This window comes from Primulina eburnea, chromosome 16, assembly GCF_022965805.1.
Source record: "Primulina eburnea isolate SZY01 chromosome 16, ASM2296580v1, whole genome shotgun sequence".
NCBI classification, from domain to species: domain Eukaryota; kingdom Viridiplantae; phylum Streptophyta; class Magnoliopsida; order Lamiales; family Gesneriaceae; genus Primulina; species Primulina eburnea.
Genome location: NC_133116.1, coordinates 28,028,157 through 28,100,245, shown reverse-complemented (window position 1 = coordinate 28,100,245; position 72,089 = coordinate 28,028,157). Strand labels below are relative to the sequence as shown.

Here is a 72,089-nt window from a genome sequence, read left to right as displayed (position 1 = left end):
TAGGGTGATTCAAATTCTGGAGGACCTACTCCGAGCTTTCACGATCAGCTACCAGGGTAGTTGGGAGCCGAATTTACCTCTTGTGGAATTCACATACAACAACAGTTATCAGGCATCAATCGGTATGGCTTTATACGAGGCACTGTACGGGAGGAAGTGTAGGTCGCCAGTGTATTGGGATGAGGTAGGAGAAAGCAGAGTTAGGTCCGGATATTTTCAGGTAGACCGCAGAGTTAGTAGTCAGGATTCGAGACAGGATGAGGACCGCTCAGAGACCCCATAAAAGTTATGCAGATCGGAGGCGTAGAGATCTCGAGTTCATACTAGGGGATCACGTTTTTGTGAAAGTCGCGCTGATGAAGGGTGTGATGAGATTTGCGAAGAAGAGCAAGCTCAGCCCCAGATTCATCGGACCTGTTCGAGATTTTAGAGAGAATTAGGGACACTCGCATACACTGTTGCATTACCGCCGAATCTGGTGGGAGTTCATAATGTGTTCCATGTCTCTATGCTGCAAAATTACATGTCGAATAATTCGCATGTGCTGAACTATGAGCCACTTCAGCTGACACCGCACCTGTCATTCGAGGAGAACCCACACAGATACTGGACATACAGGAGAAGAGGCTCTGGAACAAGGTAATCCATATGGTCGAGGAGGAGGCTACTTGGGAGACCGAGATGAGGAGTCACTACCCCGAGTTTTTAGGTACGGTTTAAATTTCGAGGACGTAATTTTATTTTATGGGGGGTAGGGAGTTGTGAGGTCCAGGAAATTAAAATTTACGTAACCTGAATGCATGCAATCTAGGGTTTTATTTAAATTATGTGTTTATTTATTTTATGCATTTAATGCATAAATACTGCATGAATAAGATTTATTTCATGCATTAGGGTTTCTCGATGCATAACGGAGACCGGGTATTGTTAAGAAAGATTTTTTGCACCATGCATAATTTTAATTAATTATTAGGAGGTGTTTTTGAAAAATTGGCCTTAGTGGGTATTTTTACTCGCTTGGTCAAATTCTTCACCGGTACGCAAATTTTAACAATTCGGAGGAATTTTTTAGGGCTCGGGCAAACGTATCTAAACGAAATATTTTTTTGTATGTGTTATTGTGCTTGATGGGTTTTTTGTGCTAATTGGGATCAAAACCCTTTTAAATTTTTCGAGGGCCCATTAGTGCTTAATTAATTATTTTAAAAACCCACTCAAGTCACCCTAAACCTACTTTTCCCCTAGCAGCCGCCCACCCCTTCTTTAGCAACTCATTGCACGTGTCAGCAGCAAGGTCGGCTCCTTCATTTTTTTCTCAAGAAAGTTCCTCCCCACTCATCCGGCTCCTTCATTTTTTCTTCAAGATTTTGGTCATAAAATCATCAAGACACGCTTGTATTTTTGTCTTCTCCTCATTCACACAATAATTATGCTGAATTACATGTAAATGCATGACAATTCTTTGATCTACCTTGTGATCACGTTTTTGAAGAGGTTTGACATGAAACTTTTCATTTTTAGGCCTCTTACTCACGTTTTCTTTGTATGGTTGCAAGAGGCTGCCGAGTTCTTTCTATTAAGGGGCTTTGTACGATGGTTTAGTGTTGTCCTAATGCTGGAGTCACGAGTCGTCCGTGATAGTATGGAGGGTCGATCGTTTATGTCATGCGGGTAGAGTCTTGGTTGGACTAGGGTAAGGAAATGAGAGGCTCGGCCAAGGGGGAACTAAACCAGGTTATGGTGTGGTCTAGGAGGGGCCAAAACGAGGCCTAGGCGAGGTTCTTCATGGATGGTCTCGGCCTACGTGGAATTTGAGGGTAGCTAGTGTAGAACCTTTGGGACATTCAGGAGTAGGGCGTTCAATCAGATGCATGGGCTGTAGGCGTGGGTTGCTTGGTCTAGGAGGGATTTCCTGGGCTCGGTCTTAGTCCTAGGGCATCGGGTTGGAGGTTGGACACGCAGACTTGTAGGCTAGAATCGATAACTCACGGCTCGGCACATTAGGTTTTGTATGAAGTTCACAGTGCCAACAATCCAGCAACTTCAGGGGCTGGTCAAGAGGCATAAGTGGACTGGTTTTGATGTTTAAATGGCACTTATGATTTGTATAAGGTGTGGTGAAAGTTTGGGAAAAATTTATTTAAGTTTTGGGTCGATTCAGGTTAAAATCGGGACCCCGGTCCAAGTTTTAAAACAAATCAGTTAAGTTTTTAAATGGGCTCGAGTTTACGTCTAAGAGATAATTTGTATATGTTTCAGGATGTTTTAAGGAGTTTGGTAAACTTTGGGTTGAAATTTACAGGACCAGGGGTAAAACGGCCATTTTGGGTTTCTAGGGGCAAAATGATCATTTTGGACCGGAGTTAGTTGTAGTCCTGGCAGCACCCCGGGCACAAATTTAACATGCTTTTAAAGGTTTATGCATCATGATTATGATTTTTTTAATGAAATTTTGAAAATTACGTTGCTTGCTTGATTCTAATAAAATTTACGTATATGCATGATTTTGTTAAGTGATGAAAATGATGATGCTTTAAAGGATGGGAATTGGTTGTGTCTAACGATGTATATGTAAATGATAATGTTGAGGCCTAGGCACAGTGGATGGGTAATACTGTCGCTGATGTCCGACAGCCGCCTACTAGGGTTATATGCAGATGGATCCATCGATTAATGTTGAAACGATGAAGTTTATACGAAAATCACAACTAATGAACTGAATTCATTAAAGGAAAATATGTGAGTATATGAGGTTAAGATGAGCTGTTTGACACGTTATGATTTCATACGACACATTTACGTTTACGCTTTTAAGTTCATGAAATGTATGTTTACGCTTTCAAGGTTGTGTGCTATGTCTATGTATTTGATATTATTTCGGTACAGGTGTGTTGAGTCTTTAGACTCACAAAGCGTGTGTGATGCAGGTGAGCTTTGGATGAGGAGACTAGGGATGCCAAACTCTAAGTAGGCAGGGCTGGATGTGCGTACACGACCCGATGACCACACTTTTCCGCACATCACTATTTGATGAACTTTGAGTAGACTGACCAGTTTTGTTCGTTTTTATGATATGCAGTTGATTTTCAGGATTTTACTCGGTTTATTTTATTTATGCATGATTGTGGGCCGGTTTGGCAATATTTTTAAACTGCAAAATTTTATCTGACGATTGTTTGTGAGAAATTTTAAATGACATATTTTCAGTACTATTGCATGAATGCAAAAATATTTAAATGCTTATTTTCGAAAATGAGAGCTTGTAAAAAAAAAATTTGTAGCATTTTAAATTAACAGACATTACAGATTTTGACCTCCGTCAAAAATCTATCGCATCTCCATTCAAAGAAAGCCAATCCGTACCCAAAATAATGTCGAAGTCACGTAACGGTAGTACAGTCAAATCTGCCTGTGTCACAATTTTCTGCAATCGAAGCTCCAAACTCTTCACTATCTTCGAGGTAAATATCTGATCGCCGGAAGGGATCGAAACTCTAAGTCTCAAATCCATGGCCTCTGGTATGATCCCTAGTCGCTTGCAAATGTCTCGGATATAAACGAATGTATAGCTCCGGAATCTAGCAATGCATACATGGCTACACCGGAAATATATATCCTTCCTGCACCAAAACATACCATCAAATCCGATCGTGTTGAGACTTAAGGAGATTTTCTATCGTCAATTACCCAAAATCTTCAAAAATATCCATTTAGTCCTAGAAATCCTTCCAAAATTACACAATTTGACCATAAATATTTTCAAAAATTGCATATTCAACCCTAAAATTTCGAATTTTCTTCAATTTGGTCCCTCGTTTTTAAACAATTTCATTCTAGCCCCATAAAAGTCGAATCAAGTCAATTTAGGCCTCAAAATCTCGAAAATTATTAAATTGGATCCCTAAATCTCCAAAATGCGAAAACAATACCCATTTATCTCGAACTTGAAAATCAGCCCCTAAAATTTCAACTTTTTGCAATTTGGTTGTGGGGCCCTTAACTCCTAATCGTTATTACAATATAATCTGATTAGGGTCAATCAATTACAGAGGAAAACGAGTAAACGTTTTCTTTATAATGAGCCCAAAACGTGTCAACTATAATTATAATATTAAAAATAGTAAATAATCAAGTCTCGTCCAAACACATCATATCATAAAATATGCCCACATATAAACAAAATCAACTACATACAATGACTCATATCCTCGGGTAAGCCCCGGTATATAGATACATATATACACTGGGGTAGACCATTAAACCTCAACTCAGATGTGACTCCCTCCAGAAGTATCCTCTTCGGTCTTCTGATAACCTGGAGTAACTGTCATTGTACACACACAAAGACAACAACAACCCCCATTGGGGGTGAGCACAAGCTTCGTATGGAACAACCATAATATATACACAACATGTGTCTACACAATTATATATGATATGCAATGCATGCATGTCATAGAGATATCATGTTAAATGCCCATCCACTGAGCATGTATCAGAACTAATCGAATCGCTATCAAGTCAATGCTCGATCTGGCATACCGGCCTCAATCAAGTATAAGGGATGATCATATGATAACGTCGACAAAGTGTTATCAAATCCCAAATCTCAATCAATCAGTCATAGGGGCCGCAAATGACAATGTTTTTAAGGGCCGCATTATGTCAAACAAAGCATTGTGTTCACAAACCCTAGAATCAAATCCAATTATATAAAGGTATCCAAGGATCATAGCTTAATGTGGATGTCATATATCAATGTATGAATAAAATGATGTGTGTTAACAAAATACTTATTTTATATATCTATTCAATCATGAATGTCATGTATGCTACATCAAACTCAACAAATAAGGCATACAGACACATAATTTCAATCAAATTAGTCCATATATATCATATGACACAGGTACCTGCCGTATGTTACTCGGTCGTAACATACCTTAATTCTCCGTCTTCAGTCAATATAGCTTTAGAATTTCAGTATAGAAACGCTATCTACATAATCAACATCTTCATTTAACTCAATGAATTCAATGAAAATCAACAAATTAAGTTTCAAAAAGCTTTTGAAACTAGAAAATTCATATCAAATTGAAATCATAACATAATTCAAGTCCGACTTTGAACATGAGTTTCTTGTCTGTTATTCTGTCGCATATATTGATCTCGACTTCAAATATATAATATTCCAGCAATTCAAGAAATAAAAGTTTTGAATCGAGAAGAAACTTACCTCAAAAGAATACTCTCAACATTTTCAAGTTTCGTTGACGTTTCGAAGTACATTCGTATGATAGAACTCGATTTCCAACTTCTTCTTTCGAAATTTACAGAGGAAATGAAAGAAACCATATTGATAAACTCAATCTTATCAACTTAAATATTGTGCAGCTGAAGTGTGGGCGCTCGGGCGGTAATGCGTAGAGTTCTGTCCGGGTGATTTTATCCTGCGGTGCTAGTGCGGTAATGAAGTAGCGTCTTAGCGCACCGTGCTCTGTTCACAACTTTTGACAATTCCGCGCTGGGGTGGTAATTCAGTGACGCCCTAGCACGCCATGTTCTGTCCGGAACGCTAGGTTTTAAATTAGCAAAAGTGGTCAACATTAAAGTTGTAGATCTTGTTTTGGCTTTTATTTGCCACTAACCTCACTCAATTTGGATATTGGATGTGAAAGTTATACTAATTCTCCCAAAATGTGTCAGTACAGAAACTTCAATATACACGATACATTTCGAGATGATTTTGCCCTTATTTTCTACTGGATTTGGACAAAACTAAAAACATGAATAATGTAGTACTATATATCAGCTTTTTAACAAAATTGGTTTCATTTCATTTGAACTAATACTCAGACAATTATGCTGAAAACTGGAACATGTATCACTTTTCTATTGTTGCTTAGCATACTATTCAACACCAATCAATTCCCAATACAATCAACACCATATTTTCTCACTTTCATTGTCACTTATATACTTCATGCACTTAATAACATCACAATGTCATAAATTATCGATAATCAAAATATGATTTACGATAATACAATACGAGGTCCTTACATTGGTCTTTCTAAATTTTCGGTTAATGCAATTTTACCCTCAAGGCTCTTAATTAAGTCAATTCAACCCTTAGGTGCCCTATTAGAACATGCAACCTACTTATTCTAAGTTTTAAAACCCAAAATTGATTCCATCATAAAACATAATATTCAATGCAATCGTGGTGATAAATGAGAATTTTAAACCAGAAAGTTACCGATGATCGGTGTCTAGTTTGGCTTCGCCTCCGCCTCCTCGGCATGCATCACATAGGCCCTGCCAGTAGTAGAATCCTTGTTCTTAGGGCAGCCAACTGCTTTGTGGCCCTCTTTTTTGCAGATAAAACACTTGAACGTCCCCCACATACACTTACCGTAGTGGAACCGGTTGCACTGCTTGCAGGGTTGTCTCTCCTCTGGCTTAGGAGCACCTAGGGCCTGTGGTGGCTTCTGCTGTCCCGGCATCTTGAATTGTCCTTTGGGCTTTTGTTGCCCCTGGTTCCTGGGTGGCCCTGTGAACTGTTTTTTCTGTGGCTGTGAGCTGTGTTGGGCCCGATGCCTCTTCCTCTGCATCTTCGAGTCAATATCCCTCAGGGTCTACTATGCGTGAAAAACACAGGCAGTGGCAACATCATAAGTAGCCAGCCTCATCAGAATGAAATCTCGGCATATAGTGGGTCTAAGACCATCCATAAAGTGCCTCAACTTCTCAGCTGCATCTCTCGCCGGGAGGGGCACAAAGTGACAGCCTCTATCGAATCTTTTGATGAACTCTGCCACAGAGAAATCTCCTTGTTGGAGACTCATAAACTCTCGTGTCAGGCGTTCCCTGATGTCAGCTATAAAGTACTTATTGTAGAAAATGTCCTTGAACTGATTCCACGTGAGGGTATACAAATCCACTATGTGCGTTGCTCCCTCCCACCACAGGGATGCATCATCCCTCAGCATATACGTGGTGCATCTGTTTTTGTCTCCTTCTCTCATGTCTAGATACTGAAAATGCAGATCTAGAGACCGAATCCAACCCTCCGCTACAAATGGGTTAGTAGTACCCCCGAACTCCTTCGGGTTGAGCCGTCTAAACTGCTCATGAATATTAGTCGGGACCTCGGAGCCTGCTGCGCCTGCACCATAAATCGCTTCAAGATTATCATCCTGCCTGTTTGTGGTAGGGGCTCGTCTATAATATCTGAATACAATCCAAATTCTAAACGTAACCCATCATACAATTCAATCTAGTTTTCAAAAAATTTAATCCTTACAGCATATAAACAAATAAACATATAATGTAAAACATATATAATGTAAATGTGCAGATTATAGCATTAAACTATTTAAAACATTTAAAACATGCAAAATTACAGACTTGAGGCTTAACGAACAAGCTTCTGAAGCTGGTGGTGGCACAACCCCTTACAAGAACCTTGATCTGATACCAACTGTAAAGTCTACTACTAAAATAATACTAGAATTGTTTTCTGTAAATTAATTTTGAATTATATTCAAACACATGCATGCAATAAAATTTGTCGATCTTGCATTTTAAAGCATTCAACTATTGAATAGAAATACTGTCGTTAAATAAATTTAAAACATCCTCAAATCCCTAGACTACTGTTTAAAAAAGATCAAATATATCGTTCGAAATCCTGCCAAATCAGTAACATGTGAAAAGACGCAAAACGTAAAAAAACATAATGTATCACTCCTGACTCATACACATAAAGTGCGGAAAAAGGTGAGGTCCTCGGGTTAATGTGTGCACTCTCAGCTCCGCATACTCAGTCTTTGGCCCCTCCAGTCTCTACCTCATCATGCTCAGCTGCACCATTCACACCTAGTGAGTCTAAAAACTCAACGCAACTGAACCGTTATAACACGTACATATACATAACATGCAACATTGAAAAGTATGGTACTTAAAATACATTTCATGATCTTAAAAGCATGAACTTAAGCATAACATGACAAATCATAAACGTATCCATAACATATCTCATCATATCAGCATATACATGTTCATTTTACTTTATTGAATTCAGATAATTAGTTGTGACTTTTGTATCAGCTCTAAGTCGATGGATCCATCTACGTATAACCGCGGTACCCGACGACGGGGACAACAACGACAGTTTTACCCATCCCCTGAGCCTTGACCTTACATTTTCATATTCGTGTTCGTATTAGTCACAACCAACTCACCTAGTTCAAAAACATGTTATCGTATTCATCACTTATAAAAATTCATGCATATACGTACATTTTTTTAAACCAAGCATGCAACGTATTTTCTCATATTTTCATAAAAATTCATAATCATGTTAGACATATACATTTTAAACATGCAATTTTGGTTAGCAAGGCATTTTCAGGACTGTTAACTCGACCCGAGTACAAAGTGACCATTTTGCCCCTCGAAACCATCATTGACCATTTTACGCCCGGACATCAAAATTTCGACCTGCAGCCAACTGAACTCATTAAAATACCTCAAAACATATTTATAACCCTTTCCTAGACGTAACCCGAGCCCATGCACAAACTTCTATAATTTGTTTTAAATTTTGGACCGAAGTCTCGATTTTAACCCGAACTTAACCAAAATTAAACCATAGTTCAAAGACTCCTCATCAAACCCCGTAAGACCCAATTTAACCATCAATAATATCGGTCATAATGACCTATCAATACACAAATGAGACAATAGCGCTAAAAGTAATACCCCTCATATACAGGACTAGCACCTAGGAGATGGCGCTGCTGAGCTGGGTAAGTGTCTAGACGCCTTGTACCAGCGCCGCACGTTACAAGTGCCGAAACGTCAGCTCTACGGTGCCACAGTGGCAGCGCCACAACGCTAATCCTACAGAAAATTTCCAAAGTCGACATTCGAAGTCAAACTCTACCCTACTCCCAACCAACCCGGACCAGACTCGAATCAACCTCTCTTAGCCCACTATTGGATCCTCCTGGACTGTCCTAGCCAAAGACCCTAGCCCTATGCATGCTATTGAGCATCTTTTACCCGAATATCACAAAACCAAGCCCTAACCATGTCTACTGCTTTCGTTCTACCCTTAACCCCCAACCAGTTGGGCTTGAGCCACTCCAGGCCATGTCTCGGACCCACCAGGGCCTAAACCATTGCCCGTAGCAGACCTTTCACCGCTGCATCACCCACAACACTCGACTGAACCATTACATGCCCTAGAACAAGGAAACCCGATCGCACCATCACCCAAACAAGTCCCAGTCTGATCTTAACCTTCGAAGACCACATTCTAGTGACGAATTAAGTCCTACGGCTCTCGATCCAGGCAACCCCTTATGCAACATGTCAAAAACATGAGTTATAAAGGATGAAAATTCAGTATATTCATGTAAAATCATTTAGAATCCAAGTATAAATCATTCGTATAGATAGGTCTATATCATATCAATCAAATACCATCAAAATACCTACTATGATGTGATTGACGAGAAAAACAAAGGTTTAGAGCACGCCTTTATGTATTTACTTTTGAAAACTTCGATATACTCGTGTAGAACGGACACCAGAAGGATGAGGAAGAGTTCCTTTGAAAAACCTTGATAAAAACAAAGTAAAGTGGCTTCTGGAATTTTGAAAATGCTGCTAGAAATGGAGAGGAGGGGAGGCTGAATTGTTGTTGTGGTGTTTAGGGTTTTGGGAGGTAGGTTAATTATAATATAATTAGTATAATGGGCTCTTAATTAAAAATAATGAGATTAAGTAGAATTTAGACTCATTATGTATTAAAATAGTCCCAGTAAGTCCAAAAGCACTCTCATAAAATATTTTGTTTAGGTACGTTTTTGAAAAATATTTCCCGAACCCTCAAAAGTCCTCTGACTTGATAAAAATTGCATACCGGTTTAAAATACGACACGATGAACAAAAATACCTTACAAAGGCCCATTTATTAAAATCACCATTATAAACATGCATTGGATTCATCAGTTGATCCTATCTTTTGATAAGATGTTTAATTGGGATTTTTATAACTTCCTTGGTTCTTATGAATTTCCCGAAATTCTTTAAAAATAATGACGTAGCGTCACTACTTAAATGTTCAGCAGATTTTTTATTTTACAACTGATGATTCCATTTTTACTGCAGTTACAACTTTAGTCAGCTTAGAGGTAGACTGATCATCTTCCCTTATTTTAAGTTAAAATTCATATGATTTTAAGTATGCAAATAGGACATATAGCTCCATCTTGTTTAGATATTTTGATTATCGCATAGCTACTGTCTTGACGTCTCATTCTTTTTGCATTACTCTCATTACTTTGATAATTACTTCTTGGTTGTTGTACACTTTTCCGAGTGCACTGAGTTATATTATAATTTCGTTGACTCTTTCATCAAAATCAAACATAGATTTCCAGGCTTCATCTTAATATTATCAAATTTCTGTTTGGCCACAGATAGCTTGTTTTCTTTTGTTTGCTCATTTCCTTCATAGAGCCAAATCAACTTTTCCCAAGACAGTATTGCACATTTTGCTATTGTTGAATGTGTATTTATCAAGAGTTTTATATAGTATATCTTTTGCCACATTGTTAAGATTCGCCTTCTTCTTAGCCTCATTAATCCATTCGCACCTTGGTTCTTCAAGTATTTGAGGAGCACCTTCGGAGATGGCTATAACTGTATTAACTTTTAGTATCCTCATCGGTAATTCTGTAAGGATGAACCACATGTCATAGTCTTGAGCAGATAAATGAGCATGCATTCTTATTTTTCAGTCATCAAAGTCTTCCTTAGAGAACAAGAGAATTTTACTGAATGAAGTCATTGTAATCAGAAATGTTCAGAATTGAGAATAGATCTTGCTTTGATAACACTTGTAGAATCAATTAAATATTTAGAAAGGGGGTTGAATAAACACTTAAACACAATATGTGAGTTTCTTCGATTATTATAGATTGGTTGGCAACTAAATTAATTATTCTCGAGTGTCTATGTCAGTTTGCTAACATATAAGTGCGGAAAGAAGCTAGACTGACAGATTTGAACAAATCACAAAATGAATGAGAAGAAGTAAGCTGAAATGTAAATAGGACAGATATATTTCTGGATGTTTGGAGAACTGAAGCTCCTACATCACCTCTTCTTCCTTTTAGCAAGGTTTGCACTAGAAGACTTTGGATGATACAAATAGCTTGCACAATCCCGATTCAGTTTGGTCTTAGATACTATCAAACTAAAAATCCTAGTATCTCAACTGATTAATAGAAAATATACAAACTACTATATCAAACTAAAAATCCTAGTATCTCAACTGATTAATAGAAAATATACAAACTACTATACACATGTAATACACAATGATACTAAGTTAGCACAAAATGATCCTTAAACGATCAAATAGAATTCTTTTAAGGTGTGCAGAACTAATTCAGTTTCGCTCAGGTATATCAAGGATTTTGAGGACTTAATCTTGATAGTGTAAAAATGATTGTCGCCTTCTTGAATTCAACTCTTCCTCTATTTATACTTTCAGAAATAGATATGTTCAATCAAGTGTTTGTTGGCTTTTTTTAGTCCATCTCAAAGCTTTTCTAACAGTTCGAACACTGTTACAATCAGTCTTGACTCGTACACTGTAAAGATTAGTTTGTTCAGACTTCTTGATGTGGACATCAATTTAGTGTTTTTACGTGGACTGATCCTAATGTTTGGTAAACTGAAATCCTTCAGACTATTTATTCAATTTTGAATGATATCAGGTTTATTTAACTGTATCAGTTTCTCTTAAATCATTTTTGCTTTCATACTATTTGTTAAGCACCAAAATATACCAAATTCTTGATCCAACAAGAGTGCACCTACTTTGGTCCTAATGGGTAAGGCTCTTATATACATGAGTCTTGGGAGCTGCAAGTTTATCTTCTGGTGTTATCTCGTATCTTTTAGAGATCAGACTTGCCATTTCCCTATTGTAGGTCCTATCACAGCTGAAACATTATTACTCGTTAAGATCTGACAATACTTTTTTACGGCCCACCTAGCCAACCAAATCAAGCGGCGCAACGTCAGCAGCTTGATGTACGAGAACTTCCTAGGAGATCGCCCATCTTAGTACTACTCTCGCTCATACATGCTTAACCTAACAAAAATACATTTTCAAAAAAACTATTCAAATAAGCTCTAACACTATTAAAATAATATTTTTAACGAAATTCAAAATATAAATAATCATATATATAGCAAAAAATTAAATTAGAAGGCGAAAAAAATTATGAACCGCTTCAATCAGTTTTGATCGGTTCAATACTGATCCGACCAGTTCTATAGCCCAAACAACAAAACTACACTGCTCATTAATTCTATTTTTAAAAATTTGTATGCATTAAATGATAATGTTGGTCCAATATATTTATTATTTTATGTCGGGTAAACTCTTAGTTTGAACTTTTACGCTTTTACTTGTTGATTATTTGGCATCTTTTTTTGAATTTGTGTAGTTGGCCTCATTTCCAAAAAAATAAATTTTAAAGGGAATAAACAAATTTATCTCAAAATAATTCGGTTTTGTTAGCAACACTAAATTTTTTTTTTTGTCACTTGAGTTCTCAGCAAGTTAATCAATGTAAACTATGTGGAAGTAGACTTACTGAAATTGCTTATCAAGAGAGTCGGTAAAAAAGGTATACTGAAAAAAAATGATGTACAAATTTGTTTCTAAATTTTCGGATATTTCAGAACTTCTACATCACTTCTTCTTCCTCACATAAGGTTTACACTAAAATACTTTGGAAATTACAAGTAATTTGAAATCACCAACTTCACTAGGACTTAACAATGTCTAACTAAATGTTTTAGCAAAACTTCAATCTAAATACTTTGAGCAGTAAGACTTTTTACTCTTAATTACACAGATTTCATATAGAAATTCTAAGCACAACTTTGATCCTCAAAATGATCAAATAATGATATATTTGTATCGTTCAAAAGTCAAGTCATGTAAACAGAATGCACGCATACACAATTTCGAGAATTTTGTGAGCAAAAATTTGAGGATCTTTCGTCGAACGTTCGTCTCCCTTCGCAACCCATGCCAAAAATCGTATAATCGAGCGTTTTAAACACAAATGTACTCTTCTAATCTTTATTTATGCACCATTCAAATCATATTATGCATGATTGACGTATTTTAACATGAAAATTATTTGAGTAGAAACCTTCTATCTTTTGGATGATTATTTTCAACGTTTTTGATGATTTTTCGCTTATTTGAAATATGTTATGAATTTTAATGACACGCTGTCAATATAATATGTTAAAGGGCTAGGAAAAGAGTTGCTAGGGGACAACACAAAGGCTGGAACCGAGCTTGGTTGAGCTATGAAGAGTCCTAGGGTTTTCTCTTGGACAAGGGCACAACTAGGGGGAGCAGCGAACTAGGGGTTTCCCAGAGCTTGGTTAGAGCCCTGGGCAGGCTGCAACCAGATGGACAGGAGGGTCTAGTGTGGCTAGGACGGGGGTTTGCTTGATGTATGCGCACCCGCGATGCCCTAGGAACTAAGGGGATGCGCACGGGTTGCAGGCTGGTCGGGAGAAGGGTTCAGCGACTAGGCTGGGTCCAGATGGGTGCATGGTGATCCTAGGTATGGGGTAGGGGCCTGGTACGAGTGGCTTGGTCCTAGCCGTGCATGGTTTAGGGAATGCGCGTGTGCGTGGTAGGTTTTAGGAAGGGAAAGGCTGTGGCAAACGGGCTAGGATGGTTCGGTGCTGGTCCAGATGGTTCAGGTAGAGTCCAGAAGGGTCGGAATTAGGTTTGGTCCGGGATGGCTTGGTGGTGGCTCGGGGCTTGGAGACGTGTGGTTCTAGGATGATTGGGGCTCGAACATATGCTAGGATCAAAATAATGGCTCGAACAAGGGTCCACGGGGGTTGGTTCATGGCTCCCAGGGCTATTTTAGAAATGAAAAGTCTATGTTTAAAATTTGTTAATAAAATATCAAGTATTGAAGTAATTCGGGATTAAAACACTTCGCGGTTTAGTAATTAAGGAAATAAATCAAAAGGCTCGGGTTTACGTCTAAGAAAAATATTAGAAATTTAATTTAAGCTTATATGATGATTTGGGATAGGCTTGAGTCAATAAAAGTAAAAAAAAAGTTAAAATCGATAATTTTAGAGCCCAAGGGCCAAATGGTCATTTTGCGTCTCAGGAAGTACGAAAGTCTTGACAGTGTCCCGAAGAATCATAAAGCATTCTAAATGATATTTTAAAATGTTTATGATGAAAATATAGAATTTTATGATGTATGATAAAGTTTTACGATTTTTATTGTTAAAATGTTATTTTACGAATTTGAACAGGACACGATACTTTATGAATTAAAAAGGAAAGACAAATATTTTGAAAGATGTGAATTGACTGTGACAAATATGATATGATATGATTGGGAATATCGTAAGGTAGAAGGCCTCAGAGAGAGCTCGTTTACGGGAAAAAGCTCCAGAGGGACCCCAACTATCGTATTTCCATTTACGACGGTGCGTATTTCCCGTCCCCATGCGCAATGGTGAGCTAAGACTGATCAGTCGACCACATGATAAAACTAGTCACTTTCAAGTATCAAACTTCACCTAAAATGATATAGGATAATGGAAAGTTTTACGATTAAATGATTTATGATTTATTTATGATTACAAGCTTATTTTAAATAAAAGTATGATTTTAATGCATGTGCCTGAATATGTATTATTTGTTACTCATGGTTAGAACGTGATAAGTCATAAACTCACTAGATTTGGATAGTTGCAGGTGAAGATGATATTGAGGGAAGCGCTGATGCTTGAGTAGATCGAGTCCAGCAGTACACTCCCGATGGACATTTATTTTCTGCATTAGCTTGATAGTTGAAGTTTTGAAATAAAAATTTTGAGAATGATTTATTTAGAGATTTTTATGCTTTATTTTGAAGTTAGTTTTGATAATGTTAAAGGTTGACGTAAGATTTTTGTTAATTGACGATTTAGAGATTTTTATACACTTGAGATTTTAAATGTTAATTAATTTATGGATTTTGGAAATGTTGAGTTATTTTACATAGCATGTTTCGAAAAAAAAAATGAGAATGATTTTATGGTTTAAAAGTAGTGGACGTTTCAATATCAAAGCGTGCTGGCTATTTCTGTTTTACTCTCAGAAACGTTTGACAGAGAAGATCAGTTTGCTTTTATAATCCAAAGATAGATGATATAATAGTCTAACTTAAAAGCTTGTTCAACTGGTTTATTTATAACTTTATATGCAACTGTAATCTTTTCAAAATATGTATGTTTCCAAATGCAGATGTTGCTGTTTTGATGTCATTATCCTTTCTGACATGTTCTAGTAGTGCACCAAAACTTTAAATTATGTTTAATGTTTATTGACTGTTAATACAGAAAGATTTATTCGATATTTCACTTGGGCTACGATCCTTAATCATATACCATACTGGTTCTTTAAGGAATTTATGGATTTAGTATGACTGAACAACTAGATAGACTGTTAGTTGGGCTTTCCAGTCGACCTAGAGTCAGTTTGGCTATCAGTATCATTCTTATGTTTTATCAATCTTACTTTGTCATCAGTTAGGCTTCTTAGCTCAGTTTTCCTTCTTGAATTCAGTTATTTTTAGGGCTTGTAATTTTTTTAGGGTTTGTAATTATATTTTGAATCAACAACCTTATTCAATCACCAAAACTTAAAATGTTACGACAAATTTCCCTTTTTTGGTGTTTGACAATAAACTGAATTCATTTATTCTGAATACTATATACAACTGATCTATCTACCTGACTAAATAGGTATTTTTCTTCATGTATCATCTTCTAAACTGACCAGAGTGTTTGTCAGCAGGTTACTTTTGTGCATCAGTAGATTTAGTTTGACTGGAACTAGTTGATTTCTTCTCTTTCTCTTTTTTGTCAACAGCATGTGGTGGCTTTAGGTTGGCATAAACAAAGGAGAACTGAGAACTAACGTCGTCAATCTTTTCATTAAAGTTTGTCTGAACTTCCACTATCTTGGTGCAAATCTGAAAGCTACTGTAAAAAATTCTAGGAAATTCGAGCTACGTAACCTGACTGCATGAAATCTAGGGTTTTAAAAAATATGTGTTTAATTATTTATTGCATGATTATTACATGAATATGTGATTTATTGCATGGTTTACTAAAGTTTCATGCATAAGGGCTTTCAATAGTTTTTCGCACTCGAACAAAGAACAGAGATCGAAGATAATTAAGGAAAAATGTTTTTCATTAAATAATTAAAAATAATTATTTAATATATGGTGTAATTTAGTGAGATTTTCGAGGATGGGCATTGGTGGAGTATATTTACTCGCCAGGTCATATTTTTTAATCGGTACGCAAAATTTAGCGAGTCGGGAGACTTTTTGAGGGTTCAGGCAATATTTTCAAAATCGTACCTAAACGAAATATTTTTTGGGAGTTTTATTGGGCTTGATGAATTTATTTTATTTCTTAATGGGCCCAAAACCCTTTTAATCCCTTTATTTTTTTAAGGCCCATTAGAACCTTATATTATGACTTAAACCCTACTTTAACAAACCCTAAACCTAATTATACATTCGACCGCCCCCTCTCCCATTCAGCGGCAGCATTTTCAAAAGGTTTCAGCAGCCATCTTCGAGTTCTCCCCAAGTTTTTTCAAAGAATCCCTCCCCATCTCTTTGGTGCAAGTTCTATGCATTGGTATCAAAGTTTTCGAGCATATATACACAGAGGCACACCCTAAATCTATTTTTCTCCTCATTCATGCTAGTATACGTTGTTGTGGGTGTATTTGCATGAGGAATGCCGAGAACTATCATGTTACATCATTTCTTTCATAGTTTGTCACAATACACATTTGTTTGACATGTAACTCACGTTTTCATGATTCTTGTTCAAGGGGATGTTGGGGATAGGTGTAAGGGCTATGTTTAATCATTTTTGAAGGCGTCTAGGATTGAAGGACGGCTGTGGAGATTGTTTCATGCTAGGGCCGATCGGGTGTCATGGTTTTAGGGTTTGGGATGGCTCAGTCGGGTGTTGAGTCACGACGGCTGCTTGCAGGACTGTTCCAAGCTGTGGTTAAGTCAGTGGAGGGTTTGAGTCAGGGTCCTGGGGGTCGGTGCTATGCTGGTTCGTAAGGTTAAGGGCGAGCCGTGGCGTCTAGGCGTGTAGTTGTGTGAGGAGTCAAATTCAGGAGGCGTTGCATCTCTGCATGCATGGCTTGATCCGGAGGGTCTAGTCAAGTGTACGTGGGTCTAGTCATGGTCCTAGGTGGCCTAGTCAAGTTTTGGTTTGGGCCTGGTCCTGGTTGGATTGGTGTAGGCTTGAGATTTTAGTTTGGGTGCGCCACTAGGGTTCGGCCGCCATAGTGCAAAAATTCAAGCCGCCTTTCGGTCATGCTCGAGGATCTTTAGTGGGATGGTATAGGTGGTTTAAAGTCTGGTAGGGTACAGTTAAGGCATGTTTTAAGTTTGGAAAGATTCGGTTTAGTTTCGGGTTAATTCGGATTAAAACTAGGACTCCGATCCAAGTTTTAAAACGAATTATGAAGTTCTTGCATGGGCTCGAGTTTAGTATAGAAAATCATTATAAATATGTTTTGAGGTGTATTAAGGAGTTTGGTTGGCTTCGGGTCGAAATTTGAGGTCCAGGGGTAAAATGGTTAATTAAGGTTCCTAGGGGCAAAATGATCATTTTTCACCCGGGTTGAGCTAGCGGTCCTGGCAGCGCCTTGATCACAAATTGACATGTTTTAAATGTTTATGTTAGCACGAACATGACTTTTCATGGCAATATAAAAAAATAGGCAAAAACTTGTGTGAGACGGTCTCACGGGTCAAATTTTGTGAGACGGATCTTTATTTGGGTAATCCATGAAATAGTATTGCTTTTTATGCTAAGAGTACTACTTTTTATGGTGAATATGGGTAGGGTTGACCCGTCTCACAGATTGAGATCCGTGAGACGGTCTCACATGAGACCTACTCAAAAAAATATATTGCATGCTTGATTTTAAGGAAAATTTATGTATATACATGCTTATTATAAGTGATGAATATGATGATATGTCTTGAAAGATGAGAATTTGTTGTGACTAAAACGAACACGAACACGAACATGTAAAGCCAATGATAAGTGGATGAGTAATACTGTAACTGATGTCACCGTCGTCGGTTACCATGATTATACGTAGATAGATCCATCGACTAGAGCTAATATGAAAGTAACAACTAATTATCTGAATTAAAATAAAGAAAACGATCACGTATATGTTGATATGATGAAACATGTTTTGGACACGTATACTTTGACACGATATGTTTAAGTTCATGTTTTTAAGTTCATAAAATGTATGTTTATTACAGTGCTTTTCATTGTTTCATGTTATGTATATGTACTTATTATAACGATTCAGGTGTGTTGAGTGCCAAAAACTGAGTAGGCGGAGTTGGAGGTGTGCACGCTACCCCGAGGACCATATTTTCCGCACATTATGTTTTTGAGTTAAGAGTGAACATAGATATTTTTATACACTTTTGTTTTTACATGTCGATGATTTGTCAGGATTTTTGCATGCTTAACATTTGTTTTATTTTACACGGCAGTCTAGGGTTTGACAATTTCACTTATTTTTAACTGCTGTATTTTTTACCAATAGTTGAATATTTTTATTTTAAAACGTGTGATTGACAGTTGTTGCATGCATGAATTTAAATGTATTTTCGAATTTTAGTTTTAAAAAATAAAAATTTCTAGCAGTATTTTGAGTAGTAGAAGTTACAGTTATAGACTTGAATTTTCCCACCAAGATGTGTAGTAGTGGTTGCCTGGGCCTTTTTGATCTGTTCCATTCGATTAAATATGTCGATCATACCCCTGGACAGATCAGAAAGTTCATTGAACATTTTAACTTTGAAAGATTATTAGGCTTCCTCAATATTCAAATTACTTGATTCAGAATTGTTATATAAGAGGATATGACATTTTAACTTTGAAAGATTATAAGGCTTACTTGGTATTCAAGATTATAAGGCTTTCTTAGTATTCTTCACTATTCGATTAAGATTCTTGATTCAACATGTTCCTCTTCAATCTGACTGCTTCGTTCTTCAGGTTCATGATCATCTTGCTCAGTTATGGCTATCTCAACTACTTTTTGTATAATTCCTCGAACAAAAGCAGTTTCAACAGATTCAATCATAAGCACGTCCTCAGATAGGATGATTATGCACCAGAGATCACTGCATCAATTTACATGGTCAAAGAAGTGTAGAAAGTAGTCAGCTCAATAAAAATTCATATTCATCATCATCTTGTTGTTGTAAGTAATGGATTGCACAACTTCCTTAACAATAGCTAGATGATATTCCTCAGATGTGGAGAGGTGATAGGATCTGACCTATTGGGTAGTTTGGCTTCCTTGGCATCAGTATCAGTTTGCTTCTCAATGACAGACTAAACTGAATAATCGCCCACTTTCTTCTCCTCGGCATCCACTGACTCAAACAATTTGTGATCATTCTCCAGAATTTTATATTCATCTACAGGGATACCAGGTCCATATCTAGTTGACTTATAACATCTAGATCATCAAATGTGATTGAGCAAGAAGGATCATAATTGCATATTTTTTTGCACAAACATGTAGTTAGCTTTTGAATCTTTAGAAGATCCAAGAGATAATCTCGTCGTTGAAGAGATTCAGCTATTACCATAGTCTTGAATTGTTGTAGAACAACTTTTTGTAATGATATATACATGTTTAGCACATCATTTTCTTCAATTTTGATGCACATATGATTGTCCTAAATTCCACTCATTCATCAAATATATTGATCTTTCCTATAGCGAATTCATTAACTACATCCATTAGTAGGTCTATTTGAGTCTGGCTAGATGCTATTGGTTATGAGACATGAACTTCAGCCACCTTAGCTTTTCCTTTCCCCGTGACTATGGAGAAGGTAGATACCAGTCCCGACCTAGTGTATTGGATGAGAACTCATATGATTTCTCCTTTTGTTGGTCTTGGAGGAGGGAGAGCCTTTGACATACTGATTTTTTCTGGGTGGAGTTACCACCGCTATCAGTTCATTTTTTCAGCTGGCTGATAAATATCCTTCTTTTCAGTATCCTCGGCCACTTATATATGATAGATAGATAGGTACTGCATTGATTTGTGTAGGCACTGGTCTAGTTTTTGTTGTTCTGGACTTTTCCGGAAGAGGAAAATGAGTTGTTACCTCAGATTCAATGGATTGTAGAATCAATTTCCTCTTTGGCTTGGGACAAGTTACCTTGCTTCCCTTCTTATCAACTGGTTTCTTTTCAATATAGCCAGTTATTTTCCAATTTCCTTCTTGATGACCAAATTCTAGCAGAAGGGTTATTTAGTGCATTCCCTTTAGGCTCAAGAGAAGGGATTTTTTATGCATTGAGATCCTTGAACTTGTGAAAAGTTACATAGTTTCTCGGTAAGTCTCATGAGTGTTCAAACAGTCTGCTCGAGGGGAAAACAAATCCAAATGATTGCTTCTCATTTTTAATAATCACATTGAGAATCTAGAACATGATGACTGAACATTTAACTTTTAGTCATGTGGCAATGGACGTCATCACCAAAAATTTCTCTGTAGTCTAGGAATCAAAAGAGGCTGTCGTCAATAGAATTTCCTTTGCCACAACATCAGCCAGAATTTGATACTCCAACTTCATCTTTTATTTTTCCAGAGGTCTTGATACTATTACCATATGCAAAAAAAAAAAAATCAGCTTTATATCTTCAACTGCTTGCTGAGGTAATAGAGATAATATTGTTAGCTCTTTAGTAAAAACTAAAATAGTGCAGAGAAATAATCTTGCTCAATTAGCAGACTATCTTCTCCTAGAGGCATCAGTATCTTCTTATCTTCAGTTACTATCTTTATTGCGTATTGCATATAAAATTTTCAGCTCTTTCACATAGATGTCCAACAAAGAACTAAGAAAATTCCTGAGTCTAGAGCTTTGAATACTTGAGATATATCAACATATTCCATAGAATAAAATGATTCAAAATTGAATGTAAGAGCGTTCATGATATAGGAAGGATTTGCTGAAGCGGACATATTTGAAATAAGTTCTTAGAGATAGAAATTATATGATTTTTGAGGTGAAAAGGATAAAGAAGTTTGAGAACTGATGTGCTTTGAATAAGATGCAAAGTTAAACTGAAAGATTTAGGGATTTCAATTATTTAACATATGCAACTTGAAACATGTCACGCTGTTAATAAGAATTTTTTAAATTTAGAAAGATAATAAGTTCATTGTATGAAACTTTTTTTAAAAAAAACTGAGTAATTAAGTTTCTCATAAAGATTAATAAACAAATTTAAAAGAATTATTAAAGACACTAATAAATGATAAGATCAATTAGATTGAGAGAACTTTTTATCTGTTAGGTTGTGAGACTAACTATTGGTTTAATACTGAAAGACTAACTAATGAATGTCTTATCAATAGAGCTTTATAATTTAGTATTCCCCCTAAATTCATGTATATATAATAAATCAATAAATCCTAAAATATTTTTGAAATAAGAAAATTTATTCTCCGAGAGTGCTTTCGTGAATATATTTGTTGTTAAGTTGAGACGTATTTCATTCTAATATCCTTATTCATTATATGATCTCGAATGAAGTGATGACGAATGTCAATGTGCTTAGTCCGAGAGTACAAAACTGGATTGTAAGCGATGGCTATTGCACTTGTATTGTCGCAGAAAATTAGTGACTCATTGGCATCAATTCCATAATCTTTCAATTGTTGTTGAATCCCTTGCTGTTGCACACAACATCTCCAAGAAGCTAGGTATACAACTTTTTCCGTGGAATTGGCAATTGATGTTTGCTTCTTACTAAACCAAGAAATCATTCGGTCTCTAAGAAACTGACATGATCCACTTGTACTTTTCCTGTTAATCTTACACCCTATATAGTCTGCATCAGAATATCTAATTAGGTTGAATTCCAACATTTTGAGTTTTAAGATATTTAAGAATTATCTTAGTTGCTGAGTAACGAAATTGTTTTGGATCAGACTGAAAATGTGCACAAATACAAACTGCATACATGATATCTGGTCGACTGAAAGTTAAGTATAATAGTGAGCCTATCAAACCTCGATACAATTTTACCTCTACTGATATCCCCCCTTCATCTTTATCAAGCTTAACTATGAGCTCATGGGGGTTGCAGCTGCTGAACACGATTCTATTCCAATTTTTTTAATTAGTTCTTTGGTGTACTTTGTTTGTCTGAAAAAAATTCCAATATCTAACTGCTTAATTTGCAGTCCTAGAAAGAAATGTAGTTCATCCATTAAGCTCATCTCGAACTTAGTCTACACTAGTTTAGCAAATTTCTCGCAGATCTTTGAGTTAGTCAATCAAAATATAGTATAATCAAAATCTGGACTAACAAATTATGATCATCTGATAAAATCTTATCCAATGAGCCTATTATAAAATCATGATCAAACAAAAATTGGGAAATAATGTCATATTAGGCATGTGGTGCTTGTTTTAATTTATACAAGGCTTTGTTTAATTTAAAAATATGATTAGGTAAAATATGATTAAAAAAACATGGATGTTGTTCCCCGTATAATTCCTCATGGTATAGTGTATTCAAGAAGACATTCTGTTGGAACAATTCATGTTTGCAATTCTTGCTTAATTTTGATGTTAACAAAACTTGTTTTTTTTTTTTCTAATAATCTACATTAGTGTGCAGAGAGCTGAAACTGAAATAATCAGTTACGAGCCGAAACTGAACCTGTCGAGGGCACCAACTGAAAGCATCAACTGATCAACCAAACTGAACTATTTCAACTGATGTATCGTAAATGAGTTCAACTGATATGTGGTTCAGCAGGAGAACCTCAGAAGTCTAGCCAACAGAAGGAGTGTTCAACTGATATAGAGCCTAGCTGATAAGTTCAACTGAACAAGAGTGAAATCAGTTCCACTGAGGAATCAACTGATTTCACCAGCCCAACTGAAGATCAGTTCAACTGACCAGTTCAGAACATCAGTTAGAAGCAATCAGTTGCAGATCAAGACAAGCTGATATAAGTGGAATCCAGCTGTGCGTAAAGGTACAAAAGCAATCGTCCAGTCAAAGGACAATAATTCACATTGCATCAGAGCTTAAAGACAAAACGTTCCAGAAAGTACAAAACAAATTTCGAGGAACGGATTCAAAACTGCAACGATCACATGTAATGAGTCTTAAAGTACTGTCTCAATGCCTCTATATATATATATTAGCTCAAGACCATCAGCAAGAAGAACGAGAGAGAGCATATTCTAGAGTGTGTGAAGAACAAAAGAAAGGGCACACGTATTTACTTATCAGATTAAAAGAAGCAATCAGCCCAGAGGGAACACTTAAACGACACCAGCTTTGTTTAGAAGCATATTTCCCTCAGTGTGTGAGAACACTTTCGGGTAGTTTTCAGAGATCAGTTCACACACACACACACCACCACCACTCAAATACAGTCTTGCACAAAGACAATAAACTTGTGTATGTAGTCTTTCTCACATAGACGTTAAAGAAGTGTTGACTGGAACGTGTTGCCCTCAGTATAGTCTAGGAGCTCAGTTAGGCAGTGGGTAAGTCCTAAGCTGGGTGGATTTGTACAACTAGTTGTATAAATCAAAGTCTTCTAGTGAATCCTATCCGAGGTGGTAGAAGGGGTGACATAAGAGCATTTCAAGTCTCCGAACATCCATAAACATATCTTGTTTTTTTAACTGTTTAAATGTTTTCAGACTGATTTAACAAGTTAGAGCATTCGTCGGTTTAGTTCTCACCATAACTGAACTAATGAATGCAAAAACTAATATAGTCTTTTGGTTATTTAGTTACACATGATATACAAATATATCAGTGCTTCTTAACGAAGGATGACTTCGAGTGTTTTCCGCTTGGTTCTATACCAAATTCGATTTAATTCATCGATGTATACATTTTTCGAACACGAGCTATTGCAGCTCTTGGAGAATATTTTGTTTGAAGCACCTGAAGGTGCTCTGCAAACGATTCTTCACATTATTCACATTCATCTGAAATATTTTAGAGTTTTATAAGCGTCATAAGAAAGAAAGATTCAAATATCTTCTAATCTGGCCATTGGAAAAAAGGTCTTGTCATAGTTAATTCTCTCTACTTTTCTAAAACCTTGTGAAACCAGCCTAGCTTTGTTCCTGATTACGATACCATTTTCATCAGGTTTGTTCCTATAAACCCACAGGGTTCCAATTAGTGTATGATGAGAAAGGTCTGGTTACCAAGTACCAAACTTTGTTCTTGTCAAACTGATTTAACTCATCATGCATTTCTTCAATGCAACTGTTACTTATTAAAGCTTCATCAATTTTCTTAAGTTCTAATTGTGAAATAAATGTAACATGCAAGAATTCATTAATCATTATTGTCTAGTTCTGAGAGGTGCATAAGGGTTACAGATCACGAGTGAAGGTGTATGAGCCTTACTCCATTGTAACTTGGTCCTAGTGGATTATCATCAATATTGAGTGGAGTAGGATCAGTTAGATTCTCCTAATTCTGGTTTCCTTCAACTAGGTTTTCAATAATTTGAGTATCATCACCTTTATTGTCATCAGCTTGGATAATATCAGTCTCGCTTACTTCAGCTTGGTTCAGATCAGTCTTGTTCTTCAGTTCTTCATTCCTTTGTGTAACTGACTAATATGAGATTTCTGGTTCAGGTGACTGATGAATCCTTATTTACATTGATTTCTTCTTTGCTGACAACTGCTAGATCAATTTCATCTGATTGCTCAAATTAGCTAGATTAGTTTTATCATTGATCAACTCGGTTCATAAAAAATCACATTAACAGTTTCTTCAACATTAAAGTTTTCATACTAAATACGCAGTGAAACGCCTCTTAATTTTCAACTTTAAAATCCTACTGAAGTTTTTTTTTTTTGTAATCATAAAATTCAAAGCACTCATTTAAAATATCTCAACTTTTAAAAATCTTAAATACATAAAAATCCATAAATCGTCAACCACCAAAATCATACGTCAAATTTTAAAATAATCCAAAACTAGACTTCAAAATAAAGCATAAAATCTCTAAATAAATACTCCTCAAAATGTTTACGTAAAAACTTTAAACACTAAGTAAGTCCGGAAAATAAAGTCCACCAGGAGTGTATTGCCGCACTCGATCCACTCAAGCGTCATCGCTTCCCTCAAAATTGTCCTCACCTGCAACAATCCAAACCTAATGAATCTAATCACTCAGGACATTCTAACCATACGTAGCAAATAATATATATACATGCACATATATTAAAATCATACTTTAATTAAAATAAGCTAGAATAAATTTGTAAGTGTAAATGATCATAAATCTTTAAATCGTAAAGCTTTCCATCATCGTATGTCATTTTGGGCAAAGTTTGATATTTGAAAGTGACTAGCTGTAACCGTATCATCTTGTGGTCGACTGATCAGTCTTAGCTCACCATTGTACATGGGGAGGAGCGTCAGCAACTTTCGTCACTGGGTTGTCGCCAAATATAGAAATATGATCGTCGGGCTCTCTTTGAGGGCTTCTCCAATAAACGGGCTCCCTCTGGGCCTTTTCCCTCACGATATCCCTAATCATATCATATCATATCATCATTGTCACGATCAATTCACATCCTTCAAAATATTTTTCCTTTCCTTTTATTTATAAAATATCGTATCCTTCAAAACTCGTTAAATGGAATTTTTCAGGAAAAATCGTACAACTTTAACATATATCGTAAAAATATCATATTTTCATTATAAGCATTTTAAAATATCATTTAACATGTATTATAATTCTTTGGACATTTCCAGACCTTTCATACTACCCGGGATGAAACGTCTATCGCTTAAAATACTACTTAATTTTTTTTGTTAACTATGACAAAAAATGCACACATAATCATATACATATAAATAAGTCAATCATACATTTTAAAAGTCATCCAACCACTGAATAAAAATAAATGCAGTTAATTAAATCTTAAAATAGGACTTCAACATAGAAGTTACTATTTAAAAATAAACACCACCATATATATAGAAATCTGACAATCTAACGCATGAAAATCATGAACATTTTGAAAAATACTGTTTAAAACCCATGTCTCCTAATCATATTATGCATAATAAATGCAAGGTCCTTGGGGTTTCACGTGCACCCTAAGCTCAGCCTACTCAGTATTCAGCGCCTCCAGTCTCTTCATCCACATGATCACTTGCATCAACCACACCTAGTGAGTTTAAAAACTGAACACATCTGAACCTTTATAACAATTACATATATATAACATGCAATAGTGAAAAGTACTGTAAACAAAGTAACTTTCATGATCTTCAAAAGCATGTACATAAACACAAACATATCAAATCATGTCGTATCGTATCATCATATACATATTCATTTTCCTTATCAAATTCAGATCATTAGTTATGAGTTTTTTTTTATCAGTTCTAGGTCGATAGATCCGTCTACGTATAACCGTGGTAACATGCGGCGGGGACATCAGTGACAATTTTACCCGTCTACTGAGCCTTGGCCTTACATGTTCGTGTCTGTGTTCGTCACAACAAACTCACCTCCTTAAAAAATATGTCATTGTATTCATCACTTGTAAAATCCATGCATATACATATTTTTCCTTAAAACCAGACATGCAACCTATTTTCCAGCATTATCATGAAAATTCATATTCATAATTCCATAAACATTTTAAATATGTATAACAGTTGTCAGGGCACTGGAAGAACTGCTAACCTACCACGGGTGCAAACTGACCATTTCCCATTCAAACTTATCAAGCGCCTTAACAGACATACTTTAATCATTTCTTAGAGGTAAACTTGATCCCATGCTTTAACTTCTAAAATTCCTTTAAAACCTAAACCGAAGTCCCGATTTAAACCCGAATCAACCCGTAACTTAACCATAGTTCAGGGACTCCAAACCAAACCCCGCATGACAAAATTAAACCATCAATAACCTTGGACATATTGACATATCGACACCCAAAACACACATGTCTACTAAAATATCTTAAACACGTGCACTGGACTAGCGCCTAGGCGCTAGCTGTGTAGCACTGTGGTGCTACAAGAGCCGTAGCTCAAGCTCCGTGGCGCCAATTGGGCAGCGCCTTGGTGTGGCGCTACAAGAGCCGTAGCTCAAGAGCCGCGGCGCCAATGGGGCAGCGCCTTGGTGCCACACCTCCCCACAAAAACCCTAGATTTTCACCTCGAAGCCAAACCATCCTATGCCCACTCGGCCAAGACCAAGCTCAAACCAACCCATCCTAAACCACAACCGACCCTTCCTGAATTGCCCTAGCCGTGGCCCTCAGCACCATGCTCTTGAATACACGTGAACCTCCCGAACTCTTGAAAACAAAGAAACAACAAAGAAATCGATCGGCTACCTATAAAACTTGCTCCAAATCTGATTCAAGCACTTAAACATCCTCTCCCTTTCATCGTCCCTGGCAGCCCCCTTCAAGCCATCAAAAAACGTGAGCCATATGCATGTTTTTCAAAAGATATTCATGTAAAATCCATTCATATCAGTAGATCTATAATACATCATTCAAATACAATAAAAATACATATCATGATGTGATCAATGAGAAAAGAAAGGAATCAGGCATTCCTTTGTGATTAAATGCTCGAAAACAATGTAAGTGATGCAAAAGACAGACACCGGAGGGACATGACAACGTTTCTTAAGAGAAATCTTTAGCAAACCGATCAAGGCTGTTGTTGGAACTAACAAGAGGCTGCTGGAGGGGTGAAGGTGTGCTAGGGTTGAGGGTGGGCGGTTTTCTTGACTAATGAACATTAGGGTTTTGGGCTTATGTCTTAAGAAAAGTAAAAGGTGTAGGAGTCTAGGCCCAAAAATATATTAAAATAGGTCCATCAAACTCAATAGCACACTCGTAAAATGCTTCGTTTAAATTTGTTTTCAAAAATATTACCTGAGCCCTCAAATGGTCATCTGTTTTGCTAAAAATCGCTTAACGGTTTAAAATATGGTTCAACGTGTAAAAATATTTTAAAAATGTCCATTTTCTTAAATTCATATTACATACATCATATTTTAAATAAATAAATAAAATTTATTTAATAAAACATTTTCCTTCACTATCATCGATCTCTATTCATGTTATACAATCAAGTAACTCATGCCATAAAATCATAAAATCATGTCATAACCATGCAATACATGCATTTAAAAATAATTAAATAAAAATTTTAATAACACTCTAGATTTGCATGCAGTCTGGTTACGTCGTTCTAATTTCTAGAATTTACACGGGACGTAAACTGACCATTTAACCCTTAGACTCCAAAATTCTCGATTTTGAATTTTTCACTTTTATTGACCCGAGCTTATCCCAAATCATCATTTAAACTTACATTTGACTTCTAAAATTTTTCTTAGACGTAAACCCGAGCATTTCGATTTATTGACTTAATAATTGAACCATGAAGCGTTTTAATCCCGAATTAATTCAAACATAGTATTTTAATCCCAAATTTTAAACATAAGTCTTTCATACCTAAACAACCCCCGTGAGCCACGAACCACACCCCGTGAACCACTGTTCGAGCCCTTCCCTTTTCTAAGCCATGTTCGAAACATTCATCCAAATCCCAAGCCATGCGCCCTATTCCATCAAGCCACCCTCGAGCCCTATAGGACCAGCCCTTGACCATACCACGTCTAGACCCTCATAGAACACCCTGGACTCGCCCTGACCAGCCTAACTCGACCACAGCCATCTGTTGCCCCCAAGACATGCACAATCGCACGAATGGAGCTCCTAGGGCTCGCTGCTGCTACTCCTCCGAGCCAACCTATCACAGCCGCCTAAGAACACATCTAAGACCCTATCCGACCCCTTTCTGACCAGCCTCGAGCCACCATGCATGGCCCTGAACCCAGGTCGAGCCGTTCGCGCCCCTTCACCCTCAAACCTATGGTTTTTGCCCCTTTTATGTGAACAGCAGTGTCCAGCCGCCATAGGACTCTTCCTAGCCCCTCAACAAAGATCCCTTGACAAACCCTGGCCGAGCCCAAGCGCTGCCCTCCTAGCCTAGCCGTAAAAACCCAAGTAGATCTACCAAACCCTAGCCTTTATCCATCAACCATGCACTACTCCTCTTATTCCTATCCAACCCTCGTTTCTCCCTTAAACGACCATTTTTCCATCCCTTAAATGTCTTATATTGGCAGCGTACCCGTTAGAATTTGTAACACGTTCATATAAGCATATAATCGTCAAAACTTTGAAGAAAATCGTCAAAACATTAAATATTTTGGACTCAAATGTTTTTCATGCTAGAAAACATAAATAATGCATAATATGATTTGAATTGTGCATAAATAAAGTTTAGAAGTGTGCTTTTGCATTAAAAACACTCGAATATTCGATCGTTGGCGTGAGTTGAGAAGGAGAACGAACGGGCGACGAAAAATTCTGGAACTTTGCTCTCAAATTTGACTTTTAGTGTGTGTGATGTGTGCAAAATTTCGGCTGCTATGAGGCTTTTTATTTTTTTTGCTATGGGCTTTAGAACTCTAGGTTTGCTATTTAATTTTCGAAAATTAGGTGATGAAAAGTTAGGATTTTAGGCTTCTAAGTTTAGGAATAATTAGGCCCAATAATATTAGATAAATTAGGCCCGTCAAGACCTATTTATCAAAAGATATTTTTATTTTGATCGTCTTCGGTCTCTTTTCCTCAGCCTATTATTGAATATCAGGTTAAAATATTTAATTTCATGAAACCATGCAAATCTAAAGATTTAATCATGTAATATGTCTCATTTAAGCATTTAAAATCAATTAAATACAGCAATTAAGCAATTTAAATAATTTATATGCATGTGATTTACGTAAGTTGATTTTCGGACGTTACACGCAGAAAGCCTTACTGACAGCTAAATAGCCAAGAAATATTTCAATATCAAATTGAAAAAACCAGAAAGATGAGTTTTTCTATTGTTATGAATGTAATATTTACAACCAAATGCGTGAAAATATGATAAGTTAGGGATACTCTCATTCCATATTTCATATAGAGTTTTACCAGCCCTTTTGTTGATCTGTGTATAACATGTTGTATTGATTGCTTCTGCCCAAAAATTTTGTGACAAACCAAAATCAGCAAGCATCGTCCGTGCAGCTTCCTTCAGATTCTTTTTTCAACAACTCTATTTTGTTGAGGTGTTCTTGCTGTAGAGTATTCATGTTGAGTTCATTGATAGGATAAGTACTCATCCAGACATTTTTTAGTGAACTCAGTATCTCGATCAATCCTGATCTTGATTACTCACATTAATTCTGATTTTGAAACATCCTTAAGAAATTTAATCAGTTGGGTACTAGTATGATTTTTACCACTAAGAAATTTCACCCAAGTAAATCGAGAGAAATAATCACCAATCACAAGTGTATATCTCATCTTCCTAAGCTGATTATAGTTATCATTCCAAAAAAATACATATGCAACAATTCTAAGCATCTATTCGTCAGTTTGCGATCTTTATTTTTAAAGCCAAATCGAATCTGCTTACCTAACTGACATGCTGAACACACGTGATTTTTAAAAAATTCAATGCTAGGTAAACATTAGCTAGGTTAAATTTACACAAATTATTAATGGATTTTAAATTGAGATGATTAAGTTTTTTTATGTCATAGTCACTGTTTATAATTATTAATGCCAGCAAAACAGGTTGGTCGGACTAAATAATTATTATTCCATTCAATAAGTGTTATAATTTCTGGTTCTAGTTAAGAGTTGATTATTAGCGTTCTTGATTAAGCAACTGTTTATAAGAATTTAAAATAAATATATATCATCAAAAAGTTGACTAATGGTAATCAAATTACAACCATATTTTCAACAAGTAAAACCTCATTAATTATAACATTTTCATGAGTAATCTTACCATTACCATGGTCTTACCCTTAGCATTGTCTCAAAAAGTGAGCCTGGGTCCTTCATAATTTATTATGTTTGATAACAGTTTGGCTTGACCAGTCTTATGTCTTGAACATCCATTATCCAAGTACCAAACTGAATTTTTAAGTTCTTTTCCTTTGTTGTTCTGCATAGACAAATTAAATCAACTAGTACCAATCCTATTTGGATCCAAACGAGATTAGTCCCTTGGGAACCTACAATTGGATCACTTTGACAACCTGACCTCATTGTTTGTTCTGGAAGGGTTGTTCATAAAGATGTGTGTGCAATGCTTGGTTTGTACGTGAAGTTGAATATTGTTTAGTCTTTCGGTGACCATTGGTTCGCCTGTATATCTTTGAACATGCTTGTAGTTGTAATATTGATAGGGTTTAGCCATTCTTTATTTATGTCTTGCCTGACTGAATCTACTATCATACCAGTCGAGCTTGACATATGAACTCTCCGGTGTATGCCCCATACATAACCTTTTGCATTTTTCCATAAGTTCGACAGGTTTATCAACTTGATTAGTCGACTTCTGATGTTCATATATCGTACTAGACTTTACAAAGTGAATTATTTCCCTTTTCATGTGTTCAATTTTGATTGAGTACTGTAGTCAGTAGGGTTTCTATCATTACGGTTGCAGCCAAACCAGTATTGTCTCATGAGTGCTTCTACAGCTCTTGCATTTTCTCAAGACTTACTGACAACTTATTCCAAATGATAATCAGTTCAGCTATTTTCTTATTCTTAGAAATAAGTTTTTGATGCTCATTCAGTACTCTTTCACTCTCAGTTTTAACCTTTGCGCTTTCTGCCTTAACACCTAATATTTCACCTGACTGTTCCCAGTTAGGCTCAACATCATTATCAGTTTCGCTTATGATTGAGAAAATCTCTTGTACTATATTACCATTTCAAGCACCTTCTGATTTCCTTTCTTTCTAAATGACCTCCTGTCATCCTTGGACTTTTTCTTTTTGTCATGAAGTCGGCCTTCTTTGTCAGTTGGCCTCCTCTCATCCTTCTTTGGCTTAGGATAGTCAGCTATGAATGCAGGACTTTCCCACAGTTGAAGCATTTGTTGTCTTCACTGATGACCTCTTTCTTGTCATCACTGTATCTGCTTGGACTTTGAAAATTACCCTGATTCTTTCTTAAAAAAATATAAATTTTTTTTTACAAATAATGACATTGCATCACTGCTCAATTGCTCAGATGGCTTCTCTTGTGAGGCACTTTGTTCAGTAGTTGCAATAGTCAGAGCCTTTGTCAGTTTGATTGAAGATTCACCAGCAGTTCTTGTTTCTAATTCGAATTCATATACTTTGAGATATGCAAACAGATCGTGGAGTTCAAGCTTGTTAAGGTCCTTTGATTATTGCATATCCATTGTTTTGACATTTGATTCTCTAGCGAGTGTCCTCATGATTTTCAAGGTTATTTCTCTATTTCCAAATTCATTCCCATGAGCAGCCATTTAAATAATAATACAGTTCACTCTTTCATCGAAGTCCGACATGGATTCTCCATATTTCATCTTGATACTGTCAAATTTTTGGATTGCCATAGACAATTTATTTTTCTTTGTTTGATCATTACCTTCGCATATTTGTATCAAATTATCTCAAATATCTTTGGCAGTGTGACACATTTTGTTCTTATTGAAGGTATTCTTGACCAAAGTTTTGTTTAATATGTCTTTCGCTACATTGTCCAGATTTGCATTCTTCTTGTTCTCACTAGTCAATTCCGTCATTGGTTTTTCGATCATCTGAGGAGCACTGTCAAAAATGGCAATAGCAGTTTCCGCTTTCATGATTCTCATTGACCCGTCTGTGATGACGTACCACATATCATTGTCTTGAGCAATTAGATGAGTCTGCATTCGATCTTTCAAGCATCACACTGAGATTTTACAGAATGATTCCATTTAGAATATTTTGTTCATATACAAGAATAAACTACTCTGATACCACTGGTTAGGATATAAAAAATAAATTTAGAGGGGTAAATAAATTTATCTTACAAAATATTTTGGTTGCGTTAGCAACATTTTTAATTGGGTTCTCGATAAGTCAATCAATGTGAACTGTGCGGATATAGGCTTACTGAAATTGCTTATGGCTTATCAAGAGAGTCAGTAAGAATGGTAGTTTGAAAAGTAAATAAGCACAAAGTTGTTAAGGGATTTCAAAACTCATTTATCACCCTTTCTTCATCACGGGACGTTTACAATAAAAGACTTTGATAATTACAAGTAATTTAAAATCACACACTTCAGTAGGATTTAACAATGCATAACTTAAACTCTTAGTAAAACTTCAATCTAAATATTTTGAGTATATTACTTCTTACTCTCTATTAAACAGATTTTACAGAGAAATTCTAAGCAGAAATTTGATCTTCAAAATGATCAAATAATTATATATTAGCATGTGCTGACTATTTCAATTTGACTCTCAGAAAACTTTTACAAAAAAGATTAGTTTGCTTTTATAATCCAAATATATACGGTGTAATAGTCTAACTGAGAGTTTGTTTAGTTGATCTATTTATAAATTTAATCTACAAAGATAATATTTTCAAAATATATATGTTTCTAAATGCAGGTGTCGTTATTTCCATATCATCGTCCTTTCCGACATGTTCGGGTAATGCATCGAAAGCCGACATTCTGTTTAAGATTCAGTGACTGTTATTATGGAAAGCTTTATCTGATATTTCAGCTGGGCACTGATCCTTAATCAATGGTCATACAGATTATTCAGAGAATTTGAATTTGGTTCGACTGAACAACTAAATAGACTGTCAGTTGGGATTCATCAGTCGACGTAGAATTAGTTTGACTATCAGTATCCTTCTTATATTATATTAGTCTTGCTTTGTAATAAGTAAGGCTTCGTAGTTCAGTTTTTTTCATTGAATTCTATTCGGTTAGATTATGTAATTATTCTTTAGATCAACAACATTATTCAATTACCGAAACTAAAATGTTCCAAAATAATTTTTCAGTGAATGCTACTTGGAGACTACCGTGATTATTTTAATGGTTCTAAATTTTCAACTCAATTTTTTTTTTTCTGCAAATTTATTTTTTTAAAAAAAACTAGTTTCCATATAATAATAATAACAACAATAATAATAATAATTAATAATATATAAAGCAATGGTCAAACATGCAGCCTTTAACTTAAAAAATGGTCAAATTGACTCAATAAATAATATCCTAATGTATTTTACTTGTCAAGCATTCGGTTACTTGAGAAAAGGATGCTGCTCAAAAACCTGATAAGCCTTGGAGTAGAGTCTAATTCATGTGAGTCGGTGGTTAAATAAATCTTCCACTCCTTTATAAAAAAAAATTAAATAAATTATGACATCGTTTTACAAGTCAATTTTACGAGCGAATTATCAATCTTACTTGATTTATGAAAAAGTATTATATTTTATGCTAAAAATGTTACTATTCATTTTAAGTCTACACCAGGTTGACATGTGTCATAAAAATAGATACGTAAGACCGCCTAACATACTATTTAATTTAATAATAATAATAATAATAATAATAATAATAATAATGGTTGAAATATATATAATTATTTCACCAAGATTCATATTATACCGTCTTATTATTCGATTTTGTGAGATAAATCTCCATTCAATCCGACCCATAAAAAATATTATTATTCATTGTTAGTATAGATTAGATCGATCGATCTCTACCAAAAATATTTATTCATGAATCGTGTAACTTTTCACAACCTAATAAATAATAATAATAATAACAATAATCTATTTAATAATTATCAATGTTTAAAAAGACGCCCCTTAAGCACGGACAATCACCCATTGTCCCCAATGTTTATCCGTGTTGGCAGCTGCATAATGTAATACTAGTAAAAGATGCACATGTATTGCATGTGTTATTATTATTTTTAATTTGATCAAATAATACTAAACAATTAACACGAAATTATTTTCGATTTAGAAAAATTGTTCGATTTAAAAGAGAAGTTTTATTTTGATTTTTTTCTATTTAAAATATGGAGTGATTTGAAAAGGTTTTAAGTATGGTAAGAAAGGTAATTATGGAATTAAATATTTTGGTTTCCTCAAATGTAGTTATTCTAAAACCCTCACACTTAATATAATAGTATATATATATTATATATATATTTTTTATTTTAATTTGAATCTAATAATTTAAAATTATTGGAGAATTATGAAAATTAAGAAAGAACGCCTAAGCCAGTGACGGTCTTGATATTTGTAAGATTATACAAAAAACCCTTCAATTTCTTGAAATTTTGCTTGTCAATTTGAGGCGATTTCCTGAAGTTATTGTCTCCGTTTCTGCTCTTCCCCAATCTTTTCAACATCCTACCAACGGATTGAAAAGAGTAACTCAGAAAAATTTGTCGTTTTTCATTTGGGTGTTGTCAAAATCTTGGTACCAAAACATAATGGTCACTATCAGTTTACTGGTCCTTTTTGGTTGTCCTTTTTTCATATTTTTTCAAACCCACACTCACTGATCAAGTTGATGGATAGAAATTGCGGGGTGGCATAGTTTTACAGAAAGCATCGTTTTGACACGGTTTCGTGCCGTGTTGGTACGTTGTTTTGTTGAGAAAACGAAGGGTTGAGTCTTTTGGAGTTTTCAAGGTGGGTTTTTTTGGTAGGAATGCTCAGCAAGCTTTGTAACGCTTGTGTACATTAAAATGGAGCTGGAGCCCAAATCTTGTTTTCTCTAGGTTTTTTTCCTGCTTTTCTTGATTTTGAACTCGGAGTTTCCGATGTTCTTTTTTACCGAATGAGTGAATGGATAATCTTCTGGGAACTTGACAATGGGAGAGTACATGTAACGGTTAGCAAGATTTCTAGCTTTTTTTTTTCATTGTTCTTAATGGGAATCCTAGTTCCTTAGAGAAATGGATGTAGTTATCAGGAAAATGCTTCGTACTGGCTCATCATTGTTCTTAATTTCACGTGTCTTCCCACTAGAATCTCTTGTATTTGTATTTGTTTTCCTGTCTTGTTCTTTTTAATTCAAATTTATGAATCCAGCTGAAACTCTAACCTGTACGTTAATGCTGCTTCTCTGTGATATGAACTAATTAGTTGGTCTTGTGTCTGTTTTTGTGATAGTTAATGCTTTTCAGAATATTGGGATCTGTATTTGTTTCATTTCCTGTTCATCTTGCAAGAACTCCTTGCTCACAAATTTGCATTTTCTTACCAGATTTAAGATTTGAGCCATGGTTTAGTAGTTATGTCATGTTTGTGAAATGTTTTTGCAGCACGATTAGCACATATTGGCTACCATTATAGGTCATTCGTACTTCATGGCAACAATTACCGCATCTGCTTCAATGCGTCCTCGTGAGTCATGTAGCTACGATGATGTCTCCATGGAGCAAAGCATGATCCTCTCGGATAGTTTAGAGGTTATTAATTGTTTCAGTTAGTTTTCTTTAATATTCTGCTAGTTTGTGGTCCTTGTGCAGTATTACTTCTTTACAGAAGTAGTACTACTCCTGTATCCATGTGAATTAGTTCCGGTGATAACTTGAGGGGTATATGGTGAAAATTAAATATGTCCTTGTATAAAGCAAGTACCATTTAGTGAATGTGGGAAATTGATGATTATGAAGTTGCATTAAAAGACCAGAGACTTGTTATGTTTCATCTTTATTTAGGATCTTCAATTTAAAATTTTAACTGGCTGAATTTCAATTAGTCAATATAATATAATTTTTGTTTCTTTAGGACTTGAAGAATCTTAGCAAAGAATTATATTCAGCTGCTGAATACTTTGAGTTGTCTTATATGGATGACAACCAAAAGGAAATGTGAGTCGAGATTACGACAGGGACTCCATTCCATGTCATTTTTATTAATTGGCTCCAAAGAATTCTTTTTCTCAAAGTTTTTTCATCCTGAAATGTTTATAATTATGTAGAGTGGCGAATACATTAAAAGATTATGCCGTTGATGCAATTGTTAATACGGTGGACCATTTGGGCCATGCCACCTTTAAGGTCAGTTATCTGCTGGATGAAAAGGTCGACGAAGTTTCTGAAAATGAATTCCATATATCTTGCATGGAGCAGGTAATCTTGCTATTCCTGTGTTTCCAGATCATTTCATGAATGTGGTCGAGTAAGTAAGAATATAGTCATGAATAAAACATTTATTAGTATTCATTTGGTAGTCCATAGAATTATAGATATACTCAGAGATTGCTGCAATAGATGATATAGAGGTAGCACCTCCTTGCGCGTCAACTCTGACCAAATATGTTTAGAAACAGAAATATACACAGCCTTTGGATGTTTGTATTGATTCCTGATTGTTCCTTTGTGGTGTTTAAGAGATTGCGGAGGTGCCAGTATTACATCGATCTTGAAGGTCTGTCGCAGCAGTCACTAATGATTAAGACTCCAAAGTATCACAAGCGATACATTTTACCAGGTCTACAAACTCATGGATAATGTTATTGTAATTATATATTATTATTTTAGTCGATTTACAATTATAGATATAAATTTTATATATTTTGCCTTAAAAGTTTCAATATTATCGTTATAGTGGGCGAGACGATAAATGGAGCTGTTCAAGCTAATATAAGAAACCCAGAATGCAGCCTGAATGTTGGAGATGACTGGAATAATTTTAGGAATGGTACTGTACCTAAATGGCTTTGGTTTCGTTTTAGTGTTGATGCATTTCTATTTTAACCACTTTTCTTGTGAGCAAATCACCATGCAGCTCGAGCTACAACCAAAGAGAATGATGCTCCATCAACGGTCAGGTGAGTTTTATGCCACCGAGTTATTTCTAATCAAATTCTGTATGTTTGGAGCTACCAAGCAATGAAACTTATGCTATCACCTGTTGCAGCAAAGGGCGCTCTAGAAACTCTTCATTCTCTAGCAACATGCCAAATATAAATTTGGGTAACAGATAAAAAAAAACCTGGCTATTTTTTCAGAATTTAAGTTTTATGATGTGTTGATTATGTGTTTGCTCGATGATAGCAGAACATCGGACAGCATCTCCTCCCCGGTTTCCTTTTGTACGTCCTAATTCCCACTCGAGCAATACCACATCTCCGAAATGTTCACGTCCAAGCACCCCAAATCGTAGCCGGACAACTATCCCAACCCCTTCTCTCGGAAGACAAATGGTAGTATTAGATTCTTCTATCATCTAGTAATAAAATAAAATTATTGTTAATAATCCCTAGGTGCGCAACCCGCAAGCCCTTAATAACCCAGCACCATACTGTGTATTTATTTGGCATTAGCTCCTCCCATATGTTCCTCGGTCTCTGATTTACGCACGAGGACCATCTTAAAAGTTAGATTTATTGTCTCGTTTGCTAATTATTGACTCGAATTGCTGACAAAAATAGTTTCTAACACACTGTTGTCTGAACATTGCAGTCTATATCTGAACCTCGGAAATCTGCTTCAATGCATTTGCATGTTGGAAACAGAAGCGCCAAAGATGGTGAACAGCTTCGTGGCAAGAGTATACGACTTCTCAAGGCGTTGCTTAGTCGAAGCAAGCCCAAGAAAGACGAAATGTTGTATACTTACTTAAATGAATATTGATGCAAATATGAGCCATATAGATGAAAATATGCAGGAACGCCATTTACACTGCACTTCTCCATTTTTCACAGCTTTCTTGAGTCTCTGGTTAAAAGAGAGCTGTCATTTTGTTTTCTTGTCTAGGTTTCAGTTTCACATCTTGTTTTTGAATTATTTTCTTGCACCTATATAACTGTGAATTATTTGTTACATATTGGTTGATTATTAATTCAAAATCACTATTTATAATTTGTCAAGTGACAGCAAGTTACGAGCGGAGATCGGAATACAGTAAAAAAGAGAGAGATGAATGCAGGAAATGTAACTGATCAGAATTCTTCGTAACGATGAAGTATTTGCAATATTTAAAAATAGTGATTATATTTTTTTCCGAAAAACCTATAATATTTTTTAGAGGTTGCATTCCATTCATTTTCTGTGGGTCTTTTTTTCCTAGTTATTTCCATTCTACCAATTAATTATCTAGAACGATTAGTAAATCTAGATCTGTTAATTGTTCTCGAATAACACCTCAGTAGAGATTTCTTGATTTCGAAAATGTATCGAAACCTTGGGTAGTAAAAAAAAAGGCGGGATGCTGTATTTATAAGATTCGATTTCATATTCGATAAACATCGTAATCGAAAAAAAAGTCATATAATTACACGGATACATATATAAATGCAAGTGATTGTCAGGCAAAAAATACTATAGTTTCAGTTGGAATTTAGTTTTCAAGTTCATTCTATAAAACCTGTATATTTTTGCACTATTTAACATAAAATTTATTTTACAAAGAACGTCACGGAAAACCTTAGCCGTAAAACCAAAAATTAAGCATTAAATAACAGTCTTATTATATACAATGAATTAATAGCTAAAAATATATTTACATGCATGGATAAATCACAATTTCAATCTTTCGTACTCTGTTTTTACAACCTCCGACTCAAATTGTTGAGAAATTGTAAGTTTATGAGTTTGACAAACCAATCAGAAACCAAACTGAAGGCCAAAACTAGACAGTGATCAAACTAAAAGCACAGAAATGATCATATAACTGAAAAAGACTTATCAAAATGAAATGGATTAAGTAGAACTGGAGTTGATAAACTAAAGTACTCAAACCATTAATAAGTCTCAAAATTGATGAACAGAAAAGATTCGAAGATTAACAACTGATCAATACTAGAAATAAAGATTATAACTGAATGTGATATTCGCAGAACTGGTATATCAAAACTGAAATACTCAAACAGAAGCTACCAGAGCTTTCAAACTGAAAGAACATCAGTTAAAACTAATTACCAATATAGACCAACTTAACCGATCAATCGACCAGCTTGACTCCTGACCAGTTGGCCACCTCATCAGTTGCAGTTTGAATTCCAGTAGACAAACCGACATCCCGTACTTGAGAAAATCAGTCGGCACACATCAGTCTGATACCTCGTTACACAACTACTCAAGAACACTCAATTGTCAAGTTAGTTGCGATTCATTTTAAAGCTTACTTCCAGTTTTAAAATAGCAAATTCAAGCTCACACTTCAATTATTTATACGTAGCAATCAGGCTACTATTTGAGCAATTCAGTAAGCACACTATATTATTGTATTTGATATTTTGAGATCAGTTGTGCTAGTGTATTTAAATTACTTCGTCAGTTATTTACTGATAAGTTTAAGAGAAGCTAAAAGTTTCAATTTGGCAGTGTTTAAGTCCAAGTTGAAGTGACTTATTACATCTTGTTGTATTAATCATAGACTTTTAGTAAAAACCTATCCTTGAGATATAAGGGGTGACGTGAGAGCATTTAATGTCTCTGAACATCCAGAAAAATCCTTATATTTTTTTTCTTGTTTATTATTTCATAACTATCTTTCAAAACTTCAATTTTTACAGTATTCAAGCCAAAATATTCAAATCTACTTCTCAGTTTATTTCCGCACTATTTTTAGTTAACTGATATATGGACATACAATCAGTTCCACAAAAAACTGACTCACATTCGAAAAAGACTCAAAAAATCTAAGTGTTTATTTAACCCCTTTCTAAACACTTTACCTGAGTTAATCGATCCTAACAAGTGGTATCAGAGCGGTTAAATCTTTTTTTTTTTTTTAATACTTCCAATTACATATATATAATAATTATGTCTTTCTTCAACAAAATTCCTATGTTTTCCAGATAAGAATTTGATGATTGGAAGATTAGAATGCAGACTCACTTAGCTGCACAAGATGATGACTTGTGGTACGTCATAACTGATGGACCAATGAAAATAATGAAAGCAAATACTATTGTTGCTCTAACTGATAGAGCACCTCATCGTATTGAGAAACCACGTGATGAGTAGAAAAGTGGAGACAAGAGAAAAGCCAACTTGGGTAATGTTGCCGAGACATACTATACAAGACTTTGGATAAGAATACATTTAGCAAAATAAAGATGTGTAAATCTGTCAAAAAAAATTGGGAGAAACTCATCCAGTTCTGTGAAGGCAATGAGCATACTAAGGAAAATAAACTTTCGGTTGCTGTACAGAAATTCGACAACATCAGAAGGAAATATGGTGAATCGATGAATAAGTTTGATGAATAGGTCAGTAGCATTATTAATGAACTGAATGCACCGGGTGTGGGTCCTTTAACTCCTAATCGTTATTACAACACAATTTGATTAGTGTTAATTAATAACAGCAGAAAACAAGTGAAAGTTTTCTTTATAATGAGCCCAAAATGTGTCAAATTTAATTATAATACTCAAAATAGTATATAATAAAGTCTCATCTAAACATATCACATCATAAAATATGCCCACACATAATCATAATCAACTACATACACTGACTCATATCCTTGGGACATGTTCGGTATATAGATACATATATACACTGGGATAGACCACTAAACATCAACTCAGCTGTGACTCCCTCCAGAAGTACCATCTCCGGTCTCCTAATAACCTGGAGTATCTGCCATTGTCCACACACAAAGACAACAATAGCACCCTTAGGGGTGAGCAGTAGCTTCGTATGGAACAACCATAATATATACAACATGTATCTACACAATGATATATGATATGCAATGCATGTATATCGTGAAGATATCGGGTCAAATGCTCATCCACTGAGCATGTATCAGAACCAATCAAATCGCTATCAAATCAATGCTCGAGCTGGCACACCGGCCTCAATCAAGTATAAGGGATAATCGTATGATAGCGTCGGCAAAATGTTGTCAAATCCCAAATCTCAATCAATCAATCAATCAAAGAAGCCACGAATAACAATGTTTTAGGGACCACATAATGCCAAACATAGCATCGTGCTCACAAACCCCATAATCAAATCCAATGATATCAAGGTAGCCAAGGATCATATCTCAACGTGCATGCCATGTATCGATATATGAATAAAATGATGCGTGTTAACAAAATATGTCTTTCATACATCGATATCAAATCATGAATGTCATAGATGCGACATAAATTCAACAAAGAAGGCATATAGACCCATATTCTCCGTCAAATCAATCAAACATATATCATATGATACAAATACCTTCCGTATGTTACTCGATCGCAACATACCTCAATTCTTTATTTCCAGTTCAATGTAGCTTTAGGATTTCAGTACAGATAATCAATCTACATCATTAACATATTCATTTCAATCAATAAATTCATCTCAAATCTATGTTTCAAGTTTCAATTATCTTTTGAAACTTAGAAAATTCATATCAAATTGAAATCATAATATAATTCAATTCCGACTTTGAAAATTAGTTTTTTGTCGTTTATTCTATCGCGTATATTGAAATCAACTTCAAATACATGTTATTCTAGCAATTCAATAAATAAAGGTGCTGAAACAAAAAAAAAACTTATCTCAAAAGAACTATCTCGACGCGAGGATTCCAAATATGTATTTGTTTTGAGTTTCGACAACGTTTTGAGATAGATTCGTAAGATAGAATTCGGTTTCTTCGTTTTTCTTTCTGAAGCTGTGCATGAACTGAAGAAACAATTAATTCTTATCAATTTAAATCTGAGGCATCTACGCTGGGGCGGTCAAGAACTTGCGCCCTAGCGTGCCGAGTTCTGCCCATCGAAAGTTTATCTCGCCGCACTGGGGCAGTAAAGAAGTCGCGCCCTAGCACGCCCTGTTCTTTCCGAAATGTCTAACAATGCTTTGATATTGCCGCACTGGGGAAGTCAAACAATGGCGCCCTAGCGCACCATGTTCTGTCTGGAATGTAGGTGTCGAATTAGCAAAAGTGGTCAACATGAAAGTTGTAGATCTATGTCTTGGCTTTCATTTCATTTCAACTAATACTCAGATAATTATGCTAAAAACCATAACATGTGTTACTTCTCTATTGTGGTTTATCATATTCTTCAAATACAATTCAAGTCCTACTACAACCATTCATTATCAACACATATTTTCTCTAATAACATGAAAATCTCATCAATTTACGATAATACGATACACAGTCCTTACATTTCTTCTCCACTAAAAGGATTTCGTCTAATCGTAAAGCATGACCAGAGACCAATCCACCCGGCAAAGCATGACCGGATATCTCATGTATGCGGTAATGTACATCTCTACCAGCCCAGTACTGTGGTTTAGTCTGATCAGACGTATTTATATATGGGTAACTTTCTTTGAAACATATATCTACGAAAAATGATGATGTTATATATGTCCAATTATGTATGATGCAAGGATGTTTATGAAATTTTTTACGATATGATGGCACGTCTATGTTTTTGCAAGTACATTCATGTTTAAGTATATACGTTCTACTTTAAAGACGCATGTGGTTTTATTATGTATTACTTGTTATTTCCAGTTTATATGTGTTAAGTCTTTAGACTCACTAGACTTGATCGATGCAGGTAAGGACGAGTATGAGGAGACGAGGGGTAGGGACCAATGAGCTGGCTCGGTCTACGCAGGAGGCTAAACCCGAGGATCGTCTACGTTTTTAAGAACTTATGCATGTTGATTCAAATACTCTGATTTTCATGAGTTTGTTTACAATGTTTAAACGATCACCTTTTTGCAAACTTTGTTTGTAATTGTTTTACTTCAAATATTTTTAGACGAGCAGTTTATCTTTATCGCAATTTGAAAGATTATTATTTATTTAAAAAAAAAATTATTTTCCGCAAATTTCAAGTAGTTCAAAATATATATGTTACAGTTGGTATCAGAGCGGTGTTCTTGTAAAGGGTTCTGCCTACTGCCAATTGCGAGAAGCTCACGAAGTCACACCTCAAGTTTGTAATTTTTAAAGTTTTAAATTCTTCTACGTAGTAAGCATCAAGTCATGATTTCAACATGAACATGTCTAAGTTCAAATTATGTGCATCTTTTGACATTAATATTATGTTCATTCATGTTGGTTTACGTGTTGGGTAAATGTTGGAACAGTATGCCTCCTAGGCGTATGGTTGCCCGTGGAGCAAGGGATGAGGATAGAGAGCATAAGGATGGGGAGAGGACCACTCCTCTTTGTACACCGCCAGATATGCTGGCCCAGATGCTAGCAGGGATGACTCAGTTCTTCGCACAGTTTGCGGGGAACATTGCTACAATAGACACAAGGGCGAGGCGCAGACCAGAAGCGGTTTATGAGAGGTTTAGGAGAATGGATCCAAAGGAATTCTCGGGGACTACTGACCCGATGATAGCTGAGGGATGAATTAAGTCCATCGAGTTAATTTCTGCGTTTATGGAGCTGCATGATGAAAACAAGGTCAGGTGTGCCACATTTCTACTGACATGAGACGCCAGACTGTAGTGGGAGAGCGCATCAGTGTTAGTGTGGTGACCCGGACGCTAATTCATTTCTTAATCGTTCTTGGAATAATTGGATCAATTTGATAAACTGGGTCTAAATTTTTTTTAAAAATACAAGTGCGGAACATAATATAATCAGTCTGATATAAACATCAACATAAAAGTATAATTCTTGTACAATTACATTAAATCAAACTAGGGTTCAACTACTATATGTCAAGTGTTGAAGCCTATTCTACTTATGGGCCCGGATCTCCATGCTAACTTGTAATCTCTCATCATCTTCTCAACCCTGATCATGTCCACCTGATGTCATGCACACATACAAACACAACAACAGCCGGATAACTCCGGTGAGAAATACATTCGCAGTATAAACAAAGTGTACATGCAATCATATAACATATATAAAAGCATGAAACAGATATCAATAACATATATCATAATCTGAAAAACATGAATCGATATAAAACTGTAAATCAAACTAGTGACTTATCATCTCAGACTCGACTCATCTCTAATCTAGGGATCTCGGTTTGAATAAGAACGTAACAAATCTCCAACCTACTCTCCCGCTCGGGGTGGCGGTACGTTCCTATTCGCAGACTTTGGCCCTCTCTATATCGAATCTCAGCGATAGAAGTCAATCCACTCCACAGAAGACTGGTGAGTACCTAGTATGCCCGAAGTGCCACCGCCAGCATCCGGGACAGTGGTTATAGGGATCAAGCAAATGCTTCAAATGCGGAGCCAGCGATCATATGCTGAAGGACTGGCCACAGTGGAGGAAGCCGACCCAGGGTATAGTGTTCGCAATGCAGGCAGAGGAGGCGAACCCAGACACGACCCTGTTGACTGATAACTTAATTGATTCAGCACCGTATTATTTTGCTATGCATGTTTCAAATCTAATTTTGAATTATTAGTGTGCTAGCTGTTATTTTTGGTGACTTGTGTAGAGATTTTCTACTATGCTTGAGGATAAGTTTCGCATTTGGGATATAAGTTTTATGTGTTGTGCTAACGTCTCTCAGGAAATATTTTCATAAAGAGAGTAGCCACGAAGGCCTTGATAGATTCCGGGGCCGCTCACTCTTTTATTTTGGAAATGTTCGCTAATCATCTAGACGTCCAGTCTATTGGACTCGACGTGAGCTACTCAGTGACACTCACGTCAAGGTAAGAGTTATCAGATACTAGCGTGGTCAGAGACATCGATCTTGAATTGCAGGGCCACTTAGTGTATGTCGATCTGACTGGCTGACGAAGAACATAGTTCTTATTGACTTTCAGAAAATGTCAGTATTGGTAAAACCGTTGGGCATCGAGCAGTTTCTCTTTGAGCCAGATAGATGGAGGAGTTTCCCTCGCATGATCTCCTGTATGCAGGCTAGAGACTTATTCACAAGGGGTGTCAGGCTTTCTTGGCCAACATTATTTCCGCACCTGACGTACCCACTCCGTCAATATCTGATGTACCAGTAGTCAGAGATTTTCCTGACATTTTTCCGGATGATGTCACGGGCCTTCCACCAGAGAGACAGGTGGAGTTTGCCATCAACCTTGTGCCAGGCACTGTGCCTGAAGCGTCTGCTTATTAGTTTTCTTAAAAAGGTCTGAATTTTTTTTTTTTTAAAACCTCACATAACATCGGCCGAATTGCATACACAAGCATAAAATATTTTTGACATTATTTTAAAATAAATCAACCAACTAACATTTGAAAAATATAGCCCATACTATAACCTCTCAAAAGCCACTCATAATAAATTGTCGTAAAAAATATCTTTAACATAACTCAAAATCATAAATCATAACTAGTGCGGAAAACTAGCGTTGGTCCTCAGGTTATGTGCACCTTCAGTCCAGTCAGATCAACCATCAAAACCTCCATTATCATATTCATAATCAATACCACCTGCATCAATCACACCTAGTGAGTCTAAAGACTCAACACGTCATATTCTTGCTAACGAATAATACGTAATACAGTTAACATATAACAGTGAAAAATATTTGTACTTAAAATATCATTTTCATGAAGATGCATAAACATAAACATTTTCGTAAACATTTTCATGATGCATAAAAACATTTTCATAAAAACGTTTTCATATAAACATAAACATATTCATATTCATATCCATATTCGTGTCCATATTCATGTTCATATTCATGTTCATGTTCGTGTTTGTTGAATTCAGATCGTGATTGTGACTCGTATTCTTAAATGTATTGGGCGATGGATTCATCTAAAGAAAACCACAGTACTGGGCGGCGGGGACACCAGCAACACTCTCATCGGTCAACTGGGCCTTGGCCTACGTATTAACATATTCGTGTCATTGGAAATACGATCGTCAGGGCTCCCTCTGGGGCCTTTTCCCATAAATGGGCTCCCTCTGGGGCCTTCTCCCCTCACGACATCTCCAATCATATCATCGTATTCGTATTCGTATCAACGGAAACACGATCGTCGGGCTCCCACTGGGACCATAACCCTCACGATATTTCCAACATATTGTAGTAGTCACAATCCATTCACGTCCTTCAACATGTTATCATCACTTAATAAAAACATGCATATAATATCATTTTTATTTTGAAACCAAGCATGCAACATGTCTTTTAAATGTCCATATTTAAATCATATCATATTAGCATAGAAAATAGCATTTAGGACACTGCCATGACGTTTACTAATTTTTTAGGTGTAAAAAGACTGTTTTACCCCTGGATGTAAAATTTCACATTTTTGATTTTTTTCTTAATTCCATTGACTCTAACATGTCCCAAATAATTATTTAAGCTCACATGAGAATTTTCTCATATTTTTATTTAGCTTAAATCAAGTACTTTTAACTTATTCTTTAAATATGACGTATTAATGTGTTTTAATCCCGAATTAAACCAAACCTTAATATAAAATTCCCAAATTAAAAACTTAGACTTATAATAATTATTTAAGCTTAAATCTAATTTTTCATAATTTTATTAAGCTTAAAACTAGGTGTTTCAATTAACTCGTTAATTAGCGTTTCGTGCGGCGATTAAATTCCGAATAAATCCAAAACTCGTTATTTTGATCCCAAACTTTAAACATAGCATTCTTAAGATTTATTCTACCCTTCCAAGTCATGAGACACCCCCGTGGACCCTTGGATTCAATTTTAGTTCCTAAATTTTCATTTTTGACACACCGACGAACACACCGAGCCATCTCCCAATTTACTCGAGCCACGCCCGAGCCACCTCGAGCCAAAACCTAGCCAACCCGTCTAGGGACCCTACTGTGCAAGCCCAGCCCAAAAACCCGGCCCTGGACCGCTCAAAACTTGCTGGAACGAAGCACCAATTCTGCACGTGTATGTGTATGAACTTCCTTGCACTTCTTGGAATCCTAACCCAACTAGGACACTTCCAGCTTAGCCACCATCGAGCCCACACGACCCTCACCATCCCTGGACCACGCCCATACCATACCCATACCAGACCTTACCCTGGAACCCACGCACAAAGCTTCTGAACCAAGACAACATCCCTGCGCTCGTTCCACTTGCTACCATCCTCACGCTTTCTGCTTATGGCTCAAGCTACGTCGAGCCCAGCCACTCCAGCCCCTGCCCCAACCCTTGACCATCTCCCTTGGACCTTGATGGACCACCCTGGCTCGCCCTTAGGCCAGCCGCAAGCCCACTTCCCTGCTGCGCACAGAACCGTGCATGGGGGAGAGTCCTAGTTCACTAGGACTCTTCCCTAGCCACTACCGTGACCCCTAGCCGCCCTAGGACCCTACCTAGCCTTCGAACCTGACCCTGGCCAAGCCCCCAACCAGCCCTGGCCAGCCCCCAAGCACCATGAAAAAGGGATGAGACACTTGAACCACACAAGCCCATAAAACACAAAAATACTCACGGCCCTTTCATGGTAAAATCCTACTGTTCATTTCGTTATTAATTCCCACGGTTCCAGCTTGATATTCCCTTCAATTTTATCATGTTTTGATCATGTTTTATTCATATTTTATCATGTCATGGCAGCGTGTCCGTTGATTTCAAAAACGATTTCAAAACAAGCGTAAAATCGATAAAACTTTGAAAATACGTGACATACCGTAAAATAATCGAACACCATTATTTTACACGCATAACATAATTAAATAAATACTATGGTGTGATGGATGAGTAAAAGGAGAATATGGCGTGCCTTTGCGTATTTTACGCACGAATTCTCATTGACGAATTGAAGAACGATGGCGAGACTTTGGCTACAAGTTTTCCTCAAGGCTTCCTCGATTTTTCTCCTCTAAATTTGTGGGTGTGCACGTGTATTTGCTGCTGGTGGGGAAGAGTTTTAAAACTCTAGGGGTGTGGGGCGTGTAGAATAGGTTATGGGGTAGGATTTAGTACTTTAAATACTTAAATTAACTCTTCAAACAAGCTTAGGCCCATGAAAAGATAATTAGGCCCATTAGTCTTAATTAGGACTTAATTAAAATAATAAAAATAATTTTGGTACAATAAGTTTGTGAATTTATTAGCCAGGTTGCGAAAACGTTCGCATTTTCGTTGAAAAACCAACACCGATAAAATTTACGTCCCGACGTATAAAATCACCTCAAAACCTCTTATTTTCAAAAATAATAAAAAGCATCACCCATATTTTTAAATAATTAAAAACAGTTATTTAATAAAAATTATTTTCTATTTTTCAGCCATCGGTCTCCGTTCCTCGATTGCAACTCGAATAACCTTTAAAAATATATATTAATGCAACCATGTAGAAAAATATATTTTAAACATTAATTAATGCAATTAAAACATTTAATTACAATACAGGAGAATTTAATAATTGCATGCATGTGGTTTTCGTGGACTTTTAAATTTTCGGGGTATTACAGTGCCAATCTCTAAGGCATTATACCGTCTAACTCCATCTGAGATGTTAGAGTTCAAACTGCAAATTCAGGAGCTTTTAGACAAAGAATTCATCCGCCCTAGTTTCTCACCATGGGGCGCACCAGTATTCTTCGTAAAGAATAAAGATGGGAGAATGAGGTTGTGCATTGATTACCGAGAACTGAAGAAGGTAACTATCAAGAACAAATACCTACTACCAAGGATCGAAGACTTGTTCAACCAGTTGCAGGGAGCTACATTGTTCTCTAAGATAGATCTACGATCTGGGTATCATCAGTTCAAGGTAAAAGATGCAGATGTTCATAAGATAGCCTTCAGAACCAGATATGGGCATTACGAGTTCTTAATGATGCCGTTTGGACTGACGAATGCTCCAGCGATTTTTATGGACCTCATGAATCAATTATTTAATCCTTACTTAGATCAGTTCGTCATAGTGTTCATTGATGACATTCTTATATACTCGAAGAGCCATGAGGAGCACAGTCAGCATTTGGGTACAGTTTGGCAAGTCTTGCAGAGTCGCAAGTTGTTTGTAAATTCAGTAAGTGTGAATTCTGATTGGAGAAAGTAGCGTTTTTGGGTCATATAATATCTAGCAGTGGCATTGAGGTGAATCCAGCTAATGTGGCAGTAGTTAAGGAATGGGTTGAGCCGAAGAATGCTTCAGAGATCCGCAGTTTCCTAGACTTAGCAGGCTACTACAGTAAATGTATTCATGGGGTTTTCCTCGATTCCAGTGCCACTCACTTGATTGACTAAGAAGAATGCTAAGTTTGTGTGGAGCGATGATTGCCAAAAGAGCTTTGATACTTTGAAGCAAGCTCTTATCTCATCGCAAGTGTTAGCCATGCCAGCAGGGCAAGGCAATTTTGTGTTGTACACCGATGCTTCTAAGCTCGAGTTAGGCGTAGTATTTATGCAGCACGGTCAAGTTATAGATTATGCTTCCAGAAAGTTGAAGGTGCACGAGAAGAACTACCCGAATCACGATCTCAAGTTAGCTGTCGTTGTCTTTGCATTGAAGATATGGAGACATTATTTGTACGGCGAGAAATGACAGATATTCACTAATCACAGGAACCTAAAATATTTTTTCTGACAGAAATAACTTAATATGAGACAAAGACGGTGGTTAGAGTTGGTAAAAGACTACGATTGTGAAATTAGCTACCATCTAGGGAAAGCTAATGTTGTGGCAGATACCTTGAGCAGAAAGGTCACAGTCGTAGCACAGCTGTCAGTGCAGAGACCTCTTCAGTCAGAGATTCAAAAGTTTGGTCTAGATGTTTATCCTAAGGACAGAGCTCCTAAGCTGTCTAATTTGACAGCCCAGTCTTCTTTACTAGACCGAATCCGTAGAGGTCAGCCTCCGGACGAGCAGTTTTACTTCAAATATTTTTAGATGAGCAGCCAAGATCACATCTCTCAGAGGATTTGACATTGACAAAGTTTTAGAGACGTGTTTGAGTGATTGGGGGATAGATAAAGTTATTACTATAACAGTTGATAATGCTAGCGCGAATGATAAAGCAGTGGAGTACATGGGAAAAAGACTAAAAGAAATGGGCACTCTGTTATTTGATGGTAAATACTTGCATTTGAGATGTTGTTGTCATATTATAAATTTAATTGTCAAGAGTGGATTGAAGTTTCTTAATGAGTCAGTTGAGTCCATTAGAAACTGTGTGAAATATATTCACTCTTCTGGGGAAAGTTGGACCAATTTAGGGAGTGTGCTATCTTATTGAAGATGGATAAAATATCAATCGTTCCAATGGATGTGCCTACAAGATGGAATTCCACCTATAAAATGCTTTCTGTTGCATACAAGTTTAAGAAAGTGTTTGGAAGGATGACAGAGAATGCACAATTTTCTGAATATTTTGAGGAGATTGATGGCTCGGAGAAGAAAAAGAGATTGGGGCCTCCCAACGAAAAGGATTGGAAAACAGCACAAGTCTTTGTCAATTTTCTCAAGAGGTTTTATGATACTACATTGCGACTTAGTGCTAGCAAGACAACTACATCAACTTTGATTTGGGAGGAAATAGTTTCAATGGGGACCGTCATTAACGAGACAATGCTTGACATCATAGATCCTTCATTGCAAGAAATAGATATGAGAATGGAAAGTAAGTTCAAGAAGTATTGGGGTGATCTTGAGAAGGTGAACAAGCTTATTTTCCTAGGTCATATTCTAGATCCTCGTTATAAACTTCAAATGATTGCAGTACATTTGGGGGATATGAAATTGGATGCCACTAAAATACAATCATTTGTTGATGGTTTAAAGAATTGTCTAATGGATTTGTATCATGCATATAAAGGCAATTCACCTTTTGATACTTTTAACGAGATTGATGATGGTGACGTTGACAGAGAGTTGATGGAAATTTCTAAGAATGATCCCGTTAAATTGAACTATCATCTGAAAATGTCACAAGTAATAAAATCTCAAAATCAAGAAGAGATAACTAATGAAGTGGACAAGTACTTGTCGGATCCTTTTGTGAAATGGAGCTCAAGCTTTGATGTTTTGGAGTTGTGGAAAGGGAATACAACAAGATTCCAGTATTTTCAAAAATTGCCAAGGATATTTTTGCAATCCCTTCATCTACTATTGCTAGTGAGAACGCTTTTAGCCTTGGGAGGAGGGTTGTGGATCCATTTAGGGCATCATTGCATCCCAAAAATGGTGGAAGCACTTGTGTGCACTAGTGATTGGCTTAGAGTGAAGAAAATAACTTATACAAAGAACCGACAGGAGAAGAATTAAATTTTTATAAAGATTGTGAAGAAGTGGTCACAAGTAAATATTTAATTTTTTAGCACTTTTTATGAATACTTAAATTATGTTTACTTAAATTTTTTAGTACTTTTATGAAGCACTTGTGTGCACTAGTGGATGGATGTTTATGTTCTATTATCGATCACCTATTTGCAATTGTGAAAATGCTCACATGATTTTATTATCTATTTTATTTAGTCATTGATGTTCATGGAGAAGAATGTGGCTCAGTAAGTTGGAGCGAAGTAAGTTCATGCTTGGTATATATTTATAGTTTTGTGTAATGGTAAGTAGGTGCTTGGTATATTTCTTTTTTAAAAAAAGGTTGGTGCTTGATATATATTTGTATTAAATATTTTTAGATTATGTTTATATAATATATGTTGTTTGTAGGTACCCTCATGCACACAACAAAGTAATGCATCCCTCAAGTGTAAGCTCCAAAGGTCTCGTGGTGGAAGAATAATGGATTAACGGTAAGAATCTAATTTTTTTTTGCTTGGATACATTTTTATATTTAGATTGGCATGATATGTTATGAAGTCATCTTGACTTTAAAAACATGATGCTAAAGAATCAAAGTGTGTATGTTGTTTGCTCATAGCCCAGGCGGACAAAGATGTTCGCCCGGGCGGCCAACGATTTTTAAAATCGTGTTTTTGGTGTTTTAAGGTATAAAATCGGTGGAGACTTCACTTTTCTCTTATTTCCCTCATTCCTCTCCACTCTTCTCGGTTATTCACCTCAAGGAAAAGCTAGGGTTCTCAATTTCTCTCTTTTCTTCCTTTTATTCAAGCTTATTGTTGGATTATTGAAGTGAGAACAAGGTTTTTTTTGGATTCAAGGAGCTAAGGTAAGCTTGTGGGTTTGGTTATTCTTGGATTATGGTGTTGGAGAAATTATGGGATTCATTATTGTGTTGATTTTATGGATTTTATGGTATGGTTGTTTGTTATTGGGTTGTTGATGGTGCAATTCATGATTTATTGTTGTAGGAATTGTATCAAGAGATTAGAATCAAGATTCTTATTGGTTGTGAGTGGAATTCATTTCCTTGTGCTCACATGAAAGTATATGTATTGTATTTCAATGGGTTTACATGATATTCCCTTCAATTTGATTAATATTATGTATTGATATACTTTGTTGTATATTAGAGGCAATTGTATGTCTCAATTGTGTAAAAGGGAATACAAAAGAATAGTGTATTCAAAGTTTTTGATTTAATGCCAAAGAGAGAGTTCAAATTGATTTATTGGATTGATAAAGAGATAGTAAGAGATTGCATGCAATTAGTTGATCAACGATCATAGACTTATATCCCAACAGAGTAATCGATTTATATCGATGGGATATAGGTACAGAGACAGAGATACTATTTAAATGTCAATCCATCAAAGAAAAGAGAAATATCATCGTTATGTTCATGTTCTACTATATTATTCATGTTTCAAGAGTTGGATGGTATTTAATGATTTCAAATTCATGTTTTACAGAGTATGATATGTATCCATTGTTATGTTAGAGTTTCACTTACTGAATTTTATATCCCATTTCAGTTATTTCATATGATACAGATAAGAGCGATGAGCCAGGACGTTGATTGGAGCCGGGGTCATATGCATACAAGAGATAGAAGGAAGAAGATATTTTGCTAGCATTTTGACATGATCAATAATGATATTTTGTATTTTGATGCAACACTTGATTGATCATGTATATATTTTTGATTGTAAATATTTTATGTCAAGAAATTTTTAATCTTTCTTCCCTCTAAGTAAAATTTATAATTTCCGCTGTGTTATTTATAAAAATCGGTCAAAAGCGTTACATTTAGTGGTATCAATTGAATTCTGATTTTGTCATTTTCTTTCATCAACTTTTAGATGAATGATTGTTCGGAACACACTCTTGCTGGAAACCTGTGGGACTAAAAGTTCCATCCTCGTGAAAGTTTGGATGAATGATTTTGTTAGGAGGCGAAAGTTGCATATGGATACATTTCTTTCTTGCTTTAATATTTGAATGTCGGTTTGGACAGATGTTTGATGTTTCTCAACCAGTGAGTGCTTTCTCAGAATGGAAATAGTAGTTTGATAGATGGTAGATAATTTTCAGATTGAACATTCCTGTTACATTTTAATTTGAACATACAATTTCGGCATTTGGTTACAAAAGTGTTCTGGTTTTTGTTGCACGTTTTCATGTGTGAATCCATTGGAACCATAACATTTTTAAAGGGTTAGAAGTGTAATCCAAGAATTGGGAAAGGAAGCCACATCTCTACTCAATCTCTTATGCTAGTTTCACATCATAAGGCATGTGGTTTCATAGTTTCAGGTTCCGAATTTTTTTAAAAAAAATTTATCGGGATTTTGTTTCCCTTCCCGACCCGATCCCAAACATTCGGGTCCCGATATTTTTCAAGTACTGGATCGGGAATCTTTTTTTATTCCCAATTCTTATCGAGACGGGGATCGGGTTAGGGGGTTACGGGACGGGTCCCTACCCGATCCTAGCCCTACACTCAACTCTCCACGAAAGTTGACTACACCTAACTATGTCAAACTCAAAAGAGAAGACGCTTCCACACTACCCCATTAGTCTCATTCTTGAGTGAGCTACCCCTCTTTTTCGTTTTTCTTTTCTGTCCAAAAATTTTTCGGGGCAAAATGAATTCTACCGGTGTTTAATACAACGATCCTGAAAGGAATGTTGCTCATAAACGTACAGAAAATAAATATATTATGTGTATCAGAAGTTAGTGTTGTGCTCTGGTGTTCTCAACATGAGCACACAACATGCAACGGAAATTGATTATTTAACACACACGTAAATTTAAATAAATAATCACCAGATTTAAATTATACACAAGTACGAATACTTGTGCAATGTCTCATGGCCAAAAATTCACTAGAAAAATTATGTAAATCGTTTACACCAAAACAATATTAGTGAGTATAACAAAACTAAATTCTTTGACACTCCAAGGAATTAACATGCATCAAACACTCAAAGTAAATACTAGATGCATGAAACAAAAAATTTATATTAATTAAAACCATACGAAACCACTCTTCACCAAACACTTCACGCGGTGTTGTTCTTGAGTGTCGTCAACACCAATCAGCGACACGGTAAATCTCTGAATCAATCACCCCAATTTTTCGCACGAAAGTCTTCAATACTGAACTTGTGCAAGTTCAGAAAAGCTTCAGCAGCTACGCAAAGTGGTCAACCAATCACACGAAAAACTTCAGCAGCTGCACAAAGTGATCAACTGATCACACAAAAGCTTCTCGTCAAAATAGCCTCGACTCTCGTATTTTTCTTCTATGCAGGAACTCCTCAGCCGACCTCTCTCAAGCCTCACAAAAAGGCACATACGAAAAGCTCCCACGAAAATGACTTTCTTCTCTCGAACTCCCTCCAACTATATCCAACTCTCTGAAAAGCCCACCCAACGACTGTCCACCCTAAATGTATATATATCACAGGCTTGACCTAGATACATTCTATAAAAGAGTCATAGAAAATATAGAAATAAGATTTTCATTAGATATAAAACTCTTTTTAACAAGGATAAAATATCTTGAAGATAAAAATATTATTAAATCAATCAAAATCTTATCGCCTATAAATAAATCAAGCTAGATTTCATAATCTAGAAAGATAAAATCTTAAATTGATATTATCATTTTAGCAAAAAATAATAATAAAAAAATAAAATACTTAAGTTGATGAAACAATTGATTGAGGGTGTCAACTTTCTTCCTGAAAACGAGATAACCCACAGGGACTTGAAGCCTTCCAACATCCTTATGAATGACAAGGGTCAATTGACAGATCTGCGATTTCGGATTGTCACGACACTTTGAAAGGACATTCAATTCTTACTCTTCCCGTGTCGCGACTTTATGGCATAATTAAGGACAACGGAGCTGCTACTTGTGTTAGAGAAATACTCATGCGATGTCGATATATGACCGGTCGGTTGCATCATGACCGAACTGTTTCTTGAAGAACTGATTTCCAAAGGGAATTCCGAGATCAGTCAGCATCAGAAGATACTTGCAGCACCCTAAATGATATTATCTGGCCGGGATTTTCGAGCCTTCCTGGAAGCAGATTGAAGTTGGTAGAGCAGCCACAATCTGTTGAGCAGGGATTTGTCAATGCTTTCTAAACTGGGCATTGATTTACTGAGCAAGCTTTTGGTTTGCAATCCGGGAGAGAGAATAAAAGCGATGGATGCTCTCAATCACGATGGGTTTCGGGAACTATAAATTTTCAAACCATGCATGCATCCCCGACTGGTGCATGATGACACGAGAAGAGCATATCAAATTTCTTTTTTTTCATGTACTTTAGTTTGATTTGGAGGCTGTAAGCCAGATATTCTGTGCTAGTACAGTTGATTTTGTTGAAACTGTGAATCCGTGTAATATATTTTGCGCACGAAAACAATTGTTTCTGTAATGTTTAGCTATAAGATTGTTTGCTATGAGATGTTTACTGGTATTTGGGGTGTCTACTACCCCTTTCTTCTGCTTTATCTTCTGTATGTCTTACCGTGGTTACTGGCACTCGTTCCATCTGTCCTACCGCGGTTACTGTCAGTGACTCAGCCGATGCATATTATTCATCCTTGAATGCTGTCTCTAAGTCTTGTTATCCTCACCCAAATGAACCGGTCGAAAAATTTGGAAATCTCGGAAATAATCCTATACATGCGAGGTTAGATCTTGATGATCGACTAGACGAAAAACACCTTAGTTTGGTAAATTGGCTTGCAAGCCAGCCTTTATTGCTTATGAGTACATTTGCGCATGCATCCATCTATTACTTATTTCGTGATACTTCACATTTTCATTGCTGCCTCAATTCGATTTTTCTACTCGTCTCGAAATTCCAACTGCGGGACCAACAGAAACAACGTAAGAAAGGGATGCTAATACATAATCTTCTGTTTGTGTTTGTTTCTTAGAACTGACAATCTATTCTGCAGAGGATTTTTCTCGTTTTCCAACCCCATTTTGTTTAAGAAATGTACAATTCTTTTGAGCGTTTCGATAACCTCCATGCTTTCTGGGCCAAACGCTTTCTCCTGAATTTTTAGAAGCCTCTTGAGCAGCTCCACCGACTCACTATTGTCCTTATCTAGTCGGGATTGAATAGACACCAAACAGTCCAAAGCCTCACCTGCGGCATCAGTAAATGGAACAAAAATGTCAAAAACAGAATCAATTGCGATCAAGATTACTAAAAGAGTTGATATGATAGAATTATATCGTGTTAAGGGCGAAAGGAGGAACAAACACAAACAATCAGGCAATATACACTTACCAACTGGTATAGATTCTTTACCAAACACCTTCTCGCGAAAGTGTAGAACATCCATGGCAAGTCTTTCAGCTTCTTCATCACGGTGTAGATTGAAGAGAACTACTGCAAGATTTAACATAGGAAAGGTGATGGATGGATCGTCTGGGGGTGCATTCTTCCCTAATATTTGTAAACTTATCCTCAGCAAGCGCTCTGCTTCGGCGAAGCTTTTCGAGCGTGAATAGGAGGTTGCAAGATTTACAAGGTGGGGCACTAAGCTAGGATGTTCTTTTCCATTAAATCTCTCAGATATTAACAAGCATTCTTCTAGCAGTGCACGACCTTCTTGTTGTCTGAGAGCAAAAAAGCATGTTCAGGATAGTGAAAACCAAAAAGGCTTCACTTTTGAGCAACAGGCAACACAAGCTAGATCGTTTATTCTATTTGAGCTTCTCCTTGTACTTGTTAAAATAAGCAGGAAAACGTTGATAATTCTCCACATGTAAACAACATTTAGAGCCGCTTGACATGATGTAACATTATCCAACTGTCATCAAAACAAGTTGATTCTACAGGTACCAATCAAAAGAAAAAAGGTGAATCTATAGGAAGGATCCATTAAGCTGTGATTTTAGAAGTCCTAGCAGGGCCCAACAGATAATCTCATGCTAAGAGAAGAAACTTAGTTCAAAAAGCAAATAAATAAAAGTTCACTGTTATTAAGGACAGCCCTTAAGCCATCTAACTTACAGGAAGACACATATCAAGTAATAACCCTCCTACTCTGCCATTGGTACTCAAATCAAAAGGCACAAGATAAACGAGGAAAAGCCTGTGAACAGATGCAGATATGCAAATGAAGTGATGGACCACTATAATAGCTTTATAGGAGGCTCTAAGATAAATAATCAAACTACATGCACAAGTCATAGCACATTCTTACCTTCCTACAGCATGGAGTAATTCAGCCAAGTCGATTCTCATCTTCTCCAGGGCTTTGTCATCCAGTGCCATGTATTGTGATTCATTGAGTATATTAATGGCAGTCTTGTATAAATCAATGGCATCATTCACTTCTCCTGCAGAATACCCATACAACAAGCTAAAGAAAGAGTACAACGAAAAGGTAGGACAACCTTATCACGACTCCGAGCTTTAAAGATTCAGGAACTCTTTTACAAAGTACTTAGTGGTGCCACAACATGAAGTACTGCATTGAATCTAACTGGATCAAGTTTTGTCTGAGCAATCACGTGTAAAGTTAAAAATCAAAACAAAAAAATTGATTGCAATTTTCACTCGAATCTCTTGGATCCCATATTTTGGTACAACAAACAAATTTGTCTTCATGCACAGCTTGAATCGAGTTCGACTGTATTACTTGAATAGTTTATTATATGGCCATAAAGGATAGCAAATACTACTAGATAGTAGAGACATCATTGTGCAATTCTTCATCTGAAACTTTTATTGGAAGAGCACATCATTTGGACGAGCACATTGCTTTTCTTTACAAATTCAGTGCTTGTGTAAAACGAATAGAGTAACTGATAAATTTACCTTTTGCGCATTTCACTTGGGCTAAAGAACACATAGCCATTCCAACTCTTCCATCTTTTTCTCCATATGACTTCGTAAATATTTTTAAAACTCTGAGACGATGGGAAGAAAGTAATGGTGAATAAATCAGCTCAAGAGCTTTTTAGGTAACAAAGCTGTACATCTAAGAAGCTGTAGTTACCTATTGAAAGGATACTCAGCATCCGATGCTTTCCCCTCCTTTATTAGAAGATTACCCAAAGCACATAGAGGCACTGCCAATTCCTCACCCTCCTCACCCCTGCTAGATTCCAATACCATAATAACACGCTCGTATGTTTTTATCGCCTCAGTGGCTCTTCCATCAGAACCCAGAGCTCTTGCCATTCCCAACAATGGTGTGCAAAGTAATGAATTGTTAAGTCCTGTAGAGTAAAAAGTGAACCTAAACGGATGGAACTTTCAACAGATCATTAAGAAAATTTTGCAGACTAAAGAAAAGCAGCAACTAGAATTCACGGCCGGAAAATTAAAAATTGGATGATGATAAAACAGAACAGCCATATCCTATTGAAAGGCGCTAAGAAAACAAATATTATGCATGCACAAAAACACACGCGAAAGCACAAGTTCATCTTCAACAATGGAATGGTCACGTATAAAATAAAATGTCAAACCTACCAAATTTTCTTTCCATAATTTCCAGGGATCTTCTGTAGAAATAAATAGACTTCTCAAAATTTTCCAACTTTTCGTGCATACTTCCCATATGCACGAGTATTGAATCAAGGAGCAGCTCCTCGTCTTTCAATCCATTGACAATCTTGTACAGCTTGAATCACATAGAACAGAGCCCCAAGTCAACATGATAAACTGTGTGTATGCAATAAACAATTAATTGAATTCCTAGAAAGAAAAGATTTATGTCTCATCCTATCATACAAATCTCCGCGCGAAACAGATATCCCTCTCTTAACTTATATCAAGAATTAATATGAACCTATAAATAACAGTTTTTGTATTATGATCATAAAGGGTGTTAAAGAATACGGATATCACAGGTAACAAAAAATTTAAGAAACAACGTTGAGATACTGTTCCAAAAATGCAACAACCATGTACATTACCAAATTCATCAGGGACCCAACAGTTCTCAAGTCTCCAAGGGCCATGTACCCCAAGGCTATTACATCAAGAAGAGCAGCTTCTTCAATACCTTGATCCCCTGAATCGACTTGTGCCTTAACAGCTTCATAATTTGCCTGAAGTAAATCTACAGCGTCCTCTTCCTTTCCCATTTTTATCATAGCCTTAACATCACTAAAGAAATCCTGAAGCTGCTTTTCAAGATCATTTGTGCTGCCCGGTGAGTTAAATTCGGAGTCATCCAGCATTTTAAACCTATTAAGAAGAATGAAAACATGCAAGTATGGAAAGGAACCTATAAGAGAGTAATAGATATAAAGTTTCATATATTACACAGCTGCTGAGAAGCTAGTATCTACTTATGGTCCAATCATGGCCATGGCCCTTTCGAATCAACATACAACTTTCACAATTTAGATAGATGCCACCAACACCAAGTCACCAACAGTTAAAAAGCCAAAGCATATAAAATGAAAATTTAACTACTAAATAACTTCTTCTTCCAAATTACGGACTAATTTTGTTTAAATCACAATTGTACCTTTGGGATTTTGTAGGACCCAAAACACCATATATCAGTAGATTTTTAGGGTGCTCTTCACCAAACACCAATGATTTATCCATGGCACAGCTTCTTGACATGCGCAGCCCAGGAAACAATTTAAATGGCACCATATAAAGCTTGACACTGGATTTTGGAAACGGAACACTAGTGTGCGTGAAAGAATACACAAAAACTTTCTGCCGTTGAAGTGGGTCCAACTCAGAGTTCAGAAACATTTGATTCACTCTGAAGAAAATAACACAAGGACTAATAAAATATCAGCATAAAGCATCAACATATTCTAAACCAGTACATGGCATACTCTCCACAAAAAATCAAACCAGTTCAACTACTCGTGGAACCATTTTTTTCCACAGAAAGTTAACATACAACTCTATGAAACATTAAATTTGATAATTATATAATGATTATCGAAAAATGAACAATTAAACCCAAAACGATGCAACAATTGAGCGGTTCACACGTGTACGCCTTTACCCAAGAATGACGGAGGTTGAGGCGGAGAAGACGTACGCCATGGCAGCAAAGCAGAGATTACTCTGAGTTTATGCGGGTGAATGAAGCGGTGGACAGATAGAGTTGGTCGACTCCATCTAGAGTGGAACTTTATTGGGCTTTGCCTAAATATTGGGCTTTGGGTGAGAACTGGCCCAATATGGACAAAAATCTGTCTGGTGGTAGACTTATATTTTTTTATATTTATATTATATTAATTATTATTTACTATATTCCAAAAAATTTATTCATGCTAGCTCATTTTTTGTGTAAAATATTATTTGAATTTAAAAAAGATATAATGAATGAAATAATATAAGGTCATTTATTTGGGTTTATACACTATTTTAGATATGCTCTCAACTAATTAAATGAATTCAGGAACTTGAATAATTGCTTTGAAAGTTTTTTAATATTTACGTCTCTTCTTCAACTATTTATGTTTGTTTATATTTTACACAGATTAAGAAAATCATTCACGTTTTTCAAAACTAAGTTAATATGAGAATATTTTCAAAAATCAAGAAAAATACTACTAAATATAAAAGATAGACTATATATATTCGGGGAAAAAAAGAAATAAATAATATTTAATTAGAAGAAAATTATATTGAACTGAGTAACATCGATTATTACAAAATGTGCATGTGTTGCACGTGTTATTATTATTTTTAAATTTGATCAAATAATACTAAACAATTAAAACAAATTTATTTTCAATTTAGAAGAGTTGTAGAGAAATTTTGTTTATATTTTTTTCTATGTAATGGAGTGACTTGATGAGGTTTTTAGTACGATAAGAAGGGTAATTATGAAAGTAAATATTTTGATATCTTTTAAAGTAGTTACTCTAAGAGTCTCACATTTAATAATATAATATAGATATAAACATAGACGATTCCATTCACGTGTCTATATGTCGGTCTAATACAACAGTATACGAAAACAGATGGACACGTCGTAGAACTCAAAATCCAAAGGAGTTTTAACGAGTCTTTTAGCATCTTACAAGATCAGATTTGTAACGCCCCGAAAATTTAAAGGTCCACGAAAACCACATGCATTTGAATTATTAAATTCTCCTGTATTTTAATTAAATGCTTTAGTTGCATGAATTAATTATGTTGTGCATAATTGCATGTTTAAAATATATTTTTTTACATTGTTGAATTAAAATGTATTTTTAAAAGGTTATTCAAGTGACGATCGAGGAACGGAGACTGATGGCTGAAAAAAATGGAAAATGTTTGTATTAAATACTTGTTTTTACTTATTTTAAATAAGGGTGTTGCTTTTTCTTATTTTTGAAAATAAGGGGTTTTTTAGGTGATTTTATAAGCCGGGACATAAATTTTATCGGTGTTGGTTTTCAACAAAAATGCAAACGTTTTCGCAATCCGACTAATAAATTCACAAACTTATTTAAGCAAAATTATTTTTAATATTTTAATTAATCTCTAATGAGCTTAAATGGGTCTAATTAATATCTTAATGGGCCAAAGCTTAATTAGTGGTTAATTAACTATATATTATGTAATTAACCTACCCCAAAACCCTCACTTTACAATCAACAATCGGCCACCCAATTTTTATTTCTGAAAATTCTCTCCCAACCACCCTCAACCCCACGGCACACATTCACAATTTCAAGGGAAAATTCGAAGGGTGCTAAGCAAGAAAAAGCCAAGGTTCCGATCCGTTTTTCGTCATCAACGATTATTCGTGCGTTTAAAACGCAAAGGCACGCCATATTATCCTTTTACTCATACATCACACCATAGTATTTATTTAATTGTGTTATGCATGAAAAATAATGGTGTTCGATTATTTTACGGTACGTCACGTATTTTCAAAGTTTTATCGATTTTACGCTTGTTTTGAAATCGTTTTTGAAACCAACGGACACGCTTCCGTGACATGATAAAATATGAATAAAACATGATCAAAACATGATAAAATTGAAGGGAATATCAAGCTGGAACCATGGGAATTAATAACGAAAAAGAACCGTAGGATTTTACCATGAAAGGGCCGTGAGTATTTTTGTGTTTTATGGGATTGTGAGGGCTGGTTTTGGGTTTGTCCAGGGTCAGGTTCGAAGGCTAGGTAGGGTCCTAGGGCGGCTAGGGGTCACGGTAGTGGCTAGGGAAGAGTCCTAGTGAACTAGGACTCTCCCCCATGCACGGTTTTGTGCGCAGGCGGCTGGCCTAAGGGCGAGCCAGGGTGGTCCATCAAGGTCCAAGGGAGATGGTCAAGGGTTGGGGCAGGGGCTGGAGTGGCTGGGCTCGACGTGGCTCGAGCCATAAGCAGAAAGCGTGAGGATGGTAGCAAGTGGAACGCGCGCAGGAGTGTTGTCTTGGTTCAGAAGATTTGTGCGTGGGTTCCAGGGTAATGGCTGGTCTGGGTCCAGTCTGGTCGAGGTCTAGGGATGGCTAGGAAGGGCTGGGTTCGGTGATGGCCTGGGTAGGAGCCTCCACGCAAAGATGGAAGCAGTAGCGCGAGAGAGAGTAACTAGCGCGCAGGGTGGCTGGGGGTGGTTCAGAGCTTAGGGTTTGGGGTTGCAGGGCTTGGGCGGGTATGGGTATGGTATGGGCGTGGTCCAGGGATGGTGAGGGTCGTGTGGGCTCGATGGTGGCTCAGCTGGAAGTGTCCTAGTTGGGTTAGGAGTCCTAGAAGTGCAAGGAAGTTCATACACACACACGTGCAGAATTGGTGCTTCGTTCCAGCAAGTTTTGAGCGGGCCAGGGCCGGGTTTTTGGGCTGGGCTTGCACAGTAGGGTCCCTAGACAGGTTGGCTAGGTTTTGGCTCGATGTGGCTCGAGCGTGGCTTGAGTAAATTAGGAGTTGGCTCGGGTGGTTCGATTAAGTGTCAAAAACGAAAATTAAAGAAAAAAAATTGAATCCATGGGTCCACGGGTGTGGCTCATGACTTGGAAGGGTAGAATAAATCATAAAATGTTATGTTAAAAATTTGGGATCAAAATAACGAGTTTTGGATTTATTCGGGATTTAATCGACGCACGAAACGCTAATTAACGAGTTAATTGAAACGCATAGTTAGGCTTTATAAAATTATGAAAAATTAGGTTTAAGCTTAAATAATTATTAAAAGCCTAAGTTTTTAATTTGGAAATTTTATATTAAAGTTTGGTTTAATTCGTGATTAAAACGCATTAATACGTCACATTTAAAGATTAAATTAAAAGTCCTCGTTTTATGCTAAATAAAACTATGAGAAAATTCTTGTAGGCTTAAATTATTATTTGGGAGATGTTAGAGTCAATGAAATTAAGAAAATGTCAAAAACAAGAAATTATACGTCCAGGGATAAAACGGTCTTTTTACACCTAGAAATTAGTAAACGTCATGGCAGTGTCCTGAATGTTGTTTTATATGCTAATATGATTACTTCAAATGTTATTGAATTTTTATGATGTTGATTTTAAGAAGTTTGTGGCATTTTATGATTTTTAAGATGTTAAAACGTTTATTTTAAATGTTTACGGATTTTTAATATGCTAAAATATTTATTTTTAAATGCTTATAGATGTTTATGGTTTTAATATGTTAAAATATGATTTTTAAATGTCTATGATTTTATGATTAAAAATGGGCATTTAAAAGACATGTTGCATGCTTTGTTTCAAAATAAAACGATATGTATATACATGATTTTTATTAAGTGATGATAACATGTTGAAGGATGTGAAGGGATTGTGACTACTACATGTTGGAAATATCGTGAGGGTTATGGTCCCAGTGAGAGCCCGACGATCGTGTTTCCTTAGATACGGATACGAATACGAATACGAATATGAATACGAATATGTTAATACGTTGGCCAAGGCCCAGTTGACGGGTGAGAGTGTCGCTGGTGTCCCCGCCGCCCAGTACTGTGGTTACATGTAGATGGATCCATTGTCCAATACGTTTAAGAATACGAGTCACAATCACGATCTGAATTCAACAAACACGAACATGAATACGAACATGGATATTAATACGACTATGAACATGAATATGAATATGTTTAAGTGATATGTTTATGTCTTTGGAAAATTTTTTATGCATCATGAAATTGTTTACAGAAATGTTTAAGTTTAAGTTTATGCATCTTAATGAAAATGATATTTTAAGTACAAGTATTTTTCACTGTTATATGTTAACTGTATTACGTATTACTCGTTATCAAGAATATGACGTGTTGAGTCTTTAGACTCACTAGGTGTGATTGATGCAAGTGATTATGATGATTATGTTTATGGAGGTCTTGATGGTTGATCTGACTGGACTGAAGGTGCACATAACCCGAGGACCGACACTTGTTTTCCGTACTAGTCATGATTTATGATTTTAAATGATGTTAAAGATATTTTTTTACGACAATTTATTTATGAGTGGTTTTTGAGAGGTTATAGTATGGGCTATACTTTTCAAATGTTAGTTGGTTGATTTATTTTAAAATGATGTCAAAAATATTTTATGCTTGTGTAAGCAATTCGGCCGATGCTATGTGAGGTTTAAAAAAAATTCTAGTACTTTTAAGAAAACGAATAAGCAGACGTTTCAAGATTCGTGGGGGAGAAGCCAAATCATGTTACCCTCTCTAGCATTTTTCAAGCTTGTGGTATGCAGTGGCGGAACCACATACACATTTAAAGTCCGGGTGGCCCAATTTTTTTTTACAAAAATTTATATGTAAATTTTGTATAATTTCGGAATAATATGATATTAGTCCGGATAGATCAATTTAAAATATAAAAAAATTGGAGTTTAAATTTTTTTAGCCCGGACAGAGTCATATTTTTTGCTCTGCCACTGGTGGTATGCTATAATTCAAAACAAAACAAGGAGTATTTGTCCAAACAAGTCTAGGTAACGAGACATTTGAGAGGGAACACTCTTCTTGATGCTTAGGTATTGTTGGCATACGGTACTTCCCTCGAGATCGAATCGAATAGGATATCACGAAACAACCTTACAAATCATCATCAATTGCTTTTTAAAGAAGAAATGGCAAAGAAAGAAACTCACTTCGTATGTAGAGTTCTATGCTCCTTCTTGCAAGATTATAAGACCGAGCTTCCCGCTTTGAGTTAAGATGCAATAAACGTTATCTTGTTAGAAATAGTGGTTGAAGGGAAGTTCAGTGTATGCAGACTGGATGAGAGTTGATATTTAGCCAATATTAGATGATCAACAAACCAACTTGTAGTTTGGATTAGTAAGTGTACTGTATATTTTAAATAGATTCCTAGCGAATTGAATCAGCTGTCTAAAATAAAGATAAAGGTCGCTTGAGACTAGCATATGTGATGTAAACGTTATGTTTCATTGATAAGGGTATGAAGATGTCCATTCATACAGATGAATGATTATTTGATGATACACTGAACAACCCTCCCTCGGAATTTCCGATTGATAATCATTTATCAGATGGAATAGTCTACAGTTATGGTTTTATATCATTATTCTTTTGACTTAGGACAACCTAAAGGCTCTATGTATTAGCATGTACTTTTATCCGTTTACTAACTCTATTAGGGTCATTAGGTGACGAGGTTGGGTGTAGTTTCAAAACATGTAGGAACAAATGCATTGTACTAAGGAATTCATCGTTTGCCTAGGGATGAAGATATCCTATATTAATTGATAAGTTAATGGTGAGAGGAATCTCTTGCCAGAGTAAGAGATGTGCATTTTGAAAAGATGTTTCCTCAGTTGCACATGTCATGTCACTATTATTACTCGAAAATACATCACATAGTTATCGAATTCATATGCAACTCTCGATATACTAATGGTTCCAGATTTGTTCGGAATATAAGACTTGAAGAGACCATATTGTATACTAACCATAACTTGAGGTTTTTCCAGGCACTATCAGTGCTACCTAAGGGATCATGGAATAATTTTACTAGATGCTTTTACCATGATCCGATAAGTGCAATCAGAAATATGTTCTAACATTCTTGTTCAATGTGTTGATGAAAGAATGATGCTAATTAGAGTAAGCTCGAATAAGAATAAATGTTATGTTGAATCACATGAAATTGTGAATTCACGACTAGTTTTATCCCTAAACCATTTAGGGTCACACAAGTATCGGATTCTATGTTCCTTGATATAGACAAGTTCAATTAGTTGAATTTGGCGCTTGTAGTTTGATGAAAATAAAACACATTGTTTATAAAAGAGTTTATAAGTAGATTTCATGTAATAGAAGTTGTGAAAGTTAAATTAATTGCTGATTAAATGAGGAAAGTATAACTTTCTATTTTGGTGAAGGATTTCTCAAAATAGGCAGATGCAAAAGTTGATAACTGGAAACTTTGGCGGTCAAACGAGAAAGATCTATTCGTAAGCATTTACAAGAAAAACCAACTCCGCTAATCTCGAACTGGATGGTGTCCAGCGTTAAATATACAAAGGTAAACATATCTAAATACCATGTGAATGTTTTAAATTTTACGACGCCTAAAGAACGTTTTGAATGTCAAAACTAAAATTTCTAAATTAAATTTTCGTTGTGCTTTGAGTGCGAGAAAATGGTACTCAACTAGTGAGATCAGAGCAAGTTTTTCTTTAACATATGATTTTATGTCTAAATCATGTTCATGTAAATCTTTCTAACCATATAATTTTTTTTCCAGAAAGCATCCCATGAAAAACTTTTTCATAAACAAAATAAATATTTCACGGTTCCCAAAACTGTTCTGGGCACAGATGAGTGATCATTTGATGATACACTGAATAACCCTCTATCGAACTATCCAATTGTTCATCACTTATCGAGTAGAATTGTTCGCAATTATGGTTGTACACATTTAGCCCTTTAATCCGGAACAACGTAGAGGCTTCACGTAGTAGCATGCGCTTTGATCTGTTTACCAACTCTATTGAGGGTGATATGAATCTTGACACGAATAAATAGCAAACACGATTAAAAATAAATCGCACCCTCTATTCAATTGCGATAATAAGATTCGTGTGTTTTCCCGATCTTTTGAATCAAGTATGGTTGTGTTATTCACCTCTAAACTACGAAAAGTCTAGCAACAAATAAACACGGAATAACAATCGAAAATTAGGATGAACCTTCGAAGAACGATGTCTACGACAATCCGCACAAGAACGATCGACAAATGCCACAAAGTTAGAAACTTTGATAAGTTTGATTTGATTTAACAAAGCTAAAGCCTTGAAAAGTTGAGAGAAAATTCTCACAAGTTTGATAAAACTCAAAATAATATGTGTATTGTGTGTTAAAAGTTCGTCCAAAATGTTTACATATAAAAAAGGATTACTAGAATCTAGTTTCCTAACAAAGTAAAACTCTAAAGAAGGAAATAAAATCGCGCAGAAAACACTAGACACGGACCCCGTGCAGACCTCCGTGTCCGGGTCCGTGTACATACTGTAAATAGTCTTCAGTCGGAAACAAGGGACACGGACCCCGTGATCACCTCCGTGTACGGGTCCGTGTAGGCACTGTCTTCGCCAAATACATAGGGCACGGACCCCGTGCCTGGGTCCGTCTTCAGGTCCGTGGAGCTACTGGAATAACTCATCTCATGAAGTACAGGACACGGACCCCGTGTGCAGGTCCGTCCAGACTCGGCCTGCTCCATCAATGCTTGAATGATATTCCGTTGGCCTCCAAACGTACTCCCATGCATCACGACCCCTTCAGGCTTGCTCATGACTCCTTGTAGTGCCTCCTTGAATCTCTTTAGTCGACCCCTCGTGATTGGTCCCTCCGGCAACTGCAAAGGATCCCATGCTTTCCTTGGGACGTCCATGTTCGCATCATCCTCCCCTTCTTGAAAAGGATTTGTCCTCAAATCTTGCTCATCACCTATATCAAACAACGACAAATCACTAACATTAAATGTAGAACTTACGTTGTACTCACCTGGCAAGTCGAGTTTGTAGGCGTTGTCATTGATCCTCTCAAGAACTTGGAATGGTCCATCGCCCCTAGGTAATAGCTTTGAGCGTCGCTTCTCCGGAAACCTCTCCTTCCTCAAGTGTAGCCACACCCAATCACCCTTCTCGAATACCACCTTCTTTTTCCCCTTGTTAGCTTGCTTGGAATATTGCTCATTTCTCTTTTCAATATTGGCTTTGGCCTTTTCATGCAACCCCCTAACAAATTCAGCCTTCTTTTTGCCATCCATGTTTAACCTTTCACTCACAGGTAAAGACATCAAATCCAACGGAGTCAAAGGATTAAAACCGTATACAATTTCAAATGGCGAATAGCTAGTAGTAGAATGCACACAACGATTATAAGCAAACTCAACAAATGGCAAGCAATTATCCCAATTCTTTAAGTTCTTCTTGAGAATAGCACGTAATAAAGTTCCTAACGTCCTATTAACTACCTCAGTTTGACTATCAATTTGAGGATGACAGGTCGTAGAAAACAGTAATTTAGTGCCAAGTTTAGCCCACAGTGTTTTCCAAAAGTAACTTAGGAATTTAACATCACGGTCTGACACAATAGTCCTAGGCATGCCATGCAGCCTAACGACTTCTCTAAAGAACAAGTCCGCAATGTTAGATGCATCATCCGTCTTGTGACAAGCAATAAAGTGTGCCATTTTAGAAAACCTATCCACAACAACAAATATAGAGTCCCTCCCGTTCTTTGTCCTAGGTAACCCCAAAACAAAGTCCATAGAGATATCAACCCAAGGTTCACTAGGGATGGGAAGTGGTGTATATAATCCATGTGGTAGTGTCCTAGACTTAGCTTGTCTACAAGTTACGCACCTCTCACAAATACGCTCAACATCACGTTTCATGTGTGGCCAAAAAAATTGTTCATGCAATGCACTTAAAGTTTTAGCCACATCAAAGTGTCCCATCAAGCCACCCCCATGTGCTTCCCTAACAAGTAACTCACGAATTGATGACTTAGGAATGCACAATCTATCTTCTCTAAACAAGAAACCCTTATGCAAATAGAATTTATCATGTGGACCATGCATACAAGTTTCAAACACTTCTTTAAAATCATCATTTAGCACATACAATTCTTTAACAAGCTCAAACCCCAAGATTTTAGATTCCAAAGTAGAGAACAGCACATACCTCCGTGATAGTGCGTCGGCCACTATGTTTTCCTTACCTTGTTTGTACTTGATGATGTAGGGGAACGTCTCTATGAACGCCACCCACTTGGCATGCCGCTTGTTCAGCTTTTGTTGACCCTTAAGGTGCTTTAGAGATTCATGGTCCGTATGGATCACAAATTCCTTAGGCCTCAAGTAGTGCTGCCACGTCTCTAGGGTCCTCACAAGTGCGTAGAACTCCTTATCATACGTGGGATAGTTAAGCGCTGCCCCATTGAGCTTTTCACTGAAGTAAGCCACCGGTCGTCCTCCTTGCATTAGCACTCCACCGATACCTACACCTGATGCATCACATTCAATTTCAAAAGTATTAGCAAAATCAGGTAACACAAGTAACAGTGCATTAATCAATTTTTGCTTAATGAGATTAAAGGACTTCTCTTGCTCCTCGCCCCAATGGAATGGAACGTTCTTCTTGATCACCGCCGTCATCGGTGCCGCCAATGTGCTAAAATCTTTGACAAACCTCCTATAGAAACTTGCAAGACCATGAAAACTTCGGACTTGACCAACATTAGTAGGCGTTGGCCAATCTCGAATAGCACTTACCTTGTCTTCATCAACTTGTATACCCTGTGAACTTACCACAAAACCAAGGAAGACAAGTTTGCTAGTACAAAAATCACATTTCTTCAAGTTAGCATACAAATTTTCAGACCTTAATGTGATTAGCACAAGTTTCAAGTGGTTAACATGCTCTTCTAAGTTTTTGCTATACACTAGGATATCATCAAAATAGACCACAACAAATTTTCCTATGTGTGCACGCAAAACATGATTCATCAACCTCATAAAAGTGCTAGGTGCATTAGTTAAGCCAAAAGGCATAACCATCCACTCATACAACCCATATTTAGTTTTGAAAGCAATTTTCCACTCATCACCTTCTCTCATCCTAATTTGGTGATACCCACTTCTCAAATCAATTTTGCTAAAAATGCAAGACCCATGCAATTCATCTAACATATCATCTAGTCTAGGTATGGGATGCCTATACTTAATGGTTATGTTATTGATTGCCCTACAATCCACACACATACGCCATGAGCCATCTTTCTTAGGGACTAGTAAAACGGGCACCGCACAAGGTGACATGGACTCACGCACAAACCCCTTATCTAATAGCTCACTTACCTGTCGTTGCAGCTCCTTAGTCTCCTCCGGATTGCTCCTATAAGCTGGACGGTTTGGCAAGGCACTCCCGGGCACCAAATCAATTTGGTGCTCAATCCCCCTCAATGGTGGTAAGCCTTGAGGTAGCTCCTCCGGAAATACATCGTCAAATTCCTGCAATAGTGAAACAATAATGCTCGGAAGGGATCCGGCTATATCACTTGTGTTAAGGAGAATCTCCTTGTAAAGAATTAACACAAGTGGTTCGTGTGTGTGCAATAATTGTTTCAACTCACCTTTTTGGGCCATATATGATTTCTTTTTGGCCTCTTTCCTCTCCTTTTCTTTTCCCTCATTTTCTTTCCTCTCTTTTTTTTGTTTTTGTGGCTATCTCACTCTTTTGATCACTCTTTTTTTCAGCCACTTCATTTTTGTTTTCAAAGGCCATCTCACTTTTTAGTTCACTCTTTTTTTCGGCCTCATCTC

The 72,089-nt window shown here is 36.3% G+C and overlaps 2 protein-coding genes across 8 annotated transcripts; one reads left to right on the top strand and one right to left on the bottom strand.

Moving 5' to 3' along the window:
* Positions 1–35,411: 35,411 nt before the first annotated feature.
* Positions 35,412–38,909, top strand: LOC140817163 (protein ABIL3-like). 5 transcript variants are annotated; one of them, XM_073176795.1, is made up of 10 exons: positions 35,412–35,909; positions 36,456–36,602; positions 36,925–37,007; positions 37,118–37,268; positions 37,530–37,629; positions 37,747–37,839; positions 37,927–37,969; positions 38,059–38,114; positions 38,196–38,344; positions 38,604–38,909. In XM_073176795.1, the coding sequence occupies exons 2-10, from the start codon at positions 36,501–36,503 to the stop codon at positions 38,772–38,774; spliced, it is 948 nt and encodes a 315-aa protein (XP_073032896.1). In that variant the 5' UTR covers positions 35,412–35,909; positions 36,456–36,500; the 3' UTR covers positions 38,775–38,909. The 5 variants fall into 5 exon arrangements, with proteins under 5 accessions (XP_073032896.1, XP_073032894.1, XP_073032895.1 ...); XM_073176793.1 differs by having other exon boundaries at positions 35,412–36,016; XM_073176794.1 differs by having other exon boundaries at positions 35,413–35,820.
* Positions 38,910–57,218: 18,309 nt separating this feature from the next.
* LOC140817076 (uncharacterized) lies at positions 57,219–61,460 on the bottom strand. 3 transcript variants are annotated; one of them, XM_073176644.1, is made up of 9 exons: positions 61,333–61,460; positions 60,832–61,080; positions 60,272–60,545; positions 59,826–59,976; positions 59,347–59,569; positions 59,166–59,257; positions 58,549–58,684; positions 57,627–57,958; positions 57,219–57,482 (listed from the first exon to the last, which is right to left on the bottom strand). In XM_073176644.1, exons 1-9 carry the CDS (start codon positions 61,371–61,373, stop codon positions 57,232–57,234), a joined length of 1,749 nt encoding a protein of 582 aa, XP_073032745.1. In that variant the 5' UTR covers positions 61,374–61,460; the 3' UTR covers positions 57,219–57,231. The 3 variants fall into 3 exon arrangements, with proteins under 3 accessions (XP_073032745.1, XP_073032746.1, XP_073032744.1); XM_073176645.1 differs by having other exon boundaries at positions 61,369–61,439; XM_073176643.1 differs by having other exon boundaries at positions 60,832–61,101; positions 61,333–61,437.
* Between the last annotated feature and the right edge of the window lie 10,629 nt (positions 61,461–72,089).

Excerpts from the sequence above, each read along its gene's own strand:
- LOC140817163 (XM_073176795.1), top strand. The coding sequence starts at position 36,501 with ATGGCAACAATTACCGCATCTGCTTCAATGCGTCCTCGTGAGTCATGT. Across the intron at positions 37,630-37,746 it reads CAAGCGATACATTTTACCAG|TGGGCGAGACGATAAATGGA; the intron begins GTCTACAAACTC and ends TTATCGTTATAG. Across the intron at positions 37,840-37,926 it reads CTGGAATAATTTTAGGAATG|CTCGAGCTACAACCAAAGAG; the intron begins GTACTGTACCTA and ends ATCACCATGCAG.
- LOC140817076 (XM_073176643.1), bottom strand. The coding sequence starts at position 61,373 with ATGGCGTACGTCTTCTCCGCCTCAACCTCCGTCATTCTTGG. Across the intron at positions 60,546-60,831 it reads GGTCCTACAAAATCCCAAAG|GTTTAAAATGCTGGATGACT; the intron begins GTACAATTGTGA and ends TCTTCTTAATAG. Across the intron at positions 59,977-60,271 it reads TTGGGTCCCTGATGAATTTG|CTGTACAAGATTGTCAATGG; the intron begins GTAATGTACATG and ends ATGTGATTCAAG.